This window comes from Camelus bactrianus, chromosome 25, assembly GCF_048773025.1.
Source record: "Camelus bactrianus isolate YW-2024 breed Bactrian camel chromosome 25, ASM4877302v1, whole genome shotgun sequence".
In the NCBI taxonomy this organism is placed as follows: domain Eukaryota; kingdom Metazoa; phylum Chordata; class Mammalia; order Artiodactyla; family Camelidae; genus Camelus; species Camelus bactrianus.
In genome coordinates, this window is record NC_133563.1 from 20,922,990 (window position 1) to 20,995,078 (window position 72,089).

Here is a 72,089-nt window from a genome sequence, read left to right on the forward strand (position 1 = left end):
AGTAGAAAAGTCTAGTCTCTTACAGCTTTTCCTCCATCTTACTGGACCCTTGACAACTAGATATGAAAGTACTTTCTGATTTTTTTTCATATTTGCTCAGGCACAATTGCCTACCTGATTACACATTGGTTTTATATATGAAGTATTAATATGGATAGCCTTCATTTCCTGAGCAATTACTATTAGCTTTATATGTGGAATTCATTTTATATAAATTATTGTATTTAATATTTATAACAGTCCTTTGAGAAAAATCTAATTATCCCCATTTTACAGATCAGAAAACAGGTTCAGAAAGGTTATGATAATCCAGCTGTTGAGTAGAGAGATATAAAAGTCTACATGAGTTCAAAAGGTTTACTCTGATTCACTATGGAATACTTTTCTTTAGTATCTTCCATCCATCCATCTATCCATCACTCATTCAGTCATTCATTCCTTTGTTCATTGATTTCTAAAAATTATATTGTCCAGTCATGATATACCAGACACTGTGTACATGGAACTGAAGATACAACAGTGTGAAACAGCAAAGCCCCTGCCCCCCATGAGCTTACATTCGCGTAGGCATAGATGAGACCAGACACAAAGAGGGTACCACGGATAGTGATAAAGGCTCTGAAAGGAATGAAGAGTACACTGCAAAGGAGAGGAACTGGGTGTGGCTGAGATCCCACTGCTTTTCATGGGGGGAGCTGAGAAAGGCTCTCTGAGGGGGGGGATACCTCAGCTGAGACCTTCAAGATAAGAAAGTGGCATCCATGCACATAGTGAGAAGGAGTATTCCAAGAAGAGGGCGCAGTGTCTGGGAAGTGTCTAAGACAGCCTGTTCCAGGTAATGGAAGCTTTCTCTTTCGAGTGCCAATTAAAAAAAAAAAAAAAAAAACAAAACAGGCAACTAGTTCAGTGGAAATTAGCCACAGCCAATTCTACACCATGCTGCTCTCTAGAAGAAAGGCCACTGGACGTGTCCTCTGGTTTTTGTTGATTGTGTTAAGGCCACTATTACATCTTCAGGTGTTCATTTTAGATAACTCTCAAATCTGTTTATTACATGGACCACGTTTATTTTTAAAACCTAGGAGAAAGAAGTCTCACGTGGAAGTTCTTAGGAGAGAATAATAGGCAAGTCACACTTCTAATTAGTCTTTCCACATTACTTAATGTCTTAGTTAAATTACTTTTTTTTTTCGTGGTTTTCTTCCCATTTCCTCTCATCTACTGAAGAATAAGTTGCTAAGTGTTTGTAAACACTCTGCTGAAGAGTAATAACTGAAATTCTCTTCTCCATAAAAGAGGGTTACAACATAGAGTGACAAGGGTAATTTTGCCCTGAGGGTGTTGGAAGAGAGATTATTTCTCGTGCACTGTCATTGCTTGCACAATTAGGCTAAGTCTGAAACGACTCACCTTCTTGTGACATTTCCCTGAAAGACAGGAAAATATTTGGATTCATATTGACAAAATAAATGTTTCATTTTAAGTTGTCCTGCTCTTCAGAACAGTGTTATAAGCTTCAGGGTCTGTAATTTCAGGCTCTAGAGAGTAGTATTTTCCTTTTAAAGCTGTGAGCAACTAGAAGATAATATGTGATGTGTGATGTTGCTTTTGATTGACAGAGCCAGACCTAATAATCCAAGAAGCTAAGACAGGAGTTTTTAATTTTTAATGTTGGCGTGGAAGGTGACTGGAGCTGGGGATACTCGCTCTGGTATTCACTCTGCTCAGGTTTGGGGAATGAACGGTATATACTTCAAGTATAAATACACTGGCAGTACTGGGACATGTTTGCTAGTTTGTGATGACCATGGTATGTCACCCGGTACCGAATGGATCCATTCTCCCCTAGATGATAAATGCTCAGAGAGCAGGAACTTTGTCTGTCTAATTCACTGGTGCTTAGCATGAGCTTAGAGTTTAGCCATCAGCAGCAGGAATCTCACCAAGGCTTGGGAGGAAGAGGAGGAGGAGGTGGATGTGCCAACTGTAGAGTTGAGCAAAGAGCTGGATTGTCTCCAAGGGCTTCTTGCTTCCTTCTTTTAGTTTTCTCTCAGTGAAAAGCAGCTTCTGTGAACTTCAGCCTGTTCAATTTGCTGGTAAACAAGATGTGAGGTGGGACACGGACCTGTACGTGCTTACTCGTGGGGGTTACGAGACAGCAACCGCAACCATCACATCTTCTTGGTCCAATAGGTAGAGGACGGGCCTGGCAGTCTCCCAGCAAGAGCAAAAGGAAAGACAATAGCTTTATTATTGATGCTACCTTAGGATTCCCTAGATAGCAGCCTTGTGAAAATCAGGCAAATTTGGTTTAATAAAGGTGTGTGTGAAAAAATTTTTAGATCGATGAAACTACTGTATATGTTACTATAATGGTGGACACATGTCATTATGCATTTGTCCAGACCCATAAAATTTACCACACCAGGAATGAACTCTGATGTACTATGGACTTTGGGGGTAATGCTGTGTCAATATAAGTTCATTAATTGTAACAAATGTATCATTCTGGTGGGGGGTGTTGATAATGGGGGAGGCTGTGCATGTATTGGGGCAGGAGAATATGAGAAACCTGTAACTTCCACTCAATTTTTCTGAGAATCTAAAACAGTTGTAAACAATAGTCTATTAATAATTAAGAAATGACATGTAAATAACTGTTGACAGACATATAAGTCATTCCTAAAATACACATTAAGTTGGACTGCAAAATAAAGGGGTCGTATGTGTATGTGTGCCCATAAATGCCCAAAGAATTCCATGAAAATATGCAGGATGTTCTTGAAATTGACTTATTCCCTGGATCTTAGCCTATGATTTCACGTAGGAGGACTTACTGTCCACTGTCGATCTTACTGAATTTTAAAGATATTTTGCTGTGTATATATGTTACTTTTAAAATTTAAAATATGTTAAAATTTTTACTTAGGTAGAATTTACCTTATAGTATATCTTATTTATTTTATCCATAAATGACTTCTCAATATTTAATGTGAGTTTCTAAAACATTAAATACTTGGGAAGTGTTTTGTTACCTCTGAAGGAGGAAGGGGATTATTTTCACTCACAAGAGACTTTTTTTTTTTAACATTTTTTATTGATTTATAATCATTTTACAATGTTGTGTCAAATTCCAGTGTTCAGCACAATTTTTCAGTTATTCATGGACATATACACACTCATTGTCACATTTTTTTCTCTGTGAGTTATCATAACATTTTGTGTATATTTCCCTGTGCTATACAGTGTAGTCTATTCTACAATTTTGAAATCCCAGTCTATCCCTTCCCACCCTCCACCCCCCTGGTAACCACAAGTCTGTATTCTCTGTCTGTGAGTGTATTTCTGTCCTTTATTTATGCTTTGTTTTGTTTGTTTGTTTGTTTTTGTTTTTGTTTTTTAGATTCCACATATGAGCGATCTCATATGGTATTTTTCTTTCTCTTTCTGGCTTACTTCACTTAGAATGACATTCTCCAGGAGCATCCATGTTGCTGCAAATGGCATTATGTTGTCGGTTTTTATGGCTGAGTAGTATTCCATTGTATAAATATACCACTTCTTCTTTATCCAGTCACCTGTTGATGGACATTTAGGCTGTTTCCATGTTTTGGCTATTGTAAATAGTGCTGCTATGAACATTGGGGTGCAGGTGTCATCCTGAAGTAGATTTCCTTCTGGATACAAGCCCAGGAGTGGGATTCCTGGGTCATATGGTAAGTCTATTCCTAGTCTTTTGAGGAATCTCCACACTGTTTTCCATAATGGCTGCACCAAACTGCATTCCCACCAGCAGTGTAGGAGGGTTCCCCTTTCTCCACAGCCTCTCCAGCATTTGTCATTAAGAGACTTTTGAAGTGACTCAACACTGTCATTCAACATCTGGTTAGGAGATTGGGCAGAAAGAAGCAAAGTTATTCACTGATGCACTGAAATTTTGCAAAAAGGACAGAATTAGAACTTAAAGCCCCACATTTACAGACTGGATCCAATCAGCATGATAGCATGGTCGATGTGGCAGCAGGATCAGTTAAAACGTTAAAATGGGTGGTTGGGCTGGATTCAGGTGTCAAATAAGCTACTCCTGAGGAGCAATATCCTCAGAGCAGAGTTTATGCAGGGAAGTATATTGTCTGAGTCATTAGGCAGAAATTAAATAATTGCATCTTCCTAGCAAAGAATTTGAATTAATAGAAAATGATGATGTCGATTAGAGTGGAATGCCCAAGGCTTGTAATCTGGCCAGGCAACAGTGGAAAGGGTGTATTTGAGCAGACAATGAATCCAGTGTGTTCAAATCTTAGGACAAACCAGTACACCTCCTTGTAGTTAGGGGCTTAATCTTTATTAGCAAGGAGAAATGACTATGCAGTATAAAGTAGATTAAAGAGAACGGTTCCTTATATATTTTGGTTAGTAACCCCTTATTGGACATATTATTTGCAAATGCCTTCTCTTATTAGGGAGGTTGCTTTTCATTTTGTTGATGGTTCCCTTTGCTATGCAGAAGACTTTTTCCTTTGATGCAAGCCCATTTGTTTGCTTTTGCTTTTGTTTCCCTTGCCTGAGGAAATATATCTAGAAAGATATTACTAAGACTGATGTCAAAGAGTATACTGCCTAGATTTTCTTCTAGGGGTTTTATGGCTTCAGATCTTATCACAGCATTATTTACAATAGCCAGGATATGGAAACAACCTAAGTGCTTATCAATGGATAAATGGATAAAGAAGATGTGGTACATATACACAGTGGAATACTACTCAGGCATAAAAAGATGAAATCTTGCCATCTGCAACAACATGGATGGAAATAAGTAAAATAAGTCAGATGGAGAAAGGCAAATACCATATGATTTCACTTATATGTGGAGTATAAAAAACAAGCTAGCAAACAAAACAAGTGAACAAACCAAACAAAATCAAACACATAAATACAGAGAACAGAGTATTAGTTACCAGAGGGAAAGGGAGATGGGGTGGGGGTGTGAAACAGATAAAGGGAAGTCAACTATATGGTGATGAATAAAGACGAAATTTTTGGTGGGGAGCACATTATGGGGTTTACAGAAATAAAAATACAACACTGGACATGTGAAGCTTGTATAATGTTGTAAACCAATGTTACCGCAATAAAAAATAAATTAGAAAAAGAGCTATTCCCCGTTTGCTGACAGCAGCATCCACAATAGTGATGATTCTAAGAAGTGATGCAGAAATAACGCTCACTGGGACCTTATGTTATAGAACTGATTTCTCCTTCTGTTTCCTTCAATAGAAAATGGCCAAGGAGCATCTGAGTTTAATTTTTACCAGGTTTCTTGGAAACTAACTTGTGACTAGGAAATGCAGGTTATGACAAATCCTATTCTAACCAACTTCTATCAAAAACTGTGTGTACTGTTTCTCCACATGGATTTTTGTTGCATAAGTAATCCTTAAAATATAGGAAGACACTGGTTGTCATTGTCTGTGTCTTAGTTATTATTTTTTGTAGCAGTTTAATCTGAACATTTATAGCGTTTAAAATGAAATGTTTATTCAGTCAATGATGAAGTATCACAATTCTGGTGAAGACAGAAAAAAATCTTTTAGATTCTAGGGGAGTATTATCTTAGGCACCTAAAAACAATCTGTTGCCAAAGATAATATTATTATTGATGTGTCATGTGTTAGCTTGTTAAATATTTTTCTTTTCTTTCAGAGTTAGCTAACAGTGAAGGAAGTACAAGTTCCCACTATCTTCTCACTGACCAGTATCTGGGTGATTAAGTAGAGTCTAGAGGTGCAAAAGGTAATATGATACTTCATTTGTCTTGCTGGATGCAACTTCAAAGAACTCATCCCCTGACAGTGGTGGTGAGATTTGCTACAATTGGATTAGCAGCATTTAAAAATGTGGACTCACTAGATGCAAATTCACTAATACTAAAAGAAGAGATGAATTAGTTGCAATGCCTTGTGGTTGTGCTTCCAAGCAGAAAAGCCAGCTGCCGTCCCCTGATGCACTTTGGCTTTGACGTAAAAAGCGATGGCTCAGTCTTTCAGGGCAAAGCTTCGAGGCGGCTTTTGTCTTGTCTCCTGGACTATCTCCTGAGAGGCAGGCTTGTCAGCCTCCAGTCAAATAAATCCAGGCTTCGAGATTCGCAGGAGAAGATGAGCTGTGCGTTTGCTCTCCTGGCATTTATCTGGGGGCTTGCTATGAAAATCCTTCTCCTAAGACGAATTATCAGCCCCTCAAGACTTTCACTAAGGGGAAGTAAACCCTACTCATGAAAATTAAATGGTGGCATTCCAGATGATGCCAAGAGGGCTCTCTTTTTTTTAAATTCAGGAATTCAGTGCTTTGGTTTTCAGTGATGCTCTGCGTATTTATGGATCAAGAAGCTGGAATATTAGGAAGTATGTTTTTGTCTGCCTTTTTTATTCTAATGCTTTAAAATCATGGCTTAGGTCCTTGGAACCTTCTCTTGCTTGCCAATATAAATAAATAAAGAAGAGAGACATATACCGCAGTGAGACTATGAAGCCAGCAGAAAACTGCTTTGGAGTTTGCAAGACACAGTCAACTATATCTAACTCAGAAGGTGCATTTAAGGTTTAATTAGCTTAAGTTGCAAAATGCTTGGAAAAGAAAGCATGAGACATGGAGACTGAGCAATAAAATACACACTTTGCAAATATTTTAATCACCTACCCCAATACTTTTCCCTAAAACACTGCCCGTTTAATTTTGTCTTATTTATTTGCATCTGTCAGCCTTAAGAAAATATTTCTTTTATTGTTTTAGAATCAATATTTTCTCAGGTCTTTCTCTCCTCAACAGATACAAGTTGCATTTGCGCTGGAACATTTCTACAGCTCAATCTCTTTAACAATAAAAAAATAAAAATGTCCCCCCCTCCAAAAAAATAGATCTCATCAGAAAATAAAATTCAGATGGCTTTCAGTCCGTTTTCAAGTATGACATATCAGGAGATGGTTTGTGTTTTATACATGTTCACTTTAGATTAAAATGAAATTTTCATAACATTCTTTAAAATACAATCCAATTACATCTCCAATGTCTCTGTTTACAAGTTCCTGGATGGAACTTTTGAAAAACTCACACTATAGTAATAGCCATAAAGCCACCTTGCTAAGAAAATGCTACCTAACTTGGAAATAATACCTTTATAGTCTGTGTGGGAATAAATACATCCAGAATCTTTAGAAGGTGATTATACTGATTGAGTCTGCATTTCCTCTCCTGTTGTGTGCTCTTTATTGAGGACACTATTCTGAATGGCACTCTAAGCGGGGAGTCTAAGGCAGGCACAAATCTATTATTTGAGAAAGTTGAGCACAAAGAGTTCGAGGCATCTTCTTAAAATCATACAGCTAATAGTGGGTTCAAGTTCCCAGGTCTTCTTTCCAAAAACCTCTACTTCCATTTCTTGAGTAATTCTTAGCCTCTACTGAGGTCAATTTCTCAGGGACAGCCAAGGTATTTTACTTAGACACGGCCAAGTACATAGCAACTGACATCTACATAAAATTGGTGACATGGCAGATACCATGCTGAGAAGTTAATACACATTATCTCATTTACTCTTCACAAGAACTCGATAAGATGGATCCTATTAATGTCCCCATTTTACAGATGAGAAATTGAAAACCACAGAGGTCAGGTAACTTGTTCAAGGTCACACATGAAAGAAAGTGATCAAACTAGAAAGTGAAACTAAGTCTGTCCAATTTGAAATCCCATACATTAAACCACTCCACTCCACTGCCTCTACACACAAACGAGAAAGATACAAACAGGATGAAAACCCACATTTATGATTTGAAAACAAGCACATCTGCATACGTCTTTTTAAAGGATTGTTACATACAAACAATGATAACATGACATATTCCTGAAATAGGAGTTTAAATTTTGGGAACACAAATCGTGAGAACTCAGTACTTTAGTGCGTAGGGATGATCACAATGGTTTTACATAAATGCACACATCCCTTCTGCAAGTGAAACAGCAAACCATGTGTAAGATACCTGTGTGAATTATTTTTGCACATACGTTAGTTACTGCTTGTAAAATCCTATTAAGAAATTGTTGCCGACAACAGCTACCTGTGCGGAGCAGAACCAGACCTTTGGTTGTGTCAGTTACGTTTTCCTGGCTGACAGAATATTTATTCCCAGAGGTAACTGTTATAAATTGCATTTCGCCCCTTCAGTTGCTACAAGCTTGTGATGGAGAGTGGGAGGAGAGGACAACCTGTAATTCAGGATGGTTTGGAAGCCGGTTGCCTAGGAAACTGGGATGAGCAACAAAATGCCTACTAAAATCGACTGTCAACAATATAGTGGATTTTCTTTTGTGATCTGTGTTGCTTTCCAAATACATATTTTGTGACTCATGTGGAGTCTGATTTGGGCCATTAGCCCTTGGTGGGCAGAATATGTAAAAGTGGGCCAAAGGTTAGTCGGGGCAGATGGGAAATTTTTCATAAACTGTGTGCTGATAGAATATTGAGGGAAGGGGAATGACGGTGCAGTTAAAAAGGGGTTTATAAGCTAACGTTGTCAATGGATGAATATTTTACATAACATAACGTGCACGCAATTCTTGATCATAAATTTATCTACATCTAAATTTGCAGCAGCAAAACTTCCTTTTTTAATATAGAAGTTTTATTTGTTGTAAGCTACCATTCCCTGCTCTTTTGCTAATACCAGAAACTTTGATTTATAGTAAAGTTATCTTCAAAGGTAGCACTCAGAAATTCACAAACCTTTGATGAAAATAGTACCTAATTTCCCAATACTTTTAAAGTATGCACATTCAATTTTTTATTTTTAAATGTATCACACATGTACATGTATACATTTTATAAATATATATGTGTGTGCATATATATTTAAGTAGAATCATATGAAATTACTGATTTTAGACCATATTGGGTCTACAAAAATGGCAATTTTATATACTTCAACTTATAAACAGGAGAGATCATAGAATACATTTTTTTCTTGGCCTTTTTTGCTTGGGTCCTCATCCCCTCTTTTCCCATCTTCCCCTTCCCCTGTCTCCATCAGTCCTACCCTACCTTTCTCACACATCCTCACGCCATCCTCACCTCACAGATAATTCACATCAACAACCTAGTATGTACGTTCATACTCAGAGAATCATAAATAGGTATAAATCTGTCTGTGCATCTATATGCCCAGTGACAAAGCTTGTGGTGTGGGTTCTCAGACTTCCAGATTGTTTTTTCCCTGTTGAAATATTCTTTTTCCTGCATCTGAATAACACTTCTCTTCTTTGCACTTATGATTTCAGCCTGGCTGTAAGCAGTTTCTTCACTTTTTGACACACATTCACTTGACTTCTATTTCTCTCACATGTGCTAGAAACTACTCACAAATGATTCAAGCTGGCAAGTATGGTCACACATCACATGATAGATTAGTAATTCTTTTCTGGTTTTCTACTTTTGCCTCCACAGAATAACCTACCATTTTGTAAAGTTAAGAGTAAAGATGCAAGAGAAGGAAATACTTCAACACTAGACCCAGAATTTCTCCTGCAAGGAACAATGGCCTTCCAGAGCTATTTCTCCAGTTTCCATCTGTCAGAGCAATGTTAACAATCAGGGAGGCAATGGAGCCAATATGAAAAGAACTAAGAATTTACGTTATAGATGAGAGTGTTTGAAATCTTAAAATAAACAAGAGGCACAGCTTCACAGCAGATATGATAGGAGACGAGACATGCTCATTCTCAGCCAAAGGTGACTTCTCCCTTCACTGCCGACTTCAGTTGCCATTGACCCCCACTCTCCATCCAGTGGACAATATTTATTTTATTAGGTCATCGTGGGAGATCTCTGCTCAGCAGCGTGGGCAAATTCCCAAGATGCTGGGCCACTGGGATACTCCAGGACCACACTCCTGAGTGTTCTCATTAGAAGGGAGAAGGAAATGAGGACGCAGCAGCAGAGGGTCTATGCCCTCTTCTTCACCCGGCACTTGCCCTCCCTGCGTGCATCTGTATAGGTCTGGGATGCTCTTTGGCCCCCACGTAAATGCCTGCAGTGTAACCAGGCAATGTTGTCCTTGGGCTATCGTCCTTTGTCTTATACAGAAAGGAAAGTCCTTTGTAATGAAATAAAATGTCTGTCTATAAGAGTGTGGGGGTTGAAGGTCTTTCGGGATCAACTCTGAAGACTCTGTTTCTAAGAGTTGTGATTGGTTTACCTGGTAGGGACTCCTGGGGCCAGCCTTCTGTCCTCAGCAGAGGGTGCCCTGGCCAGGAAGAACACAGATCATTCCAGTTCTTGTGTGAACGAGGGCTGTTATTTATTTAGAAGCTGAGATTGCCCTTCTCCTGCCTGTCAAAAAGGGTTTCAAAGCTGCCGCACCAGGAACTGTTTCAGATTACAGACTTCAGTAACTAATGACCCATGTCCTCTCTTCGGCAGTGAAATCCCCAAATGGTCCTAGGAGAAAAGAAGTAAATCTTGATAGCTGCTTAGAGGTCATTTTAGAACTAAATCCCAGGAGAAAGGCTTTTAGGCTGAGAGACCTCCCCACCCCCTGCCAAAAAAACAAACAAAAAAACAAACAAAAAAAACAGGAAAGGAAAAGAAGAGAGAAAAAATAATAGTGGACAGAAAGGTAGCTGTTTGCAGCTCAGCCAGGTGTGCTCTGAAGAACAAACGCCTACATCAGCAATTAGCAGGTAACCCTTGAACTCCTCTACCTCTTAGAAAGCGCAATGGAATCAGACAGCATGAGACACACACACACACACACACACTTCACGTGATCCTACGTGCAAGTCTCCCTAGGAAAGGAGTTTCTGTGGGTGAGAGAACGAGGCCAGGTGATAGTCCACGGAGGCTATCATTTTAGCACATCTACCAAGAACACTGATGTGGGAGGCTTGTTAGTGTAATCCCGGAAGCCTTGTTATTTTTTCTTTGGAAACTGTGTGAATAATCGTAAGGCTGCTTTGCGTCCAAAACTGGACAGGGAGTTAGAGAGCAGCAGCCGCAGCCACCACCACCACAACAGCAAGAGCTCTTATCCCGGCCACCATGGAGTTTCTCGAAAGAACTTATCTTGTGAATGACAAAGCCACCAAGATGTATGCCTTCACACTAGACAGGTAACAGACGTCTGTTTCTGCTTCACAAGTTTCTGTGTCTTGAATATTCAATAAGCCCCTAGATCCTACTGCTTCAGAAACTTCTGCTGTTCCAACTAGGGGGCATTTTGTAAAATTTTATAAACTGTTGACCGACTTGTATAATTCATATCCTGAAAAATGCAATCCTCTGTTTAGTTGATTTGATTCCTTAAATATCCTGAGTCCGTGAAGGACACATTTTAGTAATATATTTTTCACCTGTAGATTTTCTTCTAAAAAACTGACATATATAATTTAATGTGCTTACTTTTCTTTTCCTCAATTATTCCCACTTTTAAGATAGATAGTAAATTAAATTAAATTATATTTAGAAAGAATTAAGACTTGTCAACTATGTGGCAGATTTGTGATTACATGGATCTTAAGTCAACTGCTATTTTCTTAATTATATATCACCATTAGCAAACATACACACCCGTAATAAATATAGCTGAGTTTTATGTTCTACATAGCCCTAGTTCTTCTTACTATCTCCCACAGTGCCCTGTGCATATTCACTCATTTCCCCCTTATTTAGCCATTACTGATTGAACATGCCTGGATATATAATGGAGATGGAAACATTCCTAGTCCCAGATCTCTGTCCTCTTGAAACTCTGAATGTGATGTGGAATGCATAAAAGAAAGAGGCAATCACAAAACAGCATGTGTGTTATTCTGGGGTCATACAATAAGAAGGTTCCCTCAAAGGACCCTAGGTCTTAGCTGGACTTTGGGAGTCAGAGAAAGCTTTCAGAAGTGATAGGCTGAGAACTGAAAAATTTTAAAAAGGAGTTAGAGTAAGGTTAGGGAAACCCTTCATAGGAAGTAGGGTTAGGAAAAGTTTTCCTGACTAAGTAAGTTCCTGGTAAAGAAAGAAACATTTAGGAATAAGATTTTGGTGCACTTGGGGAATTCAATCAGAGTGGCATGCAAAGAAAAACAAACTTAGTATGCATAGATTAAATGAATGAAAATCTGAAATAAATTCATGTTAGGAGCAGAATAAGACAATATTTACCCATTAATAATATGTATAATGTTTTTGTTTCCTGAAACCAAATCAATATTCCAAAGAGTGGTGACACTGTGTTTGATAGCATCAAATGTTTCAGCAACTGCAAAGAGACTTTTCCTTAGGATATTTGTAACTCTGCTTAAAAATATATATGACAAAGAGTCTAGCACATCTATTATCTCATGTTGTAAGAATTATTTTTCTTAGAAAATAATATGAGATGTGATGTACTGAGATCATAAAAAGCAAAGCCTCATGTTAGGTTAGGCAGAAATTTTGAACCACAGACTGATAACACTATGGACACTATTAATAGAGTATCTCTACATTATTAAAATAATCATACTTCTCTTCTCATTAAAATAGACCATTAGCACGCTGTTATACAAACAAAGACAGCTGTTTATGGTCACAGGATCTTATTCATGTCATAAATGGGTATGGTTTTCAGGATATGGTGATGATAAAAACGGTTGAACTCATTTTTATTTTTTTTTTCTAAATAAGAACAATTGAACCTTGATGAAATCATTTATCTTGATCCCTCATTTTGCCAGTTAGGAAACTGAATTCCAGAGAGAATGAATGTCATTCATAAAGTTGGATGTCTAATTACGGCAGTGTTGGGATGTGGACCTATGCCCTCTGTTCCTGAATTCTGTTCCCTCAACCCCCAGCCACCACCTCTCCTGCAGACACGCTTTCACCAACTGGCCTTCTGGGTCCCTAATCTATTGTCCTGAGGTCGTACATACCTTGATTCCCTCACTAATTCACCTCTTTTCCTCACCTCTCCCAATCTCCTTTCTCATGTATTTTGTTCTCTTTCGTAGAAAACTTCATCCTCTTGCTGGCATATACATAGAGCATGACAGGAATTGTTGAACATTGTCTTTAGAGATATTTTTCCACAAGAAGTAGTTATATTGGACCCTGTGGGTGCTATGAACACTACTGTTTTCATGTATCTCTTCCCCTCAATTTCCATATCCATTTGCTACTATGAGCCCTAACCTTTGGGGCTCTGCATAAACCTGACCTTTGTAGAAAGCTTTGTAGAAAGCTGACCTGCACACTCAGTAGGGTTTTCTTGGTGCTGGGAATAAGCTTCTCTTTTTCCCAAGTCATATGTCAGAGCAGTGCAGGGAATGTGAGGGCAGGGCCAGATGGCAGGAACAGACGACTGGAATCTTTTCAATGTGAAGCCTCAAAGTGTGTGAGTGTGTGTGTGTGTGTGTGAGTGTGTGTGTGTGTGTGAGTGTGTGTGCGTGTGAGTGTGTGCGTGTGTGTGTGTGTGTGTGTGAGTGTGTGTGTGTGAGTGTGTGTGAGTGTGTGTGAGTGTGTGTGTGTGTGAGTGTGTGTGTGAGTGTGTGTGAGTGTGTGTGTGTGTGAGTGTGTGTGTGTGAGTGTGTGTGTGTGTGTGAGTGTGTGTGTGAGTGTGTGTGTGTGAGTGTGTGTGTGTGTGTGAGTGTGTGTGTTTGTGCGAGTGTGTGCGTGTGAGTGTGTGTGTGTGTGTGTGTGTGTGTGCAGAATGGCAGGACTTCTGGAATGGTGGTGTGAGGAGCTCAGTGGACTTCCTTCCCTAATGAAACAACCATTTTACTGATAAAAATTATATTTAAAAAAAACTCTTAACAGTTTAGTCCCTGGAAACTGTCTTAAGGGCATACAGCAAATTGAGAACTGTTTATTCAAGAAAATCTACCAAATCTCAGTAAGAAATGAGAGTCTGTGGAATTTGAGCCACTTGCTCCACTAACCTCCTTCTCCTCCAAGCTTGTTGTGATGGAAGTTCTACTCTGGGAAGATGTGGCCAAAAAACAGGACTCACTCTCCCCTCAGCTCCCAATTGAGGGCTACCGTTTACCCCTAGAGAAAAGGGCTGTTGAAATCTCTCATTGCCGCAGCTCCATACTGTAGAACCTTTATCCAATGAAGACATGGTCCCCCTTTTCACCCAATCCCTAGTCATAGTCTAGGAGCAGTTAGGTCCTGAACATCCCTGCCCTAGCTCACACATAGGGTGAGGTTCTTCAGCACCCACTTACAGAGCAGAGGGATCATTCCAGGATAAGTGGGTCGCTGTTCCTTCTTTCAGTTTTGGTGCAGTGATGCAGAGGTTCTACACACGGGAGAAGCAGGCTATAAGAACAGAGAGTATCTCTCCATTAGAAGACTGATGATATATCAGTGAAAAGTTTATTTGGAGCAGAATATGGGGTATTTCAAGCATAAAGGCACTGTCAAAAACAATGAAGATTTTGCTGTTAAGCAATCAAGAGTAGACTAGTTGCTTCATCAGAGCAACACTCTAAATGGTAGACCAGCTAGAAGTTTAACAGAGACAGCCAGGGAAAGACAGAGGTAAAAAGAACCCTCCTGGAGTTGGCACAAGCCAAAAGATTAGCCTAAAATATTACCTCTGTAAATTCATATGCTAAAGCTCTAATTCCCATGTGACTGTATCAGTGACAGGGCCTTTAAAGAGGTGATCAAGATTAAATGCTGTAATTAGGGTGGAGCTCTGATATGATAGAACTGATACCTTTATTAAAGAGGGAAGAGATGCCAGAGATCTCTCTCTGTACTATGTGAGGACGTAACAAGAGGACAGCCATCTACAAGCCAGGAAGAGAGAGCTCACTGGAAACCAAATTTTTCAGCACCTTAATCATGAATTTCTAGCCTTCAGAACTATGGAAAAATACATTTCTGTTGTTAAAGCTACTCAGTCTGTAGTATTATAGAAGCTTAAGCAGACTAATACAGAGTTCAACTTTAACTGGGTCGAATTGTAGAGTAATTTATGCCTCAGGGTACTGCTGAAAATATTAGTGTAATCAACAAGTGATTGAGGACAACAGCTGGGTGTGATACCAATACAGGCAGAGCAGCCAGAGCTTAAGAGTGATACCATGGAAAGAGACAGTCAAAGCAAACATGATTAAAATGATCACCATCCCTGGGCAAGGGGGTGGGGGGGGAAGTAAGGATGATTATGCACATGCCCAAGGCTGTACTCTGAGGAATGACAACAGAGGCTGCAGAAGCAGGGAAAGTCAAAGGAAATACTCCATTGAACTACACAAGCCAATTCACTAAACAAATTAAAAACCAAACAAGTAAGGAGCAACAATAACATTTGGGGATCAGCATCCAGAACTGCTACAATATATTATCTAAAACACCCAGTTTCCAGCAAAATATGACAAGACATGCAAAGAAACAGGAAAGAAAAATCAACAAGCAGTAAAAAGAGCAAGTAATAGGAAACTGTCTTTGAGAGGGCTCAGATGTTGGACTTAGCATTCAAAGATTTTAAAGCAGCTATTATAAATAGGTTCAAAGAATTAAAGAAAATCATCTTTAAAGAATTAAAGATAGGCACAATGACAATGTCTCATTAAAGAGAGAGCATTAGTAAAAATAGAAAGTATTTTAAAAAAACCAAATTCTGAAGTTGAAAAGCACAATAAGTGAAACAAAGGGACTCTGCAGTAGATATGAGCTGGCAGAAGGAAGAATCAATGAATGTGAAGATAGATCAGTGGATATCATGCAACATAAACAACAGAGGGAAAAAGGAATGGATAAAAATTAACAGAGCCTCAGAGAAATGTGGTACATAATTAGATGTCCTAACATATACATAATGGAAGTACCAGAAAGACAGGAAGGGGAGAAGGAGCAGAAAAATATTCAAAGGAACAATGGCTGAAAATTTCCAAAATTGGTGAAACTATTAACTTATACATCCATGATAGTCAACAAACTCTAACAAGAATCAAGGCAAACAGATCTACACTCTGACAGATCATGGTCAAAATATTAAAAGCAAAACACACAGAGAAAATCTTGAAAGCTGTAAGAGAAAAAAAAGATCCATGATGAACAAGAGTTTCTCAGTAAGATTAAGAACTGACTTCTATCAGAAACAAAGGAGGCTGGAAGGCAATGGGATAACATATTCAAGGTGCTAAAGGAAGAAACAAATCGACCTTGCCAACCAATCAACTTTTACCCAGCAGAACTATTTTTCTAAAATGAAGGTGAAATAAAGAAATTCCCTAATAGTCAAAAACTGAGAGAACTTTTTGCTAGCAGACTCACCTTACAAGTAACAGTAAAGGAAAATTTTCAGGCGTAAAACAAATGACAACAGACATTAACTTGAATCAATACACAAAAACCAAATAGCACCAGTAAAGGTAACTATGTAGGTAATTATAAAAGACAGCATGTTTACCCTTCTCTTTTCTTTAGCTGATTTAAAGATAAATTGCATACAGTAAAATCCATAATCTTAGATGAAATAGAAAAATTCACAGATATCAACTTCCAAACTAACTCAAGAGAAAATATTGAAAATCTGAGCAGACCTACAATAAGAGATTTAATTAAAAAATAAAAAACTTCACACAAAGAAAATCCTAAGCCAAACTGTCTCACTATTGATTTCTACCAAATACGTAAACTAGAATTAATATCAGTTCTTCCAGAACATAAAAGAAAAGTGAGCATTCTTCAACTCAGTATATGAGATCGATATTTCACAGATAGGAAAACAATAGAAATGAAAACATACTTCCACAAAACCTTGTATATAAATTTTCAAACAGCATGATTCATAATAGCTGAAAAATGTAAGTAACCTAAATGTCCATCAAATGTTGTATATTCATACAATGGAGTAGTATTTGGGAATAAAAAGCAGACATAGAAACAAAGGGTTTTGACTTCTACCACCAAACAAAACTAAGATGCAAACTAAAAATAAAATAAATTCTTCTTCAAGATTACAAAATAAAGCTCCATTTTCTAATTCCTATTTTAAGAGATGAACTCAAAGTTCTAGGCTACTGACATCAAATTTTCTAATATTTCCCTATTTTTCTTCTCTGTTTCTCCCTCCCTTTTTTTTCTCGCTGATGCTGCAGTAAGTTTCTTTGCTCTGGCCTATTGTTCCTGCTTTTCAAATCCCTGACCGTGTTTGAATGCATGGGAATCTGGTGATTTATTCTTTGACAGTAAATCACATTTCATGTTTGAAGCAATCTAGCATTTGTTTTTCAGAATCTTCTTTTTAAAATTCTTCTTAGAATTTGCATCGCTTTTCAGATCAAGAGCCTATATTGCATCTAGAGACACTTAGACCACTTTGCTCTTATGAGATGACAAGGAATATATTTTAACTTTGGTTTTTAACTTCTTTTTGAATCACAGACCCTTTGGGGAGCCCCGTGAAGATGGGGGACTCCTGCCTCTTCCCCTAAAACTCACCTATGAACACACTGCATCCAATTTCAGTCCTGCTTTTGGATTTCTCGCTTAGTGCTTCAAGGAAAAATCTCGGCTCAAAGAGTGCTTCAAGGAATAGTCTTGGCTCAGAGTGCATCCATGTTGGTTATTCTTAGGTCTAGGACAAGGTAGCAGGATTTAAAAATAAAAATTGGCCAGGTTTCTTGCACTTTTCCTCTTGTGGCATTGCCTATAGGCTGTGCCCCTGGTGGGATTCCTGCCTTGGTCTGCCTTCTAAACTGCTCCAGGATGAGTTCTCTCTCCTGGTCGCTTACTACCTGGTTTTCTCTGCCCATGAGATTCATGAAAAATAGAAAACAGAGTAAAGCTTCATGTGACCACAGTAAACCGCTGGTTATATGAACAACGCCAGAACACTTGGAGACCCTGTCCTTCCCGGCACAAGAAAAAAGGAAACCACCATCCTTTATTAGATCTCCAGCTCCTCTGAGTCGATGGTCATTGGTGACCAACACCACTGCATTATATGGTTGTTTATTATCAGGGTATATATCACATGACAAAGGTGAAAATTTATAGATATAAGTACCCAATGTGCTTCTTGCTAAATGGTTCTTATTCTAATATGAAGATTGTTTGGAACTGCTCAAAATCCTGAGTGCTATTAACATCACTGGTAAAAACAATCTGAGGCCAACTTAGCAATATACATAAAAATCCTTAAAAATATAGACACTCTTTAGCCAAGTAATTTCTCTTTCAGGATTACATTGTAAGTAAATAATAAGATACTGAGCAAAGATTAAGGATATGAATCACAGTGGTTTATATAAGCAAATACCTAGAAAAAAGTCAATGGTTCAATAATAGAAAATACTGAATATCTATACTAAATGTGTGACATATCTATACTAAATATAATGCTCCCTATTTGTTAAAATAATGATGTAGAGTATTTAATAAATTGAGGAAATGCTAACAACACATACAGCTAAAAATTAGATTCCAAAGCTGGGTCTTTGGTAGAATCCTATTGTGACACTGTCATTTCATCCACAATCCATTCCGCCCATCCCCACTGAGTTGCAGCCATGTGATGTGGGTAGCACTTACCCCACTCTCAGCTCCAGGAATCAGTGTGGTGGGGTTTAGCCCATCTCTGACTGTAACAAGGTCTATGCCAATTCGCCCATCCACATTCCCCTGGCTAGAGAGGTTGGCCAAATCAACATGTAACTCAGGACTCTTGTTTACCACTTGGGAGAATGACCACTCTCTCTCTTCTTGTACAGAAAAAACCAAATACGTAGCTCTGATTTTCATTCCACTGCACAAGGACAACCAGCATAAGGCTGCAGAGCTGTTGAGAACTGCAGGGCAATGGCCTTGGAGCTTCGATAAACCAGGCTGAAGCTGATACCTCAAGATATTTTCACTTGCAGAACCATCAATTCCCATTTATTAATTTATTCAGCACGAGCTTTGTTTCCTGTACTTGCAATCAAAAACATCCTAATTAATGTGGACTCTAAGTTTAAAAAGTAGGTTTATATGTTACAAAGCTAAACAAGCCATCAATGACAGTTGTCTCTCAAGAGTTCTCTCTGCTTTGTGCTTCTCTGTAATTCCCGATTTTCTATAATGAATATATGTCATTTTATTCAGGAAAAAAACCAATATTATCATAGTTAGAGTTGTAATAATAATCATCATTTAAGCCAAAACTATCAGTTCTTTTTCTAGATGGTGATTAAGACAAATGATGTAACTCTTCAAGTGGAGGCTAATTTGTTTCCTTTTTGTATCTTTTAAAGCCATGAATGCAAAATTGCTAATTCTAAGAATCATATTACTGTCTTCTAACACGTTTATTTAAAAATACAAATGTTCACGATCATTGCATCAGTAAAAACTGGTTTTTGGTATACTGACGTTTAGGTAGGGATGCAGTGTGGCCACAGTGGAAAAACACTAGGCCTGGAATCCCAGCTCTGCCATCTCTTGGCTATTTGACCTCAGGCAATTACTTCACCTCTCTGAACCTTAATTACTTCAGGTAGGAAACCATGGGGTTGGACTAAATATTATCTACAATCCTTCCATCTGTGAAATTCTGTATTTCTATAAATGGCTCTAACAATGCTTTATATTTGAACAGAACTAACATGCACTGCCCGCTTTTGGAAGCATAAGTAGGTTTCACTCTCATTACAACTCTGATAGATCGGTTGAGATTTCCGCAAAGCTGTGTTAAGAAGGTTTCTCAGGGTCCATGTGGACTCAGCAGGGAAAAAGTGCTAAGATCTATTAGCAGTGTTGCTGTGGAGAAGAAAGGGAGAGTGATGGCATCCAGTAGTGAGTATCTGAAGCACCAGGCTGGCTCATACACACATTACTCATTGATGATAACAACCTCATTACTGCCCCCATTTTAACTTGTAGCACAATGTCCAGAATCTTTTCAAAGTGAAGTAACGGGGAAGGAAATGCACCAAAGTGTATCTGCCTCCTTTCTCCTTTTCCTTTGCCATCTCTTAATCACTGGTTGTATGGACTGAATAAGAGCTTGACTAAGTAGGAGCAAAACTTTTTAGTAGTTGAGAATTCAGGAGGAAACGTCTTGCTTGCTCCTTACACTTAATACTTCTTGTAGAAGGAGCTGGGTCTGGTAGGGTCCTAGCTAGTCAGCAAATGCCATCCTCGCAGTTCTGAGAATGGAAAGGGCTGTCAGTGGGATGCTGGTTTGCAACCGCGTTCACGTCTTGCTTCTGTCAAACTCATCCACAGCGTGGAACTCCAGCAGAAACCCTTGAATAAAGATCAACATCCTGGAGAGAAGCCAGAGGAGCGGGAATCAGGAGCCATCCATCACTGCCACAGCAACTCCAAGGCCACGGGGAACAGGGCGAAGGAGCAAGTCCAAGCCAAGTGGAAACTCTGTGCTGCTTCAGGAATATGCTTCTTTTTCATGATTGCAGAGGTTGTGGGTGAGTATTTCTCAAGACTTCTCTGATTAAACAAGTAAACCAACAAAACCTTGCATTGTTATGGGAGGGTTACCTAAGTTCTTTTTAAAAAACGATTGAGTATTTTCTGTATATATATAGTAACAATATGCTCATTGTAGATAAGTTGGAAAATAGAAGGAAACAAAATAAAATTTGTCACAATTCCTCCATTTGAGTGATAATCTCCAATAACACTATGAAGTATTTTTGTACAATATATTTTCTATTCATAGCTCACAAGGTTTTTTTTTTTTTTTAAACATAATTGAGAGCATACTGAACGCTTTTGGCCAGGCCATCAAATACTCTTTAAAAAGAGTTTTATGCCTGAACAATATTCTATAATATGCTCCACTGTGATTTACATAACCATCTTTCTATTGTTAGAAATTCAGAGAGTTTTTCCTGCTTATGGGCAATGCTGCAATGAAAAATCTTGAATAAAACTCTGCCTGCTTTTCTGGTTAATCTCTTCAAAGAGATTCTTATAAGTGGAAATAATTGGTTAAAGGACATGAATATTTTTATTCCTTTTTTATGCACATGCCAAACTGCTATCCAGAAAGCTTGAAAATTCCTATGTCTGCCAGCTTCACAAAGAGGGTGATTCTCTCTCCAAACTTATTTTCATCTTTTAAAAATCTTTGTTAATGTAAAGATGAATATGCTTTATTTTCATACACATTACTTTAATTGTTACTGTTAGAATACTACTTGCATGCTTATTAGAGATCTGTATTTCTGTTAACACGTTTCCTATTTGCCTTTTAATATCTATTGCTCACTTGTTTTTTTAAACAATTTGTAATTCTCTATATTGATCACTGGGAGCTCTTTATATAGTTAGGATATTAAACTTTTGTTAAATTTGTATATAAATACTATTCTAGTTTATTGTTTATTTTAAAATTTTCGTTCAATTTTTGGTTTGACTTAGAGAAGTTTCAAACTTTACATAGGTAATTCTATCAAACATTTCATTTTGAGTTGATTTCTTTTACTACTCTTTCACTATTTAATGCTTAGTAAGCCTTCTCTATCTACTGAGAAGATAATTATCATTTTGTTGTTGTTCAGTTCTTTACAATTAATTTTAAGTCAATGTTAAATTATATATGCTCTAAGGACTGAAAATTCTCCTTCAAAATAGCTAACAAGATTTCAGCATCATTTATGGAATAATTAATTATTTCCTCCATTGATTTTTCTCCATGTTAGTTTTATCATTTATCAAGTTTTTATAAATAATAGGGCTAGATTCTAAAGTGTTTTTATTGATCTGTGTTGCTGGTCTCTGTCAGTAGTAATATGTTTAATTAATGTATATTTACATGTTATAATATCTGTTGTTCTCTCCTCATTATGCTTAGCTTAACAGAAAAGAAGGTAAAGGCTGTTCATTCCTGTTTATTATTCTAATTAAACATGAGAATCATTTTGCTCAGTTTCCTCCAAAATCTAATTATGATTTTATTGGTACATAAATTAATTTAGAAACACAAGTCTCCTTAAAATACTCAGTTTTCCCTTCCAGGAATATGGTATGTTTCTCCATTTATCCAAATACTGTACATCTGTCAACAAGGTTTTGTGCTTTTAGGTTGTTTGTTTTAACACAGGGACAACCCATTTCTTGCTAGAGTTACTTATAGTTATGTCATGTGTTTGTCTTATTCTTTCCAGAGGTGAGTGGGGTCTTTCTTTTCTCATGTCTTGTTTTCTAGATGGTTACTTTTTGTATTTTGGAAAGTTTCCATTTTGTATATTCATTTGGTACTCAACATTATATGTGAACTATTGTCACTGCAAGTGCAGCTCAGTTAATTTTCCTTGTTCCTCTCTCATCCCCCCTCCCCATGCCAGAAGATAACTCTCTCTTATACCAAAAATCTACATTTCTTCTTGCTTTCAATAGTTATATCTCGTATTTTTCATATTTTTATCATCTTAAATAAGATGCTAAATCAAATCATATGTTCAATTATTTAGTTGTCCTGAGGGGTTAAATATATTTATTATGCTAATGAAGTATTCTCCTTGTCCTAGTTTTTTAGTGGTTAACAAACAATCAAGGATGACTGTTGATTTTTATCAAAAACCTTTTAAATTCATTCTATTTTAAAACTTTTTGACCCATCGTTGATATGTATATTAAGAGATTATGATGCATTTCTGACGTTATGTGACAACAGCTAATATTTATTTAATGCTTATTATGTGCCGGGAACTGTGATGAGTGGCTTCCATGTATCACTTTACTTCATTCTGATGAAATTCCTGAGAGGTAGGTCCCATTATGAATTGCACTTTATAGACCAGAAACCTGAGGCATAAAAAGTAAAGCGCTCTGCTTCAGTTACATCCCTGTAAGTGGGCAGGCGGTCTGATTTCCAGAGCTGGTCTTAGGTTCTCACTGTGGTGCCTCCCAGCTTGGCTGTGTTCGGCCAGTCGTTCAAATGCATTGCTTAATTTGAGTCACTAATATTTTTGTTAGGATTTCTATAGCTTTTTTGATCACTGAAATTTAACTAGAGTTTTCTGTTTTGGAGTGATTTTTCTAGGTTTTTGAATCAGAGTTATGCATATTAAAATGAAATGTTTAGTTTTTGCAATTTCCTTTTTCTTAAAAAAACTAAAACAGTTCACACAATATTGTAATTATTCTTTCTTTTTAAGAACTCCTTGGTAAATTGTCTGGCTTCAGAGACATTCTTGGATATAATCTTTTGATATATTTTAGCTTCTTCATTCATGGACATACTCAAAATTTCTATCTTTTGAGTAAATTTTGGTTATTTATAAATTTCCAAAGTCATTCATCTCACTGAAATTGTCAAGTTTATTATCATACAATGGAACGTGATCGTCTCAGACAGGCAGTCTCCTCTTATTTATTCTGGCTCCTTTCTCATTTTAATATTGTTTATATGTTTTTTGCATCTTTTCCTTGATTTAACTTGGTAGATACTTATTTATTTTATTCATATATTATATTGTACATTTTCTGGAATATAGCATTATTTAAATTTTTCTTGTTTTCTAATTCATAATTTTGGCTTTAAGAAATGTTTTTACTTCCTCCAGCTTTCTTTTGTTAGAGCTGTAGTGATAACACATACTTCAATATCTTCAATTACATCTTTATTTAATATATTTGTACCCTTTCTTTTTACTACAGATAAAACTATGTACAACTATGAATTTAATCTAAAGGATTTGTTATTCAGTGTTATCTTAGTTGTAACTGATTTTAACCAAAAAAATAAAAAAGAACATTGTAAGCTCCTGGGCATATAGCACCACTCTTGCCACTATTACTTGCTATACTCTGTTACCAATATTTTGGCTTCATTTTCTTTTTATTACCCCAAAAGAGTGACAGATTAATAATAATCTGAGATTGAAGGAGAATCTGCTAAGCTATACTTTTGCACTGTAATAGCAAGCAATCAAAATTAATTGGGTTATTCCAGCAATGGAGTCTTTAAATACATATATAAACTGACTTTAAGAGTCAGAAGAAAGCGATGTTGTCAGGAAAGGAATTAAACAGATACTGACAGAAAATCATTTGGAAATGGAGCTGTATTGATATTGAGCTAATCTCCCTAAAACATTGCTGTCATCATGTTCACTGTGTCTTCAGAATTCCTCAGCAGTTCACCTTTGCCTAGCTCAGTGCTTCACAACCTCTTCCCCATTGTAGCCAGCATAGGAAATTTTACTGGGTGCAGGGGTAAGCTGACAAGTATGCTGGTAGCAGAAAGAGGCTGGTCCAGGGACCTTCTCTGTGCTAGGCCCCACTTCTCTGTGCTAGGCTGCCCCAAGTGAAAAGAGATCAATATATTGGAAAGCTCTGCTGTCCTGGACAAAATGAAAAATTCTTACTTTGGCTTTCAAGTTATTCCACCATCTGGCTGCCAAACCAACTATCAACCTTTTCCTTTTACTACTTCCCTACATGACTCAAATTCTGTTTCAACTATTTATTCATTCAATGCAAAATAATCATTGCACCTTATGGCCTCTGTCGCTTTTGCTGATGCCTTTTGATTTATATGCAAACACCCTCCCATTCCCCATACTCATCAAAGCCCTGACCATCATTCAAGACCCCAACCCATAGCTCAAGTCCTCCCTAAAGCCATTTTTGACCATGCAAGCAATTATTATTCTCAGATCACTTTGGGGAATCTGAGAGGTCCTCCTGCAGAACATGGGATTTGGGCAAAGCCTTGAAGGATGAGTAGGAATTGAGAGGTTGCTAAGAGGGAGATGAGAAGGGCCTTTCAGATGGAGGGGCTTAAATGTGGTCCAGGAGGCAGTGAAAATCAGCCTTGCCTGGAAAGAATTTGAGTGGCTAGGTCTGCAACAGGACAGGAAATCTGAAAGCAATTCAAGTAATTCTGATGTGTAGCCACATCTGGGTGCCACTGTTTGGAGTGGATGGGTATTGCCTGTTGAGCAGGCTTTCTCATCCTCATTATGCGGGTCGCAGTTCTGATCCTCCTGGCCCACATGCCTTATGGTCATTAGCATGGCCTGGTGTGAGATGCCAAACTGGATTACCAGCCTGGATCTTTATATAGGGAGGCTGGGGGAAAAAATACTCCCTCTTTTCTTTAAAATACTATGCTGCAATGATTTAAATCCAGAGCTTCCAGAGGCCTTTCTTAAAGAGGAGGAGGAAGTCTGTCTTCAGAAGGAAAATTAATAGCAATAGTTGGAGACAGAGCAGAGCTCCAGCAACATCTTTTAAACCTTAGGATTAGGCTGTACCTACCCAGATTTGCTCTGTTATTTGAGCCAATAAATTATCATTTTCCTGCCATTTAAGCTAGTTTTTGTTGGGCATTTATGACTTACAGCTGAAAGAACCTAAGGCAGTGGTGTGGGGTAAAACACGGTTAATGGAGAATAAAACTAGAATGGTGGCTGAGGGTTCTAGAAGGACTGTGAGGCGTGGCTGGGGAATCCGGATTTATTCTGTAGGCCTTGGGGAGTAACTGACATATATAATAGGAAAGAACCAGGTCAGAGAGCTGTGTTTAGAGAGAAAATTCTCCACAGGGTGCAGAGCAGACAGGAGGAAGGAATTAGAGAAGGCTGTAAGCCTCAACGTGTCCACTGTTAATGGGCCTTTGAACCTACTGGGTTGGGACATTTTCTGATTGCTTGTGCAAATTCCTAATTGTAGAAAGGCCCTAAAGAGGAGCTACACTGCAAATGTAAATATGCATCCCTCTTTAAGAGGACAGACATACGGACACTGAGAACTCACAAAATAAGCTCAAGTATGGCCATTTGTGGAAGAAAATGAGAGTGGTCAGTGGAAGACATTCTGAAGCAGGACTATTCAGAGCTAAGCAAGGATGGAGGAAGCGCCAGGTTGCTAAGTGGGAAAACAGGGCTGGGGGCAGGCTGGGAAGATGCTAAGTATCTCAGAGTAAAACTAATTTTCTCTGAGTCAGAGAAAGCTATTAGCTGGGCAGTGGGATAACCACAAGCTTTACTATAAGGGTATATATTTTGCACTAAAGCCAGGGTGTCTCAGTGGCTTAGGCTACTTCTATTTTTTGAGGTTCCTGGTATTAAAAATGGAAGAAGGTCAAAACATACCAATGCAAACTGTGGTGTTTTAAATGATTGTTGACAAACCACTCCATGAGTTTTTGACATGGCACGTTATAGGATATAGAAATGTTATTCATGAAACAACTCTGGAATTTTTAAAAAGCAAATTAATAGCATACCCTGGGGTTGTCCAGTAATGGGACACAAGACACTGCTGGCAGAGGAACACCTACTTCTCTCAATCCTGGCAGCATGTGTCTGTTCTCCACAGAAAACGTCCCATGTACTTAACACCAGCTCTCCAAAGCTGAGGTGAACATGAGCCCCAGGTCCAAGGGGCCCCCTTCCTGCTGTCATCTTCACCCCACAGGCCCCGAGAAGAGTCTGTTTCCAGGACTTAGTCCTTAGTGCCTCTCCTACCTTGCTGTAAGTGCATCCCTCTCCACGCTTTCCCAAGTAACGAGAACTGTGACTGTTACTGTCTTATTTCATGGCTTTATTCGCAGTTTCCTTTGGCTGTTCCCAGTGCCTTACCCTCCAGCTTCTCCTTGCTCAGAATCATCCTCCCTATAGCTGGCAAAGATCTCTCCCTTAAATACAAATCAGAACATGTCATGACCTTGCCTCAGAGTCTTAAATAGATTCCTCTATCCTCTAGGATAATGTTCAAATCCTTTTGCATGATGTCTGACACCCTACACGAGGGTCCCCAAGCTACCTTTCCAGTCTCGTTTCCTATTATTTCTCCAAAACTCCACACCTCCTACTTTCCCCCAAAGGTGCCATGTTCTTTCATTTCTCTGTGGTTTTGTTCCTGCTCTTATTTCTTCCTGAGAAATCCTCCTTTTCTAGCTAACTCTTACTCCTCTCTCATGCTCCCAGCAAGAGTGGCTTTCTGATCCCCTGGCCCATTCCGCATGTCTTCCGTACGGGGAGTGCTAGACAATGAGATCACTGAAGAGAGGGACTGCGGTTTGTTTAACTTTGTTTATCTTTGCATACCCATCCCTGCACCGTGCACAGTGAGGGCTCAATAAACCCCAGCTGGATGATGGGATTAATTGTCAATAATACCCCATGCTTTCAGAAGTAAATGCAAGTTCACTCGCAAACTACCTCTTAAAAACCATTTGCTCCGTAGGATTCAGCGTGATTGCCCATGGTTTTCTAGATTGTTCTCATAAGTAGCTCGGACGGTTGCAAAACGGTTCTCAGCCCCCGGGTCTCCATACAGACATGCTTTTTCCAAAGCAAGCCCTTTTTCTGTCTCAGTCACCTCCTGACTCGGCTGAGCCTGTTGAAGGACCCTTATAGGACTTCAATTCCTTGACTTGAGCACAGTTTTAGCCCAGCCCACAGAATCCTCGCCATCCTTCATTGCTAAGATGGCAGCATGCTGCTTATCTGCATGGAGTCATTTTCCGGGCAAGAAATAATGCATTATTAACACAGCTTTATTCTCAGGCCCGAGTTTGGCAGATAGAGCAACATTAGAGGATAATTGGAAGGTTAGCAAAATGTTGCTTTTTGGCTAATGAATCATTTCAGTGTTTGCACTGACAGCTCAGTAACAAGCTTGAAGACTGCTTTGCTTCAGACCATTAAACTTCGACAAACCAGTTATTAACTACAGCAACAGCCAGCGATCTGCGGGCGTTATTGCAATTATGGACCTTGTATGTAATTCTTTTTAATCATTAGTTGAGACAAGGTGAGCCTGATGACGGGGGGCTGACGACTGACAGTCCCCATCGCTGTGCAGCACACAAGGCAATAAACAGCTCTGGGGAGGACGCATCAGTCAGCAGAGGCTCTCTGCCGGGAAGACGGAGTAAGAGCAATAACTGTCACTGCTCCCAGACAGCAAGCCCTGCTCGAGAAGGAAAAGACAAGGTTGTCCTTTAACTTCTATTTTGGAGGTTGGAGGTCTTTTCTCAAAGGAGAAATAGACAGAAGTAGAGGGAACACGGCAAATGGAGAGAAAAACACGGCAGGTCTCCCATGGCTTGGGTTCTCTTCCTATGCTTTATTGGATTGTCGCTGCATTCAAGAATCTCACTGGAAGGTGCCTGCCCTTCTTACTGCTGCCCCCTATTCGTAACAGGGATCTCAGACCCAGGTGGACAACATAAGTTAGTGGAGCAGAAGGAAGTGGTGAAGACTATGGTAAAATTACAAGTCAAATAAAAGTACATCAGTGGGCCAGACTGTGCCACCTGGTTTACGGGCAAATCCTGCGTCCTCAGCCTGGAGAGCCTTTCCATCCTGGCTTTTACCTCTGCAGCCTCATCTTTCTGTATTCCCCTTTTTGAATCCTTATGCCTCAGTCTAACTGGGATGTTCTTCAAATGTGCCCCCACACTTCCTAATCTCTGTCCCTTAGTTCTCCTTGGAAGAGCCTCTCTTGTGCAATTCATTTCTACATGTTCAAATCCTACCCACTCTCTGTGTCTGTTTCTGTATTTGTCAACTTGGGGAAGAGAGGTGGGTTAAATCAACGTTAAGACCCTTTCTCGTCTTCAGTTCTGTGAGTCTGTGGCATGTCCACCAACCCTGGTGAGTACGCACGTGAATCAAGTTGCACTCTGGGGCCTTAATCCCATTACCACTCTGCACCCCCTAGGTGGGCGCATTGCTGGGAGTCTCGCTGTCCTCACAGACGCTGCCCATCTCTCAATTGACCTGACTGGTTTCCTGCTCAGTCTCTTCTCCTTGTGGCTGTCGTCGAAGCCCCCCTCCAAGCGGCTAACATTTGGATGGCACCGAGCAGGTACAGTACATCAACTGAGCATTAGCATGGAGTAGTGCTGCAGAGTCAAACCAAGGATAAAAATGGAAGGGACAAAACAAAGCCCTGTATGAAAATCCCTTAGAGGCACATCTCTGATGCACAGAGTAAAATAGATGTGAACGTGGGAATGTGGGTTCTCAATGCTAATTCAGCTAACAGCAGATTAATGGCATTACCTCTACTCCAACGGGACAACAGGAACACACACAGCATTTTACCAATCATCCCAGCTCGAGAATCTCAGTATATGGTAACAGCCATGATATTATTCATGAAATTACTCTGCATCTGAGAGAGAGGGCAGGGTAAAGCTTCTGCCATTTTGCAAAGTAAGGCACAGAGAGCCCAAGAGAGTTGGAGAGATTGAAGAGCTTCTGATCAGGGAGAGGGGAGTAGAATTTGGATCTCACTGCTCATACAGCATTAGGCCTTTCAGTGAATGGCTTGGCTGGATACCGTGTTCAATCAGCCATCAACAACAAGAAAAGGAGGAGGAATGGGAAGAGGAGGGAATGAAAGTTGACTTTTCCTCTCTTCTTCGATCTGGTTCTTTCACAGAGTGACTACTTACTCTTTGTAGGAAGGGCCCCAAGTATGATGAGGGTTTACTCTCTGGGAAATTTTTACTTTGGCTTATTTTTACAATCCACTCCTCATTCCAACACACATACCGCCAGTCTACTTCTCCTCCTCTGTATTATTCCTCATATCAGCTGGAGGAGCTTCTGGCTGAATGTGCAAATCATGTGAACAAAGAATTACAATTCCATGTTTTCATCCTGGTTGAGAAAAATCAATGTGAAGGAGGTCTGAGGGTAGAGCTCTGGCCAACATGCTAACACTCCAGCCTTCACCGAAAGGTGCTGCTCAACACACACCATGGTTTGAAGACTGACAACTGCAGACTGTAGTTTTTCAAGCTTAGAATAATAGGAAATTCTAATTTCATACCAAACAATTTATCAAAGTGGGTGCTTTGAAATGCCTTTCCTTTACATTCAGAGAGAGAGAGACAGAAGGCAGTCAACATCAATATAAAGAGCTGGTGACAATGTGATCTGAAGATGCTTTTTAGTCCCCAAAAAGGTGCTACACTTGGAAGACATATACCTCTGGCTGAGCACTTGTTATTTATCTGCACAAATTTTCACATGTACTTTACCCTTTCTGATACCATGGGTCAAAGCCATTTTGTAAACATAGAATGTAAAATACTATCTGAACATTCTCACCCTGGCCACAAAAGTCCATGAGCATTGACAAACCAGAAGACCAGTGCTGTTCAATAGAACTCTCTGCTTCAAGGGAAACGTTGTAGAATGGATAGTAAAATGTGGCCAGTGCTACTGAAGAACTGGATTTTTAATATTACTTACTTTAAACTTAAATAGCCACGTGTGATTGACGGCTACCGTACTAGGCAGCACCTCTACAGACATATAGGTGAAGATCAAAGAGCACATCAAACATGTAATTTCATGGATAACTATGTTTAGGAAGAAGCTAAGTATAAAAATGAGTTTATTTAAAGAGAATGTTAATTCATGCACCCCAATATTCATAGCAGCATTATTTACAATAGCTGAGATATGGAAGCAAGCTAAGTGTCCATCAACAGATGACTAGATAAAGATGTGATACACACACACACACACACACACACACACACACACACACACGGTGGAATACTACTCAGCCATGAAAAAGAACAAAATTTTGCCATTTGCAACATCAATGGACTTGAAGGGTATTAGGCTAAATGAAATAAGTCAGACAAAGACAAATACTGTATGATATCACTTATATATGGAATCTAAAAAATATAACAAGCTAGTAAATATAACAAAATAGAAATAGACTCATAGAAGTAGAAAACAAACTAGTGAGTACCAGTGAGGAGAGGGAAGGGGGGAGGGGCAAAGTAGGGGATTAAGAGGTGCAAACTATCACATATAAAATAAATAGTCTACAAGGATATATCATATAACACAGGGAACATAGCCAATATTTTATAATAACTACAAATGGAACATAACCTTTAAAAATTGTGAATCACTATCTTGTACACCCAAAACATGTAACATTGTATATCAACCACCCCTCAGTTAAAAAATAAGGAGAATGTTAAGTGGCTCATAAAACAGGTGGCATGTGGATACGGTAAAAATCATGAAGTCTAGGAAATAATATGTTATGTTGTTCTGCTTTAAAAGGAGGAGGGTCAAAATTGTGAATGGGCCGACCACTGGTTCACAGAATGTTTCTAGACCGTTGTAGGCTTTTAGAACCTATCCACAACGTTGAGTAAAAGATCAAGGTGAGGTGTAAGAATTCCTAAGTGAGCAAACGTACTTGACACTGCCAGCAGATTGAACACTATCTCATCTTTAAATATTCATGTAAATGCCTCCATTTTGATACTTCTTTTCCTTACGCTGGCTTGTAAAATGCAGTTAGAGTGTTAATATACCATTGAGTTTGCCTCTGTGTTTATAATACGTTGCGTTGGCAAATGAAACTCATTTTCATTAAGCCTCTGAAGTCCTCCCTTTTTACTGTTTTATTCTACAGAAGGCACCGATAATGGGTAGGTTGTAAATGTTTTATGGCAAAATTAAGAGTTTCTAAACACATTTTATTTTTGGGTTTCATTATTTCATCCCTAATAAGTTTCAATCATTTTAGCACCTGTTTAAATTAAAATACCTCAGGAAAACAGCAAGGGCAGGCAGCAGTTAATATGCTTTAAAAATTTGCTGAAAATTACTTAGTAATATGGAGCATAATGAACTCGCATGCTGGCGTTTTATGAATGCAAAATTAAAGCGTCTCATCTTAGTGCTAAAATCCATCCAAACTTTTGCTTTGTGAATCACTGAGTGAACTAGTGTGAAGCTTTTTTTCAATTGGGGGAGAGGGGAGAGCAGTAATGTCTTATGACTCTTGGGGAGGTTAAGGTGATTTACAAACTCTGTGTATGGGTGTCTCTGTGCTTGAATCCCTAGAGATCCTTGGTGCCCTGCTGTCCATCCTATGCATCTGGGTGCTGACTGGTGTGTTGGTGTACCTGGCGTGTGAACGCTTGCTGTACCCCAATTACCAGATCCAGGCAACCATGATGATCATCATTTCAAGCTGCGCAGTGGCAGCCAACATTATGTAAGTCACTCACATACTGCCCATGAAGCTTGTCTAGACATAGATTTATGGGTTTTTGTTGTTATTGTTATCATTTGTTTTTAATCCTTCCACTTGTGACAGTGGTAGAGACCTGATAGAATGTTCAAATGGCTCTAAGACTGAAAATAAGGCTGGTTGTGCTAGTTTAAGTTATAGTGTGTTTTAATATTGGTTTCTAATGGCTACCGTTTTGAAAGCTTCCCATGCATCAGAGACTGCATTAAGATCTTTTGATCTACATTATCAGGCTCGATGTTCACAACACTCATACTTCACACATTAGGAAACTGAAGCTCAGTGAGGTTAAATAAACTGCCTACGAGGTAGCACAGAGCAGGATTTGAATCTAGATCCACCAGACCCAGAATTAAGTTTCTGACCATTCTACTCTTTCATGCAAATTAATGATTCCATGTGAGATGTGACTTAATCCTACTCTGTTTTTGTTGAACACATTATGGGTTCCCAGAGAACTGGGTTGGAAGGGACTTTAAATTTTATTTACTTTAGTTCCCTTTTTACTTTTGAATTCTCTTTTTGCAACATCCCCATAAAATGGTCATTAGTTTCATATATTTTAACAGATTGACAGGGAATTTATTTCTCTCATAAGCCGTCTATCTGAACTTTGCATCATTATGACTGCATGAAAATTCTTCCTTAACCTGTGTTAGACAAACTCTCTCCTTAGGTTCCATCTGTTGGTCCCTTCTCTTATCTGGGCAGTCTTAAATCATTCTTATGGGACATGTGATCATGTCCTACTGGACATGTGATCATTGCCATATCAGCCTGGTCTTCCCAAATAAATTACTTGCTTGCTCATGACAATGGGGTTTTGATCCTTTTTGGTTGATTTGCTCTTTCCTATTTGATAGTCTGATTTGGGGCAACTCTACTTATCTGTCTGTCTGTCTATCTATCTATCTATCAATGTATCTATCTACGTATCTGTGTATCTATCTGTCAATCATCTATCATCTGTGGTAGACAGAATAACGGCTCCTCAAGAATTTCCACATCCCAAACATTGGAAGTTCTGAGTCTGTTAAGCTACATGGTAAAAGGAACTTTGCAAATATGATTAAGTTAAGGATGGATCTCGAGATAGGGACATTATCCTGGATAATCCAGATTGGCCCAATGTAACCACAAAAGTCCTTATAAGAAGGAGGCATGAGATCAGAGGGGAGAAAAGATGCTGCAATACTGACTTTGAAGGTAGAGGAATGGGCTTGGAGCCAAGGAATGTAAGTGACCTCTAGAAGCTGGAAAAGATAAGAAAATGAATTCTCCCCTAGAACCTCCAGAAGGAATATAGTCCTACACACCCATTTTAGACCTCCGACCTCCAGAATTGTAAGATAATAAATTTACATCGTTCAACAGGATTTGTTGATGATTTGTTACGGAACCAATACGAAAGCCACATACTACGTATCATCTGTCTGTATCTTGCAATGCAGTGTGATGTGTGCGATGAGGCAGGTTTACGCATAAAAGTGGAGAAGACAGTGACAGAAGAATGGCATTTTAAAGTGTGTTTTTTTTTAAGAGAGGGCACAAAGAAATATTTGTAATTAGAGAACAGTCTGAGCACGGAATACATTTCTGCAATCACTCTCATGCCCTTGCCTTGTGCCTGCCTCAGTTCCTCACCTCTCAGTTTGCAAACTGTTGCTCAGAATCTTTGAGCCAAACAATTAGAAGAATGGTATTTGATCTGCTGTCGCTGGCTAGATCCCAATTTCCACCCAGTTGACCTGAAAAATGTGTTTCACACTGGCACTGGGTGAAAAAGTATGGGAAGATCAATGCAAATCTATCACTATAGGAGACAAATAAGCCAGAGCACGGTCCTGCTGACTGCGGGTCAATACCGTCATCTTTGCATAAGGAGAGCAACATGTCCGCAGGGCAGCAGGAACAATACACACATGAATAATTTCCTGAGTCACACAGGTTGTGTCGATGCTACATGAAGATGAAGGATGCTCCCAGCTAACTACCACGTAAATCTGGGACCTTGATGAAAGTGTGACTTTCTAAATAGATACCATCCAAATCTTTTTACTGCAACTGCTTTTGAACTTTAACCTTAATATTGCAAGTGCTTTTCATACTTAGACAAGGGAATTGAAAAGCGCTGATTTCCCTGTGCAAATAGGTAGTTATTTATGGATAAGGATACTAAGTGACAAATGTTTTCTCCCAGAACTGGGATTGCAGGTTTCAAGTGCTGCTAGATGCTGTATTGTCTGACTTCAGAGATATCAGAACTGTAATTTGGGAATAAATCTGTTCCTTAGGAAACCAAAAGCAGGACAGAAAGTTCTAATAGAAGTTGCTAAGGGATTCTAGGATGAAGATTATTGACAGAGCCTTCAGGGTACTGCATGCTAAGTTTTCTCTGCCTGAAACATTACCTCCTCTCTTAGCCCATTTAAATATAACCTTTCAAGTCCAGCGCACTGCTTTGTCTCTCTAACTAAATCAGGCTCCTCTGCGCACTATCGGTAGCACCAGGTCTTAACAGACTTAGCATAATTGGAATTTTCCATTCAAGTTTGTCTTTTTAAAATCTCTGCCCTCTCCATTGTACTCAGAGCTACAGTAGGTAGGGGCCACGTCTCTTTGTACCTTTATGTCCCAAACATTTAACAGTCCTTGGCATACAAAGTCTCTAAGTAAGTTGTTTTTTTTTAAATTTAAAATGAATAAAAGAATAAATGACAATATGATGAGGATGCATGGCAGACCTAGAAAGAAAGCCTATTAACTGCCAGGCATGTTAGGCTGTCTGAAGAAGTTTGAATGGTAATTCCTAATTGAGGGTGAAATTCTGCCCAAACACTGACACTCTAAAAAGTATAGATTATGTAATGGCCAAATTTTGGTGGCCAGCAGTCACTCCACTTTGTGATGATAACCTGAGATGTAACAGACACTTTACCTGCAAATAGACTGGGATTCATGCTACTAAACAGTAATTTTTAAAAATCTTTGTTCCAAAATGTACAGAAAGCATTTCAAGGCAAAACATAAGAGGTATTATTCCTGAAGTTGTAGATAAATAGAATTGGGTACATAATTTATAGGGCCTACTACTAATCTCATTGACTCAAACTGGAAATGTTAAATTTTGCAACGTATTATATACACATATAACATTTGTATATATTATAATGCCTTTATATATTTCAGTCTCTTGATAAATAGCTACTTATACATAAACATGGTACTCTCATCATTGGCCATTAGGAAATTATTTCAATTTCAAATTCTCATAGAAATGAACAAAATTAAAGATTAAAAATTTAACCTTGACGAAATTCACCACTTATTTTGTTTCATTCCTTTTTGCTGCTTTTTGCATTTGAAACCAATACAATTAGTTAAGCTCTCACCAAAGCTCAGCTTTAAGCCTAGCTCAGTGCCTGACATTCAGTAGACACTCAGCAAATGATATTTCCCCTCCTCATTGTCAAATACTTGGCTTTTATCTAAGAGGTGATGCTTTCCAGTTTTAATGTGAAACAGAGTAGCATAAGTAGATGGAAGAGAAAACTGAGGTGAATCTTCACCGTCTGTCCGTGTATGAAAAATTTTAAATTCTATGCTACTCTTGTTTTCAAAATTAGTCCAAAATAGCCCATTATAAAGCATTGATGCTTCAACTCTCTGCCTTTTTAGATAATGCAGGCTGTCATCAACTTCTCCATTAATGCTGCATAGGCTTTTAAGGGTTAAGCTCATGTGTGCTGAGAACATTGTCCTCTCTTCCAGACTAAGTGTGATTTTGCACCAGAGACGCCCCAGCCACAATCACAAAGAAGTGCAAGCTAATGCCAGCGTTAGAGCTGCCTTTGTACACGCCCTTGGAGATCTATTTCAGAGCATCAGCGTATTAACCAGTGCACTTATTATCTACTTTAAGGTGAGTATGTTTGAGTTACTTACTATCCAAGTAACTTTGGAGATTAAGCAGATTAGGTGGTACAGAAACTGACCCTCCAATATTAACTTAAAAGAGAGTGGGCAGCTTGTTTGCATACACAAATCACTTTTCAAGGTTTAAATAAACAAACACTCAAAGCCTGAAATCTTAGATTTTCCAAATTCCTAAGCTACATCTTTTACTGTAGGGCTGTCAGTCTTTCAAGAAAGTAGTTCCTTTTGTCATGTGGTTAAGATGGACAGCAATGGAACCACGAATAACTTAGGGTTCTTGGGTTGCACTCAACAGAAGAGATATCTAGCTGACTTAAGCAAAAAATAGATTTACTGGGCTGAAATTTATTGGATGTACGATCTACTCCTGTACAGAAATCAAGGGAAAAGTAAGGGCAACTTTTGGGACCTACATTTCAGAAACTATCCAACTTCTGTTCCAGGCACCATGCTAAGATAAATGTGATTCAACTAATCTTTTTTTCCCTGTTCTTGTCACTCTGCTGAAGATTTATACTTCTGGGAAAGGGAGTCCAATAGACTAAGTTGGGTCTTATATCTGTTGCCTGACTGGGGATGGTAGAGGACCTGACTGATGGCCCTTCCAGTATCACCTGCCATGGGGCAGAGGTAACTTCTTCCCAAAAAGTCAGGGTGTTAATGGAAAGTTAGAATAGATCCTGGGTGGGCCTCTGACCCTAAACAAATATTCACTACAGATCCCTATTTGGTAATACCAAGAACTACCAGCGGTGGGTGAGCATGGAGGCAGGGGGATATGGAGGAGAGGAGTGTTTAGCATCATGATTGTCAGTCAGCAGGGACTCTGTTATTTTTACTAAAAAATGAAAACACGTGCATAAAAATTACAATGGCGTGTCTGAATTCAGTGGAGCAAATACTTACTGAAAGCTTTAAGTTTAAGGCAAAATAGTTCAAAATTGTATGGGTTGCTGGAGTTTGAGAGTGTTCCTGCCAAGGTTACTCTTACTGAGCCTCCTAGAAATACTGAGGCACAAACTTTAGTGGCACAAAACCTCATCAAGGGCAGAATAGCAGGTGATTCACCCTGAGGCCAAGGGCTCCAGCGGTGAGAGGAAGAGAATGAGGCCTCAGTACGTACCCTTTGGACTGTATTAAAGATGCTTGCCTCGAGTGTGTGTCATACTTAGGAGCGAAAGAAAGAAACTAACCCAGTCTGCCAAGACCACGCTCCAGCTGCACCTTGGTCCCAGGCGACCTCCGAGCAGATGACGCTCTGTCTCCTTGTCATAATTAAGGCTGAGAAGTCACTGAATATTGTACAAGTGTGTGTGTGTTTTCACCACATACTCTGGACTTCTATTAATTTGAGAGAAGTTAAATCAGGCCTCTTGGGAGAACACGCAAGGATATTTTTCCCTTTACTTCTTCACTTAGGGGGAAATTACATGGCCTAGAGTCTCCCTTTCTTCAGGCACTGAGAGATGAGCACTTAGAAGAAGGAAGTCTTGCCCCTGAGTTGGCTATTAAGTGTCAGGAGGGTGACTGGGTGAAGGAAGCTTGGATGTTTACTTTGTTTATCAATCAGACTTTTTACATGAGAGGCCTGAATTCAATTAACCGAGGTCCCTGTATTTTCTAGCCAGACTATAAGATGGCCGATCCAATCTGCACATTTGTCTTTTCTGTCCTGGTTCTGGCCAGCACCGTCACTATCTTAAAGGACTTCTCCATCTTACTCATGGAAGGTAGGGGTGATTTAATTATTATTCTCAGCCCCAACGTTTCCTCTTCCCCAGCATCACAGAAGGGAGTGGCCTCAAGGGAGGCTCACTGTTAGTTTGTATAACAGAGAAAATGTAAACTTATAAGGAATTTTTGTGAAAACAGACATTGTCATTTTTATTCACATGGGAATAAATAAAAAGAACTGGCTTCTGTTTCTTTCTCCAAGCAACCGTTAAATGCTACGGCAGAGTGTAAAAACAATACATACAAACACCCGAGACAGACAGTGAGGGAGATAGAACAAAACTAAAAATTTAATCCCAAATAGATGGAAAAGACCTTAGAAAGGCTGCATAAATCTACCCATGGGCAGCATTATAATATATAAACTGCTCCTCAGGCTCGGTCAGGAGTTCTCAAACATTAGTGGTATTAGAACTACTTGGAGGGTCTGTTAAAACACAGATTGCTAGGGCCACCCCACAGGTCCTCAGACAGTAAGGCAGGGCCCCCAGATTTTGAATTTTTAACAAGATGTTGACGCTGCTGGGCCGAGGACTGTTCTTTGAGACCCACTTTTTCATACCGCCTAAGGGGTCCCTACGTGAGGACACTGGAAGCAGCACTTGGAAAATTCAGTCACAACTAGAGGTTTGCATCGTATCAAACCTTCAGATGAGCAGAACAATCCAGGCACTGGCTGAGCGTCTCTTTTCTACACAACACAGAGGACAAAAGGTAGACAGCCTCGGAGGGCACCTGCCTTCACGGCCGCTCGCCCTTCCTTCGCTTGGCATGCACTGCCCAGCACACACTTCAGGGTGTTGTTCCCAGGGGCCCTCTAACTCTTAGAAGGTGATAGCGCTGATCACAGTGAAACAGCAAGTGGAGTCAAACGCCACTGAGTAACCAGTGAACTTCCTCGCTCGGACGGGGACAATGCTTGGCTTGTTACGTCACAGAGGCATCCATTTCCCTTCTTGAGGGCCAAGTGCTGAGCTGCAGCTGATGCTTCTCCCCCTCCTCCTCCTCATTATTATTATTATTATTATTATTATTATTATTATTATTATTATTTATTATTATTATTATTATTAATCATTTAACATTTTTGCCCATGACTCCATGCACATTCTATGGCTAACATGAGAAAAGAACTCCTTTAATTTGTTTCTAGTACCCTGAGCTCTGTGCAGCTCATAGAGTAAAAAATTATGTTGACCAGCTCTTTGTTCTATGAAAGAACACGAAGTGGGACTCAACTGAGCTCAAACTGTAGTGAACTTTCAGTTAGCCCCAAGGAGGAAGCCCCCATGAGCAAGGTTCTTAAATCCTGAAAAGAAGGGTTAAGGATTCCCTCCTCCCTTTAAGTAGGTAGTTCTCGACTAGCTGCTCATTAATAGCATTTTTAAACACACTTACGCCCAGGCTCTTGACGCAGAGACTCTGATTTAACAGGAGCTGGCGCTGACGGTTCTTTTTTTTTTTTTTAAAAACATGCAGCATAGCTTGAGACGACAGAGCTGCCCAGTAGCTGGTAAATCTCAGTGCAATGGTTCTCAGCCTCGGCTGTGCTAGAGCCGCCAAGTGAGCGATGAAAATACTGACGCTGGGTCTTAGCTCCAAGAATCTGCTTTAATTGGTCTTGGGTGTAACCTGGTCAGCAGGACGTCTAAAGTCTCCTCTGATGACACTAATGTGCATCCAAGGTTGACAGCCACTCTGAAAGCATGTATATCTCAGAGCCACAGCCACAGAAATTTTCCTCAGGGGAATTTTAACGGAGCCCAGGCATATTTATTTTTAACAAACACAGCAGGTGTTTGCATATATATGGTTGAAGTGGAAGCTAAAAAGTGGTCATCCTTAGAGATCTCTTCTACAGCATCCTCTTTGGATCATCTTGAGTTGGCAAGGATTTACCTATTGCATCGAATGGCTTCACCTGAGTTGTGCTGGCTGAGTTGATCTTTTGAAAATTTTTAATCAAACTGTTACCTTTTATGATTCTAACCAACCACTGAGTTGGCTTCTCTGTAGCTAGCCAAAGCAAGTGCCCTTCCATTTTCATATCCCTTCATCTTCCATATGAAAATCCTTGCAATGTGTGAAAACGGTGATCCTGCCTCCCTTAGCCTTCTCTTCTCCGGGCTAGACACACCCCAGTTCCTTTAGCCCCAAGGAACAGCTGACTGGCTGCCAGACTCCTCACTATTCCTTTAGAAACAAGGATGACAGTGAAACTATTACATTCTGCGGCCCAGATATTAAACCCCGGCTAATGTACCTAAAATAATAGAGATTCTACAGACTGCGTAATGAGATGGCATTATGATGTTAGGATCCCCCATGAACACAGTCCACCAGGTGACCTGCTGCACAGCTAACACTTGTACAGCATTACAGTTTACAAAGGGCAGAGGTTTTCTCGCTTGCTCACCCAAGGACGCTGTTGACTACACGATGTTATCATCCCTATTTTACTACAAATGTGCTGAGGATCAGAGACATTCCAAGAGCTGGGGAAATTCTCAATAGTTGTAGTCAGAATGCTAACCTGGGATAATCTGATATGAAATCTCACGTCATTTCATTTTGCTTGCCAGATGATTGCGAAGGTAATTGGAAAAAGCACTATTGGCTTATTAACACACCCTGAAAATGAAGAATGGTTAATGTTGCTGATGATTGCACAGAAAATCTGTGAATATTCTTTGTGAACCTTTGATTGACATTAAGACCACTGAAGTAGTCATGTGAATCTGCTTCATAAACATTTGAAATAAGAAGCCATAAGTGGAGAGGGCAAGTTAACATTTTAGTTGGGACACTGCAACCCCAATTAGCCAAGGCAGTGAGCTGGATTTGGTGGAATAACAACAGCCTCCCGCTCTTTCCTCTTGGCAGGTGCGCCTAGGAACCTGCACTACAGTGGTGTGAAGGAGCTCATCCTAGCGGTGGATGGGGTGGTGTCTGTGCACAGCTTGCATGTCTGGGCGCTAACAATGAACCAAGTGATTCTCTCAGCTCACGTTGCTGCCGGTCAGTGAGTTCCTAAACACCCTGGACAAAATTCAGTCCTTGTCCTGTGGAGTCAGTAGTTTCCTTCGTTTTTGTAGAGCAGTCCTTAGTGTCTGTGGCCTGTCGGAACAACTGTAAAGTGTCTTGTGTTACCAAGGGCCTTTGAAAACCTTCCTCCCCCCATCAATGTCATCATGGCAACAGTGATAGGGATGCCAGCCCTTGAGGAGGCTGACTGCAGAGGGTTAGAGAGTAGAACGAAAGGCTCATATGCCACCCAAACTTCAAGGCCTTAAACTCTGTTTGACTGGGTGTCCTATCGTTTAAGTAATAGGAATGAGGTTCACAAGAAATCTTCATTGAGGATCTTTGGTGTGTAAGATGCTCTGCCTCTTATCAAAGAGAGAAAGATGAAGGAGACACAGGTCCCATCCTTAAGGTTCTAAAAAGTTAAAACATGTACTAGTTGGAATTAATGGTGATTCCTTTACTGGATGATTAGAAATTCTGTAACTATGTGAGATAACTCCTAGAATTTGGGATTTATTCTAAAAACTACTTTTTCAAGGAGAAGGTGATTTTGTTCATGATGCATCCTTGGGCCAAGAAAATGAGCACTGCCTCCGGAGACAGCTCAGGCCAAGGGTGATACATGAGGCTGCTCAGAAACCACTGAGTTACTCAGAGGCCAGGTACAAGAAGGGCCATTTCAGGACTGTGCTTTCTCAGACATGCTGATCTTTGCTGGGAGGCTTGGATCTGGCTGCAGGGAATTTACAGCATCCGCTACACCAATATTTCACCGCAAGTGGAAGAGCCTAGTAAACAGTCAGGATGCTATGGAGGCAAGTTTCCAGCCTCCTGATACCTTTTGGGGCAAGAGAAAAGACGGTAGTGAGGGTTGCTGCTCTCAGAAAGGTCTGTGGGAGCTCTAATTGCTTCCTGGTTCCTGTCACTAGCCTTGATATAAATCCTGGTTAGATATAAGGGTGGCCACCCGGAGAACCCTGGCAACTGGTGAGCAGGGCTGCATGAGAAATCATTATTCTGTCACAGCTTTTTCCATGGCTTATCTTACCTTCCATCCTCAGCTCCTAGGAGTGCTGGGCCCCAGAGAGGACTGTGGGCAGGAGTTCCCATGGTGATGCAATGCTCCCCTGCACTAGAATGTCCCCTGCCTTGTCTGTGTGAATGGTTGTCAGAGCCCGTGTGGCTCCTTCTGAGTGCTCAACCTGTGCCCCAGCCCACCAGGTCAAAGACAAAGTACTTGAAGCTGAGATCAGCAGTCGCCCCTGTAAGTGTGTGCAATCAGTGCCCATCTCACTCTGGTTCTTTATCAACAGCAGCCAGCCGGGATGGCCAGGTTGTTCGGAGAGAAATTGCTCAAGCCCTCAGCGGTAGCTTCCCTGTGCACTCACTCACCATTCAGATGGAATCTCCAGCCGACCAGGACCCAGACTGCCCTTTCTGTGAAGACCCCCGGGACTAGCTCAGTCACACCGTCAGCTCCTCAATTTCAACAGGCGACTCCGTGCTGCTCCGCAGTGTCTAAGAAACCAAAGGGAGAAGCCTGAGAAATTCATGATGCAGTACAATGCACATTTTATCCTTCTTTATTTAGCTCCATCCACCATGAATGAAAATGCACTCAGATTCATCAGTCAATTGGATTATCAACCCATCAGTAGCTGTGCTCAGTAACAGAAATGTGTACACAGATGATTCTTGACTGGGGCTGAAATATCAGCTGTTTGTAACTGCAGGTAATAAAACCTCAATAACACATCTCCGGGATGAGCGGGCAAAGGGGAACTCAGGAAAGTCTTACCAGGAATCAGTGGCAAGGAAAGAGTCATAAAATTCTTTCTAGACCACAAAAAGCAAAAAAAAAAAAAAAAAAAAAAAAAAGGAGAGTCAAGACAGGGGTAAAAGGGAATTTGGGGCTTAATACTCCATTACAACATGACCTTCCCACGATGCTGTCACAATTTGGGGTAGTATCTTTCGACTCCCTGTCAACATCACTAGTCACTAAATGGGAGAGAAGTCCCTCTCCTCATCTTGCTTGTACATTATGTTGTGATACGTCTGAAATGACTGAATTACATTTTACTTCTCTCTATAAAAGGCCTGTACAAATGAAAAATTATAAAGCTGCTGCTGTTTGAGTGTTTTCATATGGTGCAGCCTAATAATACAAGAAAACAAAGAGGCACAGAGAGGCAGAGTATTTACCCCCAGTTACATGGAAAATAATTTAGTCCAAGAATTAAGAGAAGAGCTCCCAGGTCTTGAATGCTTATGGAGCACCAACGCTTGTTGAAGTATTACACTGGGCTATTTAGATATGTCCCCTCATTTCATTCTAATGATAACTTTGAAAGGTTGGAATTAATATCATCATAGAATAGATAAGGGCATAAGGCTGATGGAGGTTAAGCACCTTAACTAATGTCATTCATTCATTCATTCATTTAGAAATACTTTTCAATGCAGGCTATGGGCTGAGCATTGGTAAACCAAGGTGACATGGCCTTTGCCTTCATGGAGCTCTTTCCCTTTGGTGGGAGACGGGCACTATACTAGTAAACACCGCCACGAATGTACTACAAATAGCAGCAGAAGGAAGAGGGGCTGATTTAGATTGGGGGAGGTCAATAGAGAGTCTCTCTGAAGAAATGGCATCCAAGTTGAGACCTGAACAAAACGGTAGGTGGTAGCCAAACACACTGTGGAAGGAAGCACATTCTAGAAGAAGCAAGAGAATGAATGGACGCCTTGAGGAAAGAACTGGGTGCGTCTGAGGAACTGAGGAAGGTCCTTGGAGCTGGAGGGTACGAACTGAAGGGGGAGTTAAGGAATATGCAGGACATGAAGCAGGAGAAACCGGCAAATCCAAGTTAGAAAGTAGCTGAAACCCAGAACTATTTTGTCCAAAATCCCATCTATGCTCTCTGTTTGAACAGTTTGGTTTTTTTGTTTTTTTGTTTTTTTTGGCTCTTTCTTTTTGACCAAATAATCGGCATTGACAATCAGCCATTATTTCAGAAGTGCATGCAACCAAAACAGGTCTACGTTCCTCAAAAGACTGGGATGAATAACTTGCTGAGTTTAGAAGTAAAGGACTGACCGTGCTTCGGTAGTGGCACCTGTCTAAGGTGGCCCTGGCTTTGTACCGTCTACACAGGAGTCTGGCTAAAGAAAGAGGAAACCTAAACTAACTGAAGTGGTTGTGTGCTGACCTGCCAAAAGACTGTGCCCCCAGAGACCCTGTGCTATGCCAGTGACAATGGGGATCTGAAAGGGAGATGAGTGTGACAGGGTGGAAACAGGGGACTCTGCAGTAGAGGAATGGCCGTGAGCAGGAATCAGAAACCATGCTGTCCGTCCCATTCTGCTCCCTTTCAGATCTGTGACCTCTAGCTGGTCCTCAATTTCTCTGAGCTTTAGATTCCTCATCTGCAAACAGGGATTATATTTTCATCAGAGGGTTTCTGTTGGAATTACATGGGATAACAAATGTAAATGACAAGGTTTTTGTGTGGTAAAAAGTGAGTGCTCAATAGATATACTTTCCAATCCAGGGTTTCTGAACCTCGGCATTACTGATACTTTGGGCTGGATGACTCTTTGTGGTGGAGGAATTATTCCAACACAATAACAGAATGTTGTTCCGGTGTATCATAGGATGTTAACTCCAGGCTGGCCCAGCCCTGGGCTCTACCCACCAGCTCCCATTAGCACTCTCCACTCCCAGTTGTAATACACACACACACACACACACACACACACACACACACTTATAGGTTAAATGGGGAAAATGGCAGATGACTGGAGCATGGAAGTCTTGGCACTCAAGATGGCTGTCTTTGGACAAGAAGCCAATGGGATAAGAGGAAATAACTTGAGGTCACGATGCCAGATCCACTTCTGTTCACTTTCCAAATCCTCCAACAAGGGGGCAGGAGTATTTAATATGGTTTGTCTGAGACTAGAACCTTCTTTGGACTGGGGTTTACTCCTAGGCAAGGTCACTGTGTCTTATAGCCAGGGACACATGATCTCATTTTTTCTCTTCTTGCCTCCTTGGTAAATAAACCTGGGCAAGAGTGTGTCTCCTTGATCCAGGCCAGGCACGGTTCTTTCCTTCTCTTTTCCAAGTCCCCTGAGCAGAGAACTGAGTGAATAAGTTAGGCCAAGGTCTTCCATGCGGATCCAGTCATCCGTCTCTCCCTCCCACTCCCACTTTACACAGGGAGAATTGAACATACCGGTCTCAAGATTTATGTTTAAATAGTAGAAAGGAAATGGAAGGCTCACTTCAGCCTTCAGCAAAAACAGTGTGTTCTAAACCAGGAAACGTTTCACTGGGTTATTGGATCCTGACTCAGATATTAAGGATGTGGTATTTTTGATTTGAATTCTGCTATTACTTTTTGTATGTCTCTCATCTGTGGAAAATGAAGTAAATTAAAGGTATGAAGGCTTTAGTGGGTCTGGTTTGGAACCTGAACTTCTGTATTTCTTAACACACCGAGAGATGATTCTAAAGAGCAGCCAGAGTCTAGAAGAACCTCCATCAAAGGCGGTCACTAAGTGGGAGTTTCAGACCCCCAGGTATCTACAATTATGTCTTAAACGGTAACCATGGGGATGGGGTATGAAGGGAGCACAGAGAAAGATGAGGACCACAGTGTGGGCGTGGCCATTGAGGCTTCATGTCATTGAGCTGACCGCCAGGCTGGACGCGGAGTTACCTGTGGAGGTTCTCCAGGCAGATGAACGGAAGGGCAGCCCAGGCAGAGGGAAGACTGCATGTAAGTCGTGCTGGTTTTTATCTGCTGGTTTGTAATTTGAAAAGCAGAGTATAGGTGGCAAAGAAAATGTTCAACTCCGTGATGTTTAAAACGATGTGATTTTTGCTACTTGATCATTATGAGTATCAGGGGGAACAGGAGCTCTATCCTGGATGATTTTTATGTCATTGTCAGCATCCAGGAGGGTGCTGGAAACCCAGCAGGCATTAATAATTGCTGAGGCAATGACTCTGGGGCCATATGTGGGCCTTACCATCATTTTTCATTCACATTTGTATTTTTCTGAAATTTCGAGGGCCAAGAAAACATTGACTTTGACTGAGGAGGTCACATCTGTGCCATCTCTGCAAATGAGCCGGCACCGCTGATACAGCTACTCAGTATTCTGCGGGCGGCTCGCCCTGCCTGGTGGAGACACACAGACATGTCCCCTACCTCAGAAGGCACGTTTAGCGACCAGAATTAGAGCCACTCAGGCTCCTAGTGTCTCTTGCCTCAGCTGGCTCTCAAAATGGAAGGGATGGTTCACGCCAACTCATTTCTCCTGTCTCAAGGGCCACTGAATGGTTCCGCTTTTCTGTATTTTGTGCAGGACAGAGCTCTTCAGACCAGATGACCTGGCAAACACAAGTTCCAGCGTCACTGTCTGCTCTGTTTTGTTTTTGAAATCACGTTAATCTTTGATTTTATGTCAGAAACACATTGAAGGCTGGGTCATCGTTAGGCAGAGGGATTTGTATGTCAACCAAAGGGACTGCCGCAGGGCTCCCGGTCCTTTCTGATGTTTCACTGAAATTCTGCTTCTTTAGTCAACTAGGTGGAAAAGTCGGGATGGTAGGTGTTTTTGTGTAAAAGTCAATACAATCTGAAAGGGAGTTTTCAGGATCCGAGATCAAAGAGCAGCTGCCGCCACGAGGCTTCACGCACCAGGCATCAGTGTGGAAGGCCTGCTTCTCTTCTGCCTCCTCCTTGGCACGGTCAGAAAGAACTCCAGGCCACTGAAGTTACTGGAATAGTGTAGTAGAATTCTTCACTTTGTGGCATTTGAAACATTACTTCTCTGGCTATTGAAACATTAATGCTGTTTCATCCCTTTCAAAGCCACACGCTTTATTCTTCAGAATACTAAAATCAGGCCAACTCTGCTATCGTGCTTCATCCTTAACATGCTTCTCTGTCATCCAGCACGCGGTCAAGATTTATCTAGGGCTCTATGGTGATGTTAGGGCCCATAGAAGAAATTTATGTGCTCCGTATGTTTGGTTACAGATGGGAAATGGGAATGTTGAAGGGCAGGGCAGGAGGAATGCTTACACTCTGAACATCAGTTCTGCTGACTGCCCGAGTATGAGCCTTAGTTCTCCCCTTTATTAGCTCTGTGACCTCGAGCTAGTTACTTAAATGCTGTGTCCCTGTTTCCTGATGAGTAAAACCTCCCTACTCAGATGTCAGAGAATTTAATACATGAAGAAATTTAAAGAGGTTGGACCTGTGCAGAGCATGAAGTTAGCACTCAGTAAATATTAACGGCAATTTCTTGTTATGCACAAAGTGAGCATGTACATGTGTGTGCACGGAGATTTGTATCTTGCCAACTTTGAAAAGGTTTAGAGTCATCCACACACTCCCCCAAGAGAGTGGCAAAATTATTGGTGAGAATTAAAGGGCCCTTCCTCTCACATGGGACAACTGGGACTTGCTGAGATAAAGATATTTATCAGAGAGAGCTTTACCTAGTAAGTGAATCCCGGATTCATTAAAATAAGTCCCTTTCTGACATGCTCTCAAAACTTCTATTTTTACCTTTGAAGTAAAAGCTGAATGAGTCACTCACGGTGCCTTTATTTGCAAAGTCTAACTGTCCAGTTCAATGAAGGCAGAGTCACAGACCTCCCAGACCTCTGACCCTGTTCCTGTGAAATATCGCTTCCTTGGTTTCCTGGCTTCTCTTTCTCTCATGTAGCTGCAACTTGCTCTAACCAGGTCCTTTTTTTTTTTTTTTTTTTCCTGCTGGTCTCTAAATTGTCATTGGCATATTCGGATAATTCACTTATCTGTTAAATTTTGTAAGCCAACAAAGGCCTTGAGCACTCTGGTATCCAAAAAAAAAAGTGCCCCTGGGCATACACATTTTATAGATTCTTGGAGAATGCTGCTCTCCAGCTCCATCCCCACCTAGTGAAACAGGAGCCAGAAAACCCCGCAAGGAGACAAACCTCACTTTCTGCAGTTAGCTTTCAAGTACCTTCAGGAAATGATTTTCTCAGCTCATCTCCTCGTTTTGGATAGCAGGGCAGTCTGCTTACATGACTATTTACAAAAATCATTAAAGGCACCAAGCAAATGTTGTCTTTGAATACCCACATCCCCAGTTTTACAAGTCCTGCGCCGCGTGACAGTGAGGAAAGCACTTAATAGTCCAGGGCAGGTGGATGTTAAGAAGGAAAAAAAAAAGGTGACCATATGTGATTCAGTTCCCTCACTTTCAGATTTCACACTTAACGTTTGTCATTCTGTTACTGGGCACCTGTTTAAATTCTATTTTGAAATGTTAATGTATGTTGAAAACAAAATCAGGAAAAGGAGCTTGGGTTAAGGCATTGTCTTTTGATCACCAAAATCAGGAGAGAAAATGTTTCTCACGACGCCAGTCAGGACTGAGATGAGGATACACACGTCCACTCACAGTCTTTTATTGGAGGGAAGAACCCATTTGGGGAGCAGATCGGTCTAAGAGAGATCAAAGGTGATCTAAGCATCAGAGACCCTTTTGACATCATCCCAGTCATTGCAGTGAAACCCCAGCAGGGGAAGAGGATGGTGGTCAGAGGCAGTGGTCGCCCTCGACAGTCGCAAAAAAATCAAACACACTTGTGCTTCTTTAACCATAAAGGCCAGGAAGTGACCAGAGATGTCAGGCTGAATTGCACTCCTTCCAGGTGTGTCAAGCAAGCCCCAGGAGACAATGTATCAATATAATTGCCCTGTATTTCCTTTCTTCAAAGAGGTACCAGTTTGCTGAAAGCATAATTGTCCTATTTGCAGCCATTAAAACCATGTGGTTGTTGTACACAGTCCAATGGTACCGTCAAATGCTATTTCCCTAGATCTGTAGAGTTGAGGAGTGTTTGGGGTACTACAGAGGAGGAAGGGGTGCCAGCTGTGCTGAGATATCGTAAACTATAGTGAGTTAGCCTACACAATAGGATCAGCATCAGATGTGACTTTGGGGTCTTGTTTGAAGTTGAACTGCATTCTTCAAATGGGATTCAGTGGGAACTTAATAAACTAATGCCCTGTTTCTTTTCCATCTCCTCTCCTATTTTTTACAGAGATGAATAGGGGATTTTACTTGACAGGTGCATGGGATTTATTAAAAAAATTTCTGTTACTGTCCCGTTCTCCCCTCCAAATTTGTCTCTGACATGGCAGAAGTCCAGAAAAATGAGTACCCTGTGTGGACATTTCATTAAAGCAATACATTCTATGAATAATTAATAGCCCAGAAAGATGAAGCCTCCTTTTCTGGTTTCTACTTTCTCGTAGAGTTCGGAACCTTGTATGAATTTGGATAGGGGAAGGACAGTTCAGCTTTCCCTGGCTCAGTAAGTCCTGGATTCATAAACAAGAAGCAAATTCTCTTTCCATTCAATCTCCAATCCTTTATAAACCATGGAGAAGATTTTTCAGGATCTTAGATGAGACTATCTTTAATGTTGACCAAAGAGAAAATTCTGAGGGAAGCACTGTGATCAAGCACAGCTCATGAGGACATTAGTTTTCTTCTTATTATTGTCATAATTTATATTATTTTGATAGCTTTTAAACACCCTAGACTCTACCACTTATACCTCAACTATGGAGAGTGTTCTATCTGGCTATAAACATTTGCATAATATATACTTCAATATAGAGATTTTAAAGAAAACTTCTAATTCCCCATCTTGAAACTTTCATTAATTCATTAACTAGTGTAATTCATTTTTTCCAACTGATTTTACTAATACTTATTGATCAAGTAAGGCACACATCAGACACATGTAAGGGAGTGTGATACTGATGTAGATACATTTATATTAGTCAAGAAGATTTTTATTTATATTATGGATTAAGAAATGACCGAATATCTAAACCCTGGAGGTCCTGAAAAAATCCTAATACTCACATGCTAGGTATCAACTCTGAGAAGTAAACACACCTGCATTGCTCTCCCTTTAAAAATGTATTTTATGATGGTATTGCTCAGGTGCAGTCAAATCATGAGATTAGTCACATTTCCTAATGAAATTTTACTGATGGTTCTAGAACTTGGTGAAGTATTTCACTTCACTTTTTTCTCCAGTTACTGAGATATCAGTGCTTCTCACTGTACAATAGCAATTACTGGACAATGACTTGAGGGTCAGATGAGCTTGGAATGTGAGTGCTGGAATATAAAAGAATGAAACACTTAGGAATAAATTTAACCAAGGAGGTAAAAAAACCTCTACCTTGAAAACCATAAGACACTGATGAAAGAAACTGAAGAAGCCACAAATAAATGGAAAGATATCATGTGTTCATAGATTGGAAGACTCAATACTGTTAAAATCCCTATATTATCCTAAGTTATCTACAGATTCAGTGTAATTTCTATCAAATTTCCATCAAATTTCCATTGACATTTATCACAGGAATAGAAAAAAAAAAAACAATGCTAAAATTCATGAGCCACAAAAGACCCTGAAAAGTCAAACTAATCTTGAGCAAGAACAAAGCTGTAGGCATCACACTTTCTGATTTCAAAATGTGTCACAAAGGTCCAGTAATCAATAGTATGGTATTGGCATAAAAACATACATATAGCCCACCACAACAGAATAGAAATCCCCCAAATAAATATATGCATTGATGGTCAACTGAGCTTCGGTAAGGTGCCAAGAACACACAATTGGGAGAGGACAGTCTCTTCAAACGATGGTGTTGAGAAAACTGGAGATCCACATGCAGAAAAAAGAAATTGGACCTTTATCTCACAATATATACAAAAACCAACTCAAAATGGATTAAAGAGTTTGAGATAAGACCAGAAACTGTAAAACTATTTGAAGAAAAAAAAATAGGAAAAAAGGTTGACATTGGTTTGGTAATAATTTTTTTGGATATAACCCCAAAGGCAGTTATAATGTAAATTTGTAGGACCGGACAATATTTGGAAAGTATTTATAGCCAGTTGCATTGAGATAATGCATATAAAATGCTTAGCACAGTGTCTGGTATGCTAGGACATTATCCCAGATAATAAGTGTAAATTCCTTTCTTATTGTGCACAGAAATACAATAAACTGGGAACGTGGAGACGGGTGGAGAATGGCATGCAGGAGAGAGAAGGTAAGACGTAGGGGATAACAGAGTAAAACTGACTCATAAGCCATGTGTATCCTGGATGGAGGACATGGAGATAATGTGATGCAAGTTTAATAACAGACAGCCGTCTTCCTCCACACTTAGCAAAGTCAAACAGAAATTGGGGCTCTTTAAATACACATGCCATTGGAGGGCAGAGTTTAAGTCACCCTAAACTGCCTTGCCTGTTTCATCCACTTGTTTATTTAATAAGATTTTCGTGGTTAATATGTGCCAGGTTCTGTGGAAGACATGGGGATCCAGCAGTTATCTGTACAGGGTGATGACATAGGTCCTTTATGAGAAGATGACATTTGGGCTGAGCCCGAATATTAAGAAGGAACCAGCCATGAAAAGTGGTGACAGAAGAGGGAGGGCAGTGTGTGTGAAGGCCCAGGCGGGAGGAACTTGGTATCTGAGGAAAAGAAAAGAAGTCTATGTGCCTGAGCATCTGAGCAAGGCCAGGGGAGGAGGGACATAAGCTGGACTGGGTGGAAGCCCTGCAGGCCATGGGGAAAAGCTGGAATTTTAGCAAATGCAAAGCTCTCCACTGGATGGAAGGGGGCGCTACAGCAGAAACTTGGCCTGCAGCAATTCCGTAGCTCTCTGTTGTTTTTGCAAAATACATTCTCAAATTCATCAAAGATCTACCAAGTACTCAAAACTCTCCTGTAAGGAAATGCTTTATTTTTAAACACAGAGGGGGGGTGGGGGGGAGAGGGAGGGAGGGAGAGGGAGGAAGCAAAACACTGCACTCAGGGAAACAGACCCCATGATCAGTGTTAGGAGAATCAGCTGTTAGAGGCGGGAGGCTGGATGACTAGATGGGAGTCAGTCTCCACGCTCCCAAGAAGCAGCTTTCCTTTGGAGCTTTTCTCCTGCCTGCCATCACCAACATTTAAACAAGATTATAATAAAATAAACCCAGACTTGGTTCTCTCTCACTCTCTCTCTCTTTTTTTTTTTCTTTTTTTTTTTTTGCTTTTAAGGCCTAATTTCCTCCTCTGGGTCTGTGAAAGCTGTCCCTTTCCTTCATGCAGCCACCAAGGAAAAGTCATGGTACCCAGACAATCCCCACCGCTGACTTCCAGGCCTGTATCCCTCCCACACCTGATCTGGGCCAATCCTGGCCTTTCTCCAGAGAAGGAATTTTAAAGTTGTATTACTTACAAACTGTGTTGCCTTTTTAACAGCTACATTCTGAACATATACATCATACACAGGGTTAAAAATGAGACTTCTCAGTTGGCGTCATCTGGCCTGATTTCATCTTCCAGTTTCATCTATAACCACTTTTCACACGTTATCCTATACTTGTAACACGCTGAGCTGCTCACCTGCTCACAAGCAGGCCGTCACGGTCCATGGCTCCGTGCTTTGGCTCACTGCCCCTACCTGGGATGCCCTCACTTCCCTTCTCCTCTTTAAAAATAACTCACATTCTACAGATTTCCAGTTACAAGACAAATAAGTTCTGAGGATGTAACGTACAGCAGGGTGACTGGTTAACAACACTGTATTGTATATTTGAAAGCTGCTAAGAGAGTAAATCTTAAAAATTCTCATTACAAGAAAAAAAATGTGACTTTGTAAGGTGATTGATGTTAACTACACTTACTGTGCAGCAAATACATAAATCAAACCATTATGTTATACACCTTATAAAACAGCATGTCAATTATATTTCAATAAAACTGGAAGCAAACCAAAACAAAACTCCTAGTCATCCTCTAAAGTCTTGCCAGAGATCACCTCTGAAGTTTCTCTGCCTTCCTCCCTCAAGAGTCAGTTCCTCCATCTCCCTTGCTTATTCGACACTTTGTAGGCACTTACCACATTTCACAAAAAAGTATTTACAGTTTTGACTTTCATGAATAGATTCTGAGTCAAAAGCCATGCTCTTTGTCTTATTTAGCTTTTTGTCTTCCCCCAGAAACCATCCTTGTGCCTTGCATCTAGGCAATCGTGGGATAACTTGTCTAATGAAAAATTGCAAAATGTATCAACTTCTAAAACATAGGAATGCTCATGATCTCTGATCAGGCCTTAAGGGAGTGGAGCATAGGGAGCAGATGGAATGGAGGTAGGAAGTGTGACAGGACTGGTGTCACCAGGGCCAGTTCTGTCATTGTAAACTGTTCACGGCTGACTCTGGAGCTGTCTCCCCACAAGTAAAATGGGAATAAGTATCCTGACCCTTCCTACTCCCTTCAACTGTTACGGAGATCAAATGGGATGTCACAGATGAAAGCACTCCGTGAGCTGTACACCATCACATAATCAGCAGGTATCATCATCGTCATTATTAGCACTACTAACTGCAGTGGTTACTGCACGGCTCATACTGCAGAAGTCGTACAACAGATTTACCTCTTTCTGCAGGCGTATAGCTGCTTCCCCTCTCCAACCTTCAACATACCTAAAACACACACACGCACGTACACACTGACTATTTGCTTGTCTGAATTACCGAGAATTGCTTATTGAGGTCTTCCTGTAAGACTACTTGACCGTGAGGCTGCAGAGATAAATCCATGGAGGCTGAGGAATAATTCTTCTGGTAATAACTGTTGTTCTCATTTCAGCAAACACTGACTGAGCAGCACTGTGTTTCTGGGGAACTCAAGGTAATTCAATGGAAAATGAGGCAGAGCGTCTGATCACAACCCCCACCCTCCCCCACCACTAGCACCATAGGCTAGCTTCATAACGCAGGGATTTAATAGGAAAATCTTACTTAACCTGTCATGGGAATGTTGATACAGACTTCTCCGAATGCCACTGACCTGGCTGAAGCAGGTAATGAAATAAGGAAAGTGATCACAGGATGCATTTTATGACTTAGAAAAGAATCCTATCACTAACTGACATGTTGGAAGAGACAGCTTGTGTACTAATGCTGTGTTGGAATTCAGGACACCCTTGGCCTTCAGACGATTTTTAGAAGGGTTGAAAGTCAAGGGCTAGGTGGTTCTAGGAGGTGAGGTGGGTTCAAAAAAGCCTGCCCACTTTCCTCACAAGACAGGGAAGCTGGCACCTGTCCCAGAAGTATTAGTGGAGTGACAGAGCCGTAAACCCCCAAATGTGTTCAGGCCTCTCAAGGTAAGGGTCTGGCAGTGATGATTATTTAAATTAGGGCTTTGCTTTACTATAAAGGAAAAGTCTCTGTTTTCCAGTGGATCAATCCAGCTGACAGGAGGGGGGTGAGGCAGAAAAAAAATCAGCAGCCTGACTGATGTGGGATTCTCGACATCACACACCTCTTTAGAAGAAATTAGCATCTTAGACAGGAGGGCTTGGAGAATTTTAATATTAAGTTGATTAGAAGCCAAATAACTTGGTTTAGTCCGAGGCCCCACAGGGCTCCTGGGATCCCTGACTGCACTGGTCCAGATGGTCTTTCTTGGCTGTGCTACTTCAGCCACACACCCAGCCAGCTTCGCGCTCCCAGCCCAACTCAGAGCGGGAGAGGCTGCCCCACCTCCTTCCGTGCCCCGCAAATGCCGCGCCATCTCAGTGTTCAGTGAATGTTAAATAATCAAAATAGCAGTAATGGCCTGAACTCGGCATATCCCATCTGAAGTCTTGGACAAGGGACAGGAGTGAATGCTGGAGTGAGAAAATAGGGTCTAGCCTTTTCCGAATTATAAAGGATACTCATAAGAGTGAAATATTGTTGACGTAACATTATAATAACATTAACAGTGCCTGGCAAGGTGTCAAGTACTGGGTTGAGAAATTAAATGCATTTTCTTATTTGACTCTCAACTGAACTTCCTGATGTAGGTATGGTAACCCCCACGTTACAGATGGAACACAGCTCAGAGAGGATAAGTCACCTTCCCGAAGCTAACATGTCATGGAACTAAGATTCAAACCCAGGTTTGTGACAGCCCAAAGCACATGCTTTCTGCTCATTAAGGAGACATGGATAACACGGAAAATGACTTGAGGGTCAAGAAGGGGCCTTTAAGCCCCTCACTTGGTACTAAGGAGCAAAATTTCTCAGTGAGGTGACGAGATGGGGGCTGGAGTGAGCAGCCTAGAAGCGAAGAAAGTAAAGCAACGCCTTTTTTTTTTTTTTAGCATTCTGTCTCCTGGACCCACTACCCTGAGGGGTAGTGAACTTTGCCTCATTTGAGAAAGGCAGTTATATGAATCATAATGGTGATGATGATGAGCACATAGCTTCAGAGAAAATTTTTTTCAGCTGTTGAATAAAACTCAAAGCATCATCAAGGTTCATTAGCTATAGAATCAGGAATGCCACCCACACGTGCCAGGTCCTGAAAACACTGACTGTCCTAAGAAACTTGCTGGTCTTGATTATGCCTCAATTTTTCTACTTAAAGAATGAGGGACTAGAAGTTTGTCTATGTACATATCTATATACATATATGTATTTCTATATAGATATGTATATAATGTTGCAGTGATATGGGTGGAAAATTGTGTTTGTGTGAATGTATTGCTTATTTAAAAAATAAATTTTGAAAACCAGTCAATCTCAATAACCTGAAGTCCTTAATTAAAACAGAAACAGACTCACAGACATGATAAACAATCTCATGGTTACTGGGGGAAAAGGGGCAGGAAGGTATACATCTGGGAGTTTAAGATTTGCACATGATAACCACTATATATAAAAATAGATAAAAAAATTTCTTCCGTATAGCACAGGGAACTATATTCAATATTTTGTAATAACCTTTAATGCAAAAGAAGATGAAAATGAATATATGTACATATATGCATTACTGGGACATTATGCTGTACACCAGAAACTGATACATTGTAACTGACTGTACTTCAATTAAAAAATATATATACTTACATCTATAGAGAAGATCTCTCAATTTTTCATATATAAAAATACACAAAACAAAGTTAAATGATAAGCCTTTTCTACTACAGCCATCTTATTTTTCATACTCGGATTGCAGGGGGTGGAGTTTTACCTAGAATTTCAGAAAAGGCACATTTACCTATGAGAGTGATTATCACTGCTCTATTGCACAGGTCATTTGGGGAAAAGAAAGGCTCAAAACTTTCAATACTTTCTAGTCATCATTAAAAGTTGGCTGTAATAGCTACATGATTCCCAATCACTCAAGGGCCCAAGATCTGGGTTTGACCTTGTGCAGCTCACATTACAATTATTAGACTGTGACAGCAGGAGCAGAACACAGGATGGTTGGGCAGGTGAGAGGGAAAAACTCCCACCAAGTAAAGAAGGTCTTATTAATCCAAGGTTTGCTATAAGGCAGGAAATGCAGGGAAGGTATATGACAGCTTAATGGAAGCTGCTGAAATACAGACTACCTCCCATCTTTGCAGAACCTCTTAAGTGCAGAATGTCTTATGAGCACAGAAGGTACTTCTGCCAGTGATGGTCATGTTTGTCAAAAGGCCCCCACCAGCCGTATGTACCCAAGGCAGATAGATGACCAGTGATTTCTTCTTGAGATCTTAGTCTATTCTTGTTCACTCACATAACCCACTGATATGACATATATGTAACAAACTCAACAACTCACTCTCCTCTGAAGCACAAAGCTCATCATTAGAGCAGGACCCTATGGGATCTTCCCGGTACAGACTCCTCTCCCCATCCTCTGCTGTAGCTCCTCTCTGAAGTACCCAGATAATAGTATCTCATATGTATTTCCTGAGTTTTTCAGATGCTAAAAACCACCACCTAAGGGAAGAGATGAACTACTTGATGATTGTGAGCACATGGCCCCCAGACCTTCTGGCACCTAGGGGTTGATCGTGTTGATGCCCTGTTCCCTCCGCATCAACGAAGCAGAGAACTGTGCACGAGCTGATCACATACCTGTGACCCCCTCCCTTACTTGGCCTTTAAATATGCTTTGCTGAAACCCTTTGTGGAGTTCGAGGTTTTCTTGGGCATGCTCCACCCCATCTTCCTTGCTTGGCCCTGCTATAAACCTTTCTCTGCTCCAAACTTCGATGTTTCAGTTGGTTTGGCCACATGGTGTGTTGGGCATAGGAATCTGCCTTCAGTATCAGAGGCAGTTGAGCTGGGCTCTGGAGCCCGACCACCTAGCTGTGAATCCAAGTTTAGCTTTTTGCTGGTTGCCTGACATCAGTTACTGAAATTTTCTAAGTCTAGGCTTCCCCATCTGTGAAAGAGGGATGATCAAATTTCTAGGGTAGGGTTGAAGAGTTAACATACATATAAGTGCTTACAAGAATTCCTGGCTTGTCACAGCCCAGCTTAAAATCCCTCATGTGACTTCTCAGTGCCGTCAGAATCAAGTCCTGTGTCAACTACAGAATAATCTATGGTTGACAATGTCCTCCATGGTTCATCTCTCTAGCCTCTTCTGGTACTTCTTTTCTTTCCCTCCCTCTGTTCCTCTTCCAGGCATATTTCCATTCATCAGAAATCCCAACTATCTCCTTCAGGGACCTTGCATATTCTGTTCCTCTGCCTGGAAGATTCTGACCTTCTCTAACGGAGTATAGGCTACATTCTCATTCAAGTCTTGATTTAAATGACACAAAATTAGGCCAGGGGTAGATACCCTGTATTTCACCCCCATAGCATCCTGAACTTCTCTGTAGCACTAATCACTTCTATAATTAAACACAGACTTTTCAAATGACTTTTCCCTGCCACCCTATGTTGACTGTAAGTACCTGCCAGTGATGAACACAGTATCTGACATGTAATGGAGGCTCAAGAAATGTGTACTGGCTGAATAAATGAATGAATAAATGCAAGCTTTGGCTAGGGTTGGTCCCTTGTGTTACACAATAATAAACAAAGTTCTCAGTTTATCAGTATGGGCCTGTTATTACAAATCTTCAGAGAACCTTTTTGAGACGACAGATAGGTTTATTGCATAAATTGTGGTGATAGTTTCACAGGTGTACACGTATCCTGTCAGGTTGCACCCATTACAAATGTCCAGCTGTCTGTATGTCAGTCATAACTCAAGAAAGTGTTTCTTTTAAAAAAATCAACTACAATACTTCTGATTTTTAAAATAAATCCCAGGAGCTGTTTGTTCCCTAACTCCCCACTAGATTCTACAGTCTTTAAAGACAGAAGCCAGCGGCTGAAATATATTGAATCTAACCTAAAGTATACAGAAATTACTTAATTAAAAATAATAAAAACATTGGTTATTCTGTGTTTTACACAGCCACCTGGTCTAGTGAACAACAATCCCTGCTACGAACGCGTGGATGACATGTATGAACTCAATTAGGAGCTGACGCTTTAGGGCGCCAGTACTTATAATTACCTGAGTGCTGATAGTGCCCAAGGCTGTGAGACTGGCGCCTGACCTCCCTGCGCCACGTGCTCAGTAAGCTGCTGGGCCTCCTGCTGCATGGCACCTGTCACTTTGTTCTGCTCCTTTGTCCTAGTAGCTGTCAAATGCTTGCTGCTTGGAGTCAGCCTATCTCAAGACCCCACACACTCTGATGCGTCTTTCTGCCCAGGTGGGATCTAAGCTCCATTATGCTGCTTCACGTCGGGTGCATGGTTGTCCCTCACACGTGTTTCAGTCTGCCCTGGGTATGTCAGTTCCCTGCCAGCTGCGGCTGGAGCATCTCTACGTAAAGCCGCCAGTAATCTTGGTCCAGTGGCTTTGGCCTAGGACTTGTGCAACAGGCAAATTAGCAAGATCTTAGTCTTTCTAGGAACAACACAGAAAAGCAGCTAAGAGCATGAGATGAACCTGGGTTAGCTGTATAGTTTCGAGAAATTGGAGCCAGTTTCCTCAGCTTTTAAAAGAGCTATCTTACAGCTTGTCCAGGGTAATTAGTGAGACAACGTGTATAAAGTGATCAAGATGGTGGTTAGTATTACTACTATTCCTACGGTTATCACCACTGCTACTATTCCCACCACCACCACTACCACCACCACCACTACTACTACTGTGTAACGTACTATGATGATTATTATTCAGGTTAATCCTGAGCTGACTGGATTTCACCAAGCGATATGACATATGGCAAACGTCCAGAGACACTGTCCTATAATTAAAAGAACCTTAGAATATCTGTATAGATGGTTCTGTACTCCTTAGGGAAGCCTTCAGGCAATGCTTCACAATCTTCATGCTGATGGAAATGCTGCGGTTCAAATAATATTCAAGGGAAGAAGGGCAGATAAAAAGTGAGGACAGATGAAAGACTTGTGAATTGCAAGTTATACTTGAGAATCACACAGAGCCCTTCCTATCTATTCTGCAAATTAGTTTGCTTTTTAAGTTTCTGAAAAGCTAGCTTTGCCAACTATCAAGTCAGCAGGAAGCAAGAATTGGGGGATTTTATTATGTATACTGCATTTTCATAATAATCCATCTCATAAAGTATATAAACACAGATACGATTTCTCCTTCTGTACAAATATATAGGCTCCTGTGTGGGGGTTTTGATTTTTAAAATTATCATTTGTTAGCACTAGACAGCTTTGCCCAGGGCTACTGGGGCCAGCACAGAACAGGGATAGGAGCGTGGTAGGCTTTAGAGGTGGCTGTCATCCCTCTAAAGCTCTGGACTTGGAGCTTTCAAATGGAGACCCTTCCTGCTGGTAATGAGGCAGGTCCAAGCAGTACTTCAGGCTCTTATAGGCAGATAAGTCAATAATAAGGGTGTTTCTTGTAGAATTTCAAGATAGAGGGGCACATACAGAATTTTTCATCTCAGACAGCTTGTTTGAAGTTTCAAACCACTCAACTGGTATGAGTGTAACGATCAAGTGATTGGCCCAAGTCTTGAATAGACTCAGGTTAGGGTCAGATTGGCCTCATCTACCTGTAGGACTTCCCTGCTTACTTTCTCTGGACAAGAGACCCACTGCCTTGCTGATTTCTACTTAATCTCACAGAGAACTTTTAAGTCAGGTTATACTATTTCTTTAAATCATTAAGAGTACTCTTGCTCAAACACATTAGGAGTTGGAAGCTAGAAGCCATTGGTTTGGTTTAGAAGTTCTCTCTCCTAAGGGCCCTGGAAGTCTGATTCATTGTGCTTAATATGATTTTTGCTTAGCGTGGTCAGGATGCTCAACTCTGGGGTCTAACAAAGTGTGAGCCTCAGGGATTTGTACGTCTTATTCTTGAAAGTCACCCTGAAAGTCAAAATAAGCCAGAAGTTAGGTAATGAGAAATGTTTTCAATCTCTAAATAAAAGACAACTGTAAAGGTTTCCAGTATACAAAGGGTGTAAAGGTTTCCAGTATACAGTTGGCTTTACCAACTGTAGCACAAGTCAGTGGTTTATGGCAACCATGCCCTTTGCAATGAATCTGTTCCACATCCTCTATGAAGAGGTGGAGTCTTTTCCCCAATCCTTGAAATTGGACTGACACCGTGACTTGTTTTAGTCAACAGAATGTAGTAGAATAAAGAAATGCTAGTTCCAAGTTTAGGCCTTAAAAGGTCTTGTGGATTTCTGCTCCCTTTCTTCTTCCTTTTCCCAGGCTAGTCTTCTAGAGAATGAGACACATGGAGCAGAAGAGCCAATCTAGTGACCTCAGTGAAGCACTGGTCATGCTGGAGAGGCCATTCGAGATCAGAGGTCCCCAGCTAACTGCAGACTCAGGGGTGAGGCCAACCACCATCAGCCAAGCCCAGAGACAACAACCCCAGATGATCCACATGCTTGTGAGGGATAGTAATGCTTGCTTTGAGGCACTAGGTTTTGGAATGGTTTTCACATGGCATTGTTGTGGCAATGTTGATATATACAAGTGTACTGAAATTTGGAGAAGAAGCTATAAACAAGATAGAACATATAATTGTCAGTGGGGTAGCTAATCATCAAAACTGGAGTTTTCTACTGTGTTGAATGTAAAACAAGAGAGTAATGTGGGTACCAATAGCTAAAATTACTTTTCAATCCTACCACTTTCAAAAACGGGCTACTTAGAATATGATCTAGCAATTCCATTCCTGGGTATATATCCAAAGAAAATGAAAACACTAATTCTAAAAGATACATGCAGCCCAATGTTCATAAAAGCACTGTTTATAATCACCAAGACATGGACACAACCTAAACGTCCATCAACAGATGACCAGACAAAGAAGCTGTGGTATATGTATATAATGGAATACTATTCAGTCATGAAAAGAATGAAATTTTTCCATTTGCAACAACACAGATGGACCTGGAGTGTGTTATGCTTAGTGAAATAAGTCAGACAGAGAAAGACAAATACTTCATGTCATCACTTATATGTGGAATCTAAAAATGAAACGAATGAATAAAACAGAAACAGATTCACAGATACAGAGAATAAACTAGTGGATATCAGTGGGGAGGGGCATGATAGGGGTATGAGATTAAGAGGTGCAAACTACCATGCGTAAAGTAAATAAGCTACAAATAACTACAAACTAGTGCACATAATAAAAATGAAGCAGACTCACAGATAATAGAGAACAAACTAGTGGTTACCAGTGGGGAGAGACAAGGGGAAAGGGGCAATATAGGGGTAGGGGACTGAGGTACAAACTATTAGGTATAAAATAAGCTACAAGGAGATATTGTACAACACAGGGAATATAGCCAGTATTTTAAAATAACTATAAATGGAGTATAACCTTTAAAAATTGTGAATTACTATATTGTATACCTGTAACTTATATAACATTGTGCATCAACTATACTTCAACTAAAAATAAATAAGTAAATAAATAAGCCTCAAGGACAGACTGTACAACACAGGGAATATAGCCAAATTTTTTTTGGTAACTTAAAATGAAGTGTAATCTAAAAAATATTGAATAACTCTGTTGTACACCTGAAACTAACATAATATTGTAAATCAACTATACTTCGGTTTAAAAAATTACATAGGAAAATATGTTATAATACTAAGAAAAATGGAAATAATGACATGAAACTGCACATATATTGTGCTCCTAATGATATAAAAATATATAATGTAATTAGTAAATTTTTACTAGCTGCCGAAATAAATAAGATAAAAATGGGCTTCTTGGAGAAGCAGTGTCTTATGTGTGCTCCATCCTGATATTCTGAGAACTGTCTACATTTTGGTGTACGTACCCACCCGCTGTACAAAACTCAGACACTGTCAGAAGTGTTCAGGCAAGAGCATGGGACATTAGTCTCATGGGGAAGTCAATGCATGTTTGACAAACTGCTCAGAGTGATACATGATTCTGCTGACTTAAGTTACTTCCATGCAAGTCAGAGATTTCTTATACAGTGGAACACTCTGCACTTATAAAACAAACACCAGAGGAAGTTATTTATTTATTGCAAATTCAATAAAACATTAAAACCATTTCAACAACCCAAGATGGGGAAACAGAAGCTGCAACACACTGAACAAAGGCCACGGGAGCCTGGAGCTATTGGGCCTGACAGTCATCCCAAAGCGGGTTCCAGAGACCTCACATCGTAACCATGGAGATTCAGGTCTCCACTCAGCCCCACGTCTCACCAACCGCACACAGAGGCCATCTGTGTCATGGGGGGAGGACACATGCAGCTTTCCCACTTCTCACCTGCAGGGTAGGCAAGTGATGTGGCCTAAGACCGCAAGCTGTGTTCTCTCTCCACATCTTTCAGCAAGGCTATGGTCGATTCCAGGATTCTCAGCTACTTATGACTATTAGGATTCTGCTTTTTCCACCTCAGAAGCCTTCTGAGGATTGACACTTAGAAGTTTCCAGCGCACTGAAAATGACTTCTGCTGTCTTTGCTCTTTTGACGTCAGGCGAAGACAATGTGTTTCAGTCCAGATGGTGTCAGTTTACACAATGGCACCTAATGTAGCAAGATATACCAGTGTCGACCCGGCGTACATTATGGGTAATTTTCCGAGATTTTTGCTTTGGAAAGGAGAATGCAGAACAGTTTGGAGGGGAAAAAAAGTATTTGTTGTAGCATGAAAAGCTGATCTAAGATTTTTATTTTTGCTTTTTGCTTTATTTTTTTCTAAACTGGTGTAAAATATACATACACTACCAACTTAATAGTAGCATTCATCTTTTATCAGAAACCTAAAATGAGCTATTAAATGTAATTGGTTGTTTTATTTATTTTGAATTTTTAATTTCATTTTTTTCAGCTTTATTGGCATATACTTAATATATCAAAAATTGCATATATTTAATATATACGTTTGGATGTGTTTGGAAATAAGCATACACCCATGATAACATTACTAAAATCAAGGCAATAAAATATCCATCATGTCCAAAAAACTCCTTTTGATCTTTCGCTTTTTCATTTTTGTGTTTGTGTGTGTGTGACAAGAGCTCTTAACGTGAAATTTACCTTCAGCAAGTTTTTAAGTGCACAATGCTGTTACCATGGGCACTATGTTATTGTATAGCAGATTTCTAGAATTTTCTATCTTGTATAACTGTAAACAACTCCCCATTTCTAACCTCCTCCCGCCCTCATCCTATTCTCTGCTTCTATGGGTCTGACTATTTTAGAGTCCTTGTACAAGTGGGATCATGCAGTAGTCATCTTTCGGTGTCTGGCTTGTTTTGCTTAGCATAATGTCTTCCAGGGTCATCCATGTCACAAATGATGGTATTTGCTTCTTTTTTAAGTTTAAATAAAATCCCTTGTATGTACACACCACATTTTCTTTATCCATTCATCTGTTGATGAACACTTAGGTTGCTTTCACGTCTTGGCTATTGTGACTAATGCTGCAATGAACATGGGAGTGCAGATATCTCTTCAATATCCTGCTTTCAGCCCTTTTGGATATATATCCAGGAGTAGCATTGCTGGATTTTTTGAGGCCCTCTATACTCTTTTCCAAAGTGGCTGTACCAATTTACACTTCTACCAATAGGAAATCTTATTCATGGCTCTAGCTACCATCATAATTATTTGCTTTCTTGCATGATATCGGATTGAAATTGAAATGAAACCTTCACAAGGGTGTTTTAAAATTTTTCTGTTGTTCATCACTGGGTCCCCAGCACAAAATATATAACATAACAGGTGCGTAGCAGGCACCAAATAAACAGAAGTTGTCTAAATTGAGTATTTCACTTTGTTTGATATTCCCAGCAGCTCTAGAGAACAGCCATTTCCTGCAGTCACAGAATGACTGAATGCGTCGGAGTCACAATCCAAACCCATGTCTGCCTGGCTGTAACACCGTTTCTCTTTCCAGGAACACTGCTTCTCATAGGAGGCTCAACTGGCCATTCTTAGAAGTCTCTCTCTATTTCAGGGCATGGAGGTCGTGCTCTGCACCAAGCTAATTGATTTGTTTGTCACTGCCACACAGCAGCTGGGGGCGACTGACATGAGCACCCCAATACCCACGAAGGCCAGCTTTTCCATTTAATCCTCTCAAAAAGGCCAGAAACCAGAATGTTTGTAGTTCCCCTTGAGTGAGTTCATCTTCAATTATGCCAAATTAACTTCATTCTGCTGACCTGGTATAAATGGGAAATTCCAGTTCTTAAAATACTGACTAAGCATTTTCGCCTCAGAGATAAGAGAGTCATTCTCCTCAGAGAGAGGACCCTCTCTGGATTCAGGTTAGTGGTTTCTAAGCATGCTTTCTAAGTTGCAGTCAAAACCTGATCTGTATATAAATCTTGTTTAAGGAGACCCTCTCTTGATACGATTTTTATAAGAAACTCTTGACCAGGGTCTTTAATCCTTAAAAATGACTCAGACGTTAGAAATGGACTGGCTGCCTAACCTGTCCCCTCAGCAATTCAAAATGGCTGCCTTCTCCACATTAGAAAAGGCTACTTGAGTGCTCTGAACGTGGCGTTCCCTTTCCTACTCCGGAAACTTCACTCTGCATTTGGAAGATTCTGCTGTTGTTTGTTTGTTTGTTTCTCTGTCAGCCATGCTTCTCTCTCTGCTCTGCCTGCTTTACCCCCGGAAGCTTCCCCCTTTGGCCCTTTCTGTGTGTTACTAGGGGTTGTGGTTGGTTTGTCCCCATGATGAATGCTGTTGGTTTTCTTCCTTAGGAGCTAATCGTGGAAGCTCAGAGAGAGCTGTTAATTTGTTGGCCTTCATTGTCATGCCCTTCTAGTCTGGGTCAGGTGCCCCTCTTACGTGAGTTCATTACACCCTTTCTTTACCTCTGGTCTTCATCAGATTAAATAAAACCCATATCACACTGGTTCTACACTAGACACTACTCTTCCTCCTGCTCCCTGTCTTTATCCTGTGAATGAATGTTAGTGAAAATAATAAATAAATGAATGGATTGCCAATATACTTGTCTTACCCCATAGAAAACTGGAAAAAGAGTGCTTGAAGCAAAAAATAGTATTCAGTAAGTATCTGATGAATAGGTAATTTATAGATTGCTTGCTTTGCATCATCTCTTGGGACTGAACCCCCTTTTTGCTACTTTATCCCCAGTTATTTTGTCTGTGACCTTACCTTCTCATCAGTCCTGACATAAACCTCAATGAGGTCATTATAAGGCCAGTGGGTAAATCAAATTTTTGTCTCCAATTCAACTTACTGAGCACCTATTTTGTTAGGCATTGAAGAGAATACACAGATGACAAAGACACAGTCCCTAACATTTAAAATCCAGAAGATTAGAATAACACAGTTATACAGGAGTGCAGGGGGAAATACACTCAGGGTTATAAATCAAATAAAAACTAAAGGATAGGGTAGGACATAACTTCTGAGGATTAGGAGAATTTTCTTTGGCTTTAAAGATAAATAAAATATGATTTTCCTTTTCAGAAAAGTTAAGACGATAAAGGGAAGAATGTGGTGGGCTAGTTTAGCGGGTTGCCATGTGTTGACTGGTTCTCTCCACTATGCCCCAGCTCTGGTTCGGGGAGCCTCTACTTAGTTCAGCACTGACAACCACCCTTCCCTCGCTCAAGGCTGGGACTGGTCATGGGTCCCCTCTTGCTAGTCCTGGGGTTCCAGACTCTCCTTTCCTAATGCCCTACACTTTACCCTCCCCTTTGTGACAAGTCCAATGATCAGACATTCCCCGGTGACTCAGTTTGATGTGCTATCTGTAGCTTCCAGGGCAAAGCTGAAATAGGTACTTCCAAAGTGCCAGGCACTGCACGTTTGCTGATTTAATTTTCAAAAAAATTGGGTAGGAATTACAATCATTGCTTTAAACATGAAAAAGATTCATTTCTGAAATACTAAGTAACTTAGAAAGTGGCAGGGGGCCCAGGTAGCCTGAAACCCTGTTCTGAGTGCTTCATCTAACCTCTCTTTGCTTCTAACTATAAAAACTCGACTGCAGCATATTTTCTTTCTTTCCCTTTATTCCGGTGCTCAAGGTCTATTCATTTTTTCCTTCCAGGCTCCTCCCCCCACAATCTTAGTTATACACATATCATATGTACATTTGAGGGACTTCCCTGTCAACATTTTTATGAATGGTCTTGTGAAAATGAAAGTGCAGAGAAGGCCATTTCTCATCCACCCCAAGTAAAAGCAGTAAAGAAAATAAAATTCAATTCTTTGAAGTGACAGCCACAGATAATAGATACCATCAAACCAGGAATTTAAGAGTGGGTTGTTAAGTCAAACCAATACGATACACAATCAAATAGATAAGGAGTAGGAGTGATCAGGGCTCTTTTCATCTAGGTACTTAACCACTCTCAGCAAAAGGCTCTGGCTCTGGAGAATTTTAGCTCCTAGAAATGCCAGTTTTCACTGCCAAGCAAGGCTGGACACTGACATGTTATTTCACACATCAGGCTTCAAGCTGGCAGTGTGGTCTCCATGGCAGAATCTACCAAACACCGGAGAAGTCTGCGATGAAGGGGTGCACATTTCCAATAATGGCAAGAAAAATAAGGCTCCCAGATAGAAACATCCACCAGAGGACAGGCTGACAGATGTCTTTGACAAGGAAAGAGTTGAAGCTGTTTTACTGCAATATCATGAGAAACTGGATGGCACTTTTATACCATGATAGTGATAATGTTATTTAAAATTTATAAAGCCCTTTTCCTTCAGAAGGAAACAGAGAGTGGGGAAACCACAGAAAACACTGAGTTTTGCTCATTTGGTGCTAGTTGCCTGGGTGACAAGACAGCGTATCGCATGGCCTGGAGAATGTAACAGGATCCTGTGCGGTATCTATCTTGCTTTTTGGATTAGCCCTTTCCTGACTCAGGAAAGATGATCAATCAGTGCTGTGCAGCAGACACTTGTTGCACAATATTCAGGCACTTGAAACATTGCATTGCTTTGTTTTCTTCTCCAAAATCAAATTAAATCTGGTTCTGAGCCCCCACAGAGCCACGGTGGGATAGCCAATAACTCATCTACAAGGAGCTTTTCTTTTTCATCTTGACTGTTCTGGGTCCCGAGTGGTTTATGCAATTCAGTGAACTAGAGCAAATGTGCACACCATGCAACTATGACCATACTTAAGACACAGAACATTGTATCACTCTGCAAATTTCCTGGGTACAGAGCTGCAGGGAATCTGCACTCTACACTTCTGGCCCTAGGCAACCATTGATCTCTTTTCTGCTACTATACATTACTTTTGCTTGTTCCAGAATTTCACATAAACAGACAGAATATAGTGTGTATTCTTTTGCTACGGTTTCTTTGGCTCAGCATTATGTTTCTTTTGATTCATCTGTGTTATCATGTGGATCTGCAGTTTGTCCATTTCATTGCTGAGTAGGATGCCATCGAATACTTTCACCACGCTTTATCCATTTACCTGTTGACAGGCATTTAAGTTGTTTCTATCATTCGGCTACTTTGAACAAAGCTGCCACAAACACCTGAATGCAAGTTTTTGTGTGAACACGTGTTCATTTCTAATTGGGAACAACCTAGGAGTGGGATGATTAAGGCATATGCATGTCTAACTATGTAAGCCACTGATAATACTTTTCCAAACTGAATACAGCATTCCTATTGACAACATTTGGGAATTGGAGTTGTTACATATCCTAACTAAATTATGGTATTTTTAAAAAACTTTTCATTGTATCCATTTAATCAGTATATAGTGGTATCTCAATTTGCTTTTAATTAGCATTTCATTGATGAAATGATATTGAACATCTTTTCATTTGCTTATTGTTTATCTTCTTTTGTGAAATCTGTTCAAATCTTGTGCCCATTTTTGCCTTCTTATTCTTGAGATGTAGGTGTTCTTTACAGATTCTGAATACAAGTCCTTTGCCAGATATGTGCATTGCAAATAGATTCTTCTAGTCAGTGGTTTGTATTTTCATTTTCTTAATGCTGTCTTTCAAAGAGCAGAGTTTCTAATTTTCATGAAGCCTAATTTATTTTTTCTTTATTATTTGTGCCTTGCGCATTCCTCCCAAGAAAACTCTGCCTATACCAACTTCACAAAGATTGTTCCTTTCGTTTTAGTCCTTGTACTCTCAGGAATTGGCAGCATTTCATCTCACATCTTTGCTCCAAATTTAATTGCCTTTTCATGTCTCAATTTTCTTGCCACAAGATTATTAATTTTCTTTCCTCTTCCCATCTTCTCCCTCTCCCCTTCTTCATTTCCTTTCTCTTCCACAGTATTTTAAGTACTAAGTCTAGACTTGAAAACAAGTACTACAAACACTTGGAAAAGTTGAACAGAATACAACATTCTTATGTATTTAATATGTGAGCTCACACACACGCACGCATAGACACACACACATACACACTGATATGAAATCTCCAGGTGGCAGAAACAAAAGAGAACTAAAAGCTACTGTAATGCAATTGCGACTGGAGAGTGGGGAGAGGGAGGTGTTAGTATCAGCAACTTACTGTTTGTGGTTTTAGTGCCCTGGGTGTCACAGGCCATGAGGCCTCACGTATACATGAAAGGCTGTGAGTTCCAGTTATGACTCTTGCCTAATTGTGGAATCCTTGAAGAACTACACTCATTGTGAAAAGATTAGCCTTAGAAAATATCTACTCATTGGAACTAGGAGAAAACAAAGATTATCTTCTATCTAGGCCTGGTCTATGGTAGGAAAATATAGTTTAAAATTCCAGATTTATGTCTCCTTTAGGTTTGTGTTTGGAACTTACACTGCCTATGTGGTCTGGGAACACTAATCCAAAAACTTAACATAAAAATTGGCTCCAGGAAGCACCTGCCAAAAACAAATGCAAACTAACTCTTAAAAGCTGCTTTCAGAAGCTAGGTCACCCAATACACTCAGTTAAAACAATGATAACAGAAGACACCACAAAAACACTAAAACACACTTTAAAAAAAAAAGCAAAACACTAAAAAAAAAAGCCCATTTAAGAAAGCACGCGAGGAAACAATGCAAATGGATTAGAATCAACACACAAAATAACAATATTATCAGGATCATACAAATTTGAGGTATTAGAATGTCAATCTGAGAATAAAATCATTATATTTAAGATGAATAAGAGGTGAAGGAAGGAATTAAAATTATCCAACACATATAAGATATTACATGGAAAGAATAAGATTTGGAAAAGTAAACACAACTGTGAGAACAGAAGAGCACAATCACTGAAACTAAACATTCAACAGATGTGCTTAACATCGGATAAACAAATGCAATTAATGAATAGAAACATGTCTGAAAGAAAAATCAATAATGCATCATGAGCGAATAGAGATGGAAAACAGGAAAGCAATATTTAGAAACAAAGGAGATGGAATGAGAAGGTCCAAAATACATCTAATAGGAATTCCAAATGGTAATCCTGGAGAAAATAGAATAATGGTAATAGTCGTAAGAAATGATTGCTGCTAATTTTCCAAAATTAATGAAAGAATCTACAAATTCAAAAATAAAGCAAAACTAAGGAAAAATTATTTTTTTAAATCAGAGAAAAATAAATTGTTTCTCTTAGACAAAAATATAAACACTGAAATAAAACTTCTCAACACTAGTTACAGAGGTCAAAAGATATTTGATGCTGAGGGGAAAAAATGGATAATCTGGTTAGCCTGAACCACATAAAACTGCAGATGTTCAAGCTTGTAGGTGTAACCTACAAAATGGCAATGGCATACAGTTCAACCAAAAAATAGATTTTATTCAGACAACTTCTTACTCATTTGTGAGGGTAAAATTATGACATTTTCAGGAAAAGACTGATAATTTTTTCACCTGAAATTCTTGCAGAAAGACTATAGTTCAGGAAAAAGGAACCCAGAGTCAGAGGACCCAGAGAAAGGCAGAAAGCAGTTGAATAAAAAAAATAACTTAACATGGACATCTCAACAACCATTTTTATGCTTCCACAACCATTGTCTTCATTAAACAATCAAAAATAATGATTCATTGGACATAAAAGCAAGGGATAACAAAAATACTAAACAACAATTACATGAAATTAGAAGAGAGGATATTTAGTTACAGTGTTTTAAGGACCATACATAGTTTAAAAGAAGAATAAAGGTAGTGGTTTCCTTTACTATTTTTAAACATAAGGGAGTATTGAAAATTTAATGGTAATCCCAGAAGAAACAGAAAACGTATAACATCTCAGTGAATAAAGAAGAAAAAAGCTGTATCAGTACATTAGTAGGTAGAAAGGAGAATAAAAGAAGCAAAAAGAAAAAAAATGACCCACTAAATTGAAAGTAAAAAAAATTGTATAATAAATTATAATACAACATCAATAGGAATAAATGTTAGTGGATCAAGCTTACTGTAAGAGATGTTCAGGGCTTTATTAGAGAAAATATCTGCTTTGTTCACTGCTTTATCTCTAGCATAAGTAGAGCCTAGTATTTATAAAGAGCCAAATGAAAATTTTAATGCTTTTGAAATAATTAAAAATGGATTGGAATCCTATTATAGTCTGTTTACAAGAGACACAGTTAAACTGAAATGAACAAAAATACAAAAAGGAATAAAAGTAAAGGGCAAGTAAAATATTCCCCTAACTACTACTAATGAAAAAGAAGTTAATGTAGATACATAAATAACACAAAATAAAGTTTAAAAAATTTTTAGAGATGAAAGCCTCATTAGGGATAGCATATCACTACAAAATTAAACAGGATAGGTTTTGCTGCAGTAAAAATTAACCCTCATGCTTTTAGTAATTGATGGGTTAAGGAGACAAAAGTTAGTAAGGATAAAACATTTAAAAAACAATAAAACATCTGAATGACTCAATTAACTGTTAGATCTAATGAACATATATGGAATCTAGTACCCAATAATCAGAGAACATTCAATCTTTGCAAATACACAAGTAGTGAAATAACAAAACTTTCAAACTAGAGTTTTATACCTGGTGATAATAACTTTCAAAAAGGAAGTTATATAAAGACTTTCGAGACATACAAAAACAGAAAACATTTATCACCAGCAGACCTGCACTATAGAAATGTTAAAGAACATACTTCCAACAGAGGGAAAATGATACCAGATGGAAATACGGATCTAAACAAAGGAATGAAGACCAATGGAAATGTTAAAGACATTGGTAAGTATAATATATTTTTTTCTAATTATTTATAAATGATAGTTTAAACCTAAATAGTAATAATATAGCATGAGGTTTATAATATATGTAAGAGTAAAATGCATGACAGTAAAAACACAATAACCTGGAAGGGAGAAATGCTAGTGTGCTATTTTGCCAATCTTATATGCTACTGCAAAGTCACATACCATTTGAAACCAGATGGTGATAAGTTAAAGATGTATACTGTAAACCATAAACAAACTACTGAAATAGTAAAATGAAGAATTATGGCTAATAAATTTTAAAAAAGAAGATAAAATGGAAGCATAAAAATGTCAAACTAACCCAAAAAAGCGCAGAAAGAAAGGAAAAAGAAGAACAAACACTTGAGACCAATGGAAAAACCACAGCAAGATGACAGATGGAAACATAATACTAACAATATTCACACTGAATGTTGTAAAGTGGTATAACCACTTCAGAATACAGTTTGGCAGTTTCTTAAAAGTTAAATACACAAATACCACATTGTCCAACCATTTCTCTCCTAGCTATTTACTCAAGAGCAATATAAATATACATCCATACAAAGCCTTGTTCACCAATATTATAGCAGCTTTATTTGTAATAGCCCCAAATGGGAAACACCCAAACGTCCAGTAACAGGTGACTGAATAAACAAACTGTGGCATATTCATACGATGTAATGCTCCTCAGGAATGAAATGGAATGGACTATTGATACCCTCACCAATACAGATAAACTTCAAAATAATTATGTGAGTGAAAGAA

General features: G+C 39.8%; 1 protein-coding gene across 1 annotated transcript; it reads left to right on the top strand.

Moving 5' to 3' along the window:
- The first annotated feature begins 10,669 nt into the window (after positions 1-10,669).
- Positions 10,670-49,553, top strand: SLC30A8 (solute carrier family 30 member 8). Its single transcript, XM_010972681.3, has 8 exons — positions 10,670-11,160; positions 20,246-20,445; positions 28,664-28,810; positions 31,837-31,990; positions 35,798-35,948; positions 37,587-37,692; positions 40,580-40,714; positions 42,037-49,553. Exons 1-8 carry the CDS (start codon positions 11,090-11,092, stop codon positions 42,180-42,182), a joined length of 1,110 nt encoding a protein of 369 aa, XP_010970983.1. The 5' UTR covers positions 10,670-11,089; the 3' UTR covers positions 42,183-49,553.
- The last annotated feature ends 22,536 nt before the right edge of the window (positions 49,554-72,089 follow it).

Coding starts and splice junctions, on each gene's coding strand:
- SLC30A8 (XM_010972681.3), top strand. CDS start 11,090: ATGGAGTTTCTCGAAAGAACTTATCTTGTGAATGACAAAGCCACCAAG. Junction 28,811..31,836: donor ATTTGGATGGCACCGAGCAG/GTACAGTACATC, acceptor TTGAATCCCTAG/AGATCCTTGGTGCCCTGCTG. Junction 40,715..42,036: donor CTCAGCTCACGTTGCTGCCG/GTCAGTGAGTTC, acceptor CTTTATCAACAG/CAGCCAGCCGGGATGGCCAG.